Genomic DNA, 72089 nt, shown 5'->3' with positions numbered 1-72089 from the left:
GCGTCGGATTGTGCTCCAATAGATGAAAGGTACATTCACCTCCACCAAGGATTTCAGATCATTTTTCAATATGGAATCTCTGAGTAAGCACACTTGCTTTGCCTCTGCCAAACCCAGGATTTAGGATCATTTATCCTTTCCAGGAGTGGAGTATCAACTGGGGTCCTTCCACGTTCATCTTTGTAAGTGCTTCCTGTTGAGGTTTAATTCTGTGAAATGAGCATCATGGCCAGAACAGATTCTCACCTGCTCATTTATCCAACAAGCGTCCACAGTTTACACAAAATGTGTAGCCGAGTGGAGCACTTTCTACTGGTTTGTTAGTACATGCTACCTCAGTGGTTAAAAGTGCATTGTGAGGGAGGTGGGGCCGCGTAGCCCCCACCCCGGCCGATTTCGGTCCCGGAGATCCCACCCCCTGGGGCCCACTATAATTCCATTGAGGAGGCCATGCGGCTTCCCCTCCTCAGGCCTACCTCGTCTCCAGGGACCCCATACCCTAGGGCCCAGCCGTCAATAAATGGGGGAGGGGTGTCACACGGCCCTCCTGCCCTGGCCAATTTCAGCCCCAGGGACTCCATCTCCTGGGACCTAGCCTCATAATTCTTCTTCTTTTGGGGGGAGACGCGGCCCCCCACCCTGGCCAATCTCAGCCCTGTAGAACCTATCTCCTGTAGCCCAGCCTAAACATATTTTGGAGAGGGCCACGTGGCCCCCCCTCCTAGGCTGACTTTGGACCCAGGAACGCCATCCCCCAGGACCCGGCCCTCTCACCTGGGTGCCCTCAAGGGCACCCTGTATGCAATGGGACACAGGGGGAGCCCCAAGGTCTCCTGTGGGAGCTGGCATTGCTGTTACAAAGAGGAGCTGCAAAAGATGCAGCTTCTTCTCTGTGAGAGCAATTGTTTCCTCTGTTTCTCTGCCTGCATCTCTGCAGGCAGGGAAACAGAGGAAACCTCCACTTTCAGTAAGTGAGAGCTGTTTGACAGCTCTCATTTGCTAGAACTAAAGTGTTTGCTCTAACTTGGTGGGCGCTGCCTAAGCTCCCGCTAAGTAGGAGAAAACAGCTATGTCCCGTGGGTGGGCACCCCAGGACATAGTTTGAGCCGGCCCTGGGTGGTGTTCGTCCCCAGTGTCATTACTGGCTCCTCAAGGAAGGGGGGCTCCTCCAACAGTAGAATTTGTACCAGGGAAGTGGCATTCTCTGGGGTTAGAGGGGGGCACATGGCCCGCATATAATTCAACTTTAACCCTGGGGAGGTAGCGGTTCCCTGAATTGTGGAGGGTCTGCGCAGCCCCCTGCATGTAATTTGACTTTAGCCCCAGGGAGGTGGTGGACCCCAGGGCTGCAGGGGGGCATGGCCCTCGCATTTAATTCAACTTTAGCCCCTGGGAGGTGGTGGTCCCTGGGGCTTTGGGGGGGCCATGCGGCCCCATGCACATAATTAAATATGAACCCCGGGGAGGTGGAGGTCCATGGGGATAAGCCCAGGAGGGGGGCCCTATGCACCCCCCTCCTTTCTTTTTACATATCCCTGGGATCTGGCCCACCCGGAGGCTTTAGTAAAACAATCACGGAGACCATGCTTTTTAAAAAATATTTGCGCCAAATTTACAAATTCCTTGCAAATTCACATCAAAACATTTTTTATTTTTTTCTAGAAAAGTGCTTTTTTGCCGGGGAAGAGGGGCAGAGCTAAAGGGACACGGTGTCCTTACCCTGGGTCCTTTTCTTTTCTTTTTTTTGGGCTTTTTTTGGGGGGACTCTGTTTAAGCCGAGTCCCAGGATGGCTGCCAACACTTCCTGGATGATGGGTTGTCAGCCAATCAGAGCTCTGCATGTTCCCTGCACAAGCTTGTTATTATTCGAAAATCTTTTGCGTCTCAAGATATCTATAGTATTTTTCTTTTAATATCGCAAAAACTACTGATTGGATTACACCAAATAATAAAAAGCACTCTTTCTGGAACGAGAGCTACCATCCTGGTGTAATTCAGTCCAGCGGTTCAGACTGTAGTCATGCCTAAAATCCCTATCGAAATTATAATGGGAAACACACTTTTTTTGCCCCCCCACCTTTTTCTCAGTCCCCTCTTGACGGATCAGCCTGAAACTTCCCATGAACAACAAGGTTCTCTGGAACAGTTTTTGGCAAAATTTCATGAAGATTCGTCAAACAAGGCTAAAGATATAGGTAAGTCAAAATACCCTTTTCAATGGAAACATGGTCCTAACTATAACCAGCTACTGGCTGTCGCCAATAAATAGTTATAGTTCCGACCTAGTTTCCACAGGAAAAGTTTTTTTTGTTTTGACAATAACTTTGATTCTGTTTAACGAATCACCGCAAAATGTTTAAAATCTGTACGACATTCACTTCAGCTGGTGTCTTGAAAGTTGCAGGGTGATTCGTCAAGCGGGAGTCGAGAAAAAGGGGAGGTCCCAAAATGCTTTTTCCCCATACAATTTCCCATAGGGATTTTGAACATGACTACAGCCACTAGATGGAATTACACTATATTTGGCAGAAAGATACCTCTTGGTCCAGAAAGAGTCATTTTATTTTGGTGTAAATCCGTTCAACAGTTTTTAACATATTTAAAAAAAAATGGGCATATCTAGATGCACAAACACTTCTCGAGTCCTCCGATCCTGGGCAGTGCAAGTGGGAGCTGTAAAACTGCTCCCGCTTGCTGGGGAGTTTTCATCTATTTCCCTGCCCACTGCGTTGCGAGGCATGGAAACTGATGAAAGATTGCTCTTGCACTGCCTATTTAGCAGCTCCTTGTGTGCAAGAGCAATGTCAGCTCCAGCAGGAGGCACAAAGCCATTGGGGACTGTAGGGGCCATCATGTTCCCCCCACAGTCCCCATCATTGCAAACTGGGTGCCCTGGCCGGGTCCTGGGGGATGGGATCCCCAGAGCCAAAATAGGCCAGGCAACCTCCCCCCCCAGTTTTAAAACTCTTTCTGGCCTAGGGGAGGTGCTGGCTCCCGGGGCTCATAAGTGCCCAAAGGCGGGGGTCCACATGGCCTCCCCTTCAACTTTTTAAAGAAGTCTCTGGAAGATGGTGATCCCTGGTTCACAAAAGAGCTCTAGGAGGGGGGCCCCTTTCTACCGCCGCCATTGAAGGCCATGCTTGGGGGAAGATGCTAATAGGGGGAAGAATATAGGGTCTGTCCGTGGGCCATGGGGTTATAGTTACCTTAAGGCACAAGTTATAGTTACTTGAGCTAACCATAACCATAACTGTTGAATTTCTATGGTTTTGTGCGAGTAACATGTAAGTATAATGTCCCTGTAACCTTTGGTTTTTCAAAGTAAATGTCTATGTTTTTTTTAATTCTATTTCCTAACTCTACTGTCCCTGCAACCTTTGTTTTTTCAGTGAATCAATCTATCTATCTATCTATCTATCTATCTATCTATCTATCTATCTATCTATCTATCTATCTATCTATCTATCTATCTATCTATCTATCTATCTATCTATCTATCTATCTATCTATCTACCAATGCAGATATCTATCTATCTATCTATCTATCTATCTATCTATCTATCTATCTATCTATCTATCTATCTATCTATCTATCTATTCACAAACAAACAAAGGTTAGAGTGATGTTATAGTTAGGGTCTGGTTTTACATGCACAAAACCATGGAAATTCAGCAGTTATAGTTATACATATCTCAGGCAATATAACTTGTGCTCTAAGGTAACCATAATTCGCACCCCCCACCATGTACATGTTTCTCATCAATAATTTTATTACAAATGTTGGAGTTATATTGTAAATGATGTCAAGGAAGATGTCATTACTGATGTAATATGTGGGGTAAGTAGCAGTGCGTGGCGGAGTCATGAGTTATAGTTGCCTTAGAGCGCAAGTTATAGGGGGTCATTTTGACCTCGGCGGTCTTTTTCCAAGACCGCTGAGGGACCGCCGTGCGGAAGACCGCCAGTGGTGGCGGTTTGCCGCTCGGCCTATTATGACTGTTGGCAGCTCTCCTTCCTTTTACAGACTGAGAGCCACCAACAGCCATATTGGCGGGCGGCGGGGAAGTGGAGGTTGCTCCACCTCCACCGCCACGCCAACAGAACCCCTCCCAGCGAATCACGTCCTGTGATTCCGCTGTGGCGGTGTTCTGTTGGCGATGTGGTGTCGGCGGAGCAGCCCCCATGGCTCCCGTCCCCTCCCGGAGGATCGTCGGACCAAGTAAGTCGATCGTCCGTGAGGGGAGGGGGGTGGGGGTGTTGTGTGTTGTGTGCGAGCATAAGGGGTGTGCGTCTGTGTATGTAGAGGGGGTGTGTGAGTGCGTGTATGATTCCGGGGGTGTTGTGTGTTTTGGGAATTAGTGCGTGTATGTCTGTGGGTATGTCTGTATGGATGTGTGCATGTATGTTTCTATGTGGGTCTGCGTGTCTGACTGTGTGTGTGGATGTAGGCATGTATGTCGGTGTGTGTGCGAGTGTGTGTTGGTGGTGCCTGCGTGCGTGTTGTGTGTGAGTTCTGTGATGTTGGGGGTCGGGGTGGGGAGGGGGGCCCTGCCACCTTTGGGGGGTGGCAGGGGTGGGGAGGTGTAGGGGAGGGAGTCGGGTGGGGGTGGGGGTGGGGGAGACCCCTATCAGTGCCAGGGAAGGAACTCCCTGGCACTGATAGTGCTTACCGCCATGGATTTCATGGCGGTTCCAACCGCAGGAAATCCACGGCAGTAAGCCGGGTCAAAATACCGCCTGTGGTATAGTGAAGGCCGCCGGGCTGGAGACCCAGGTCTCCAGCCCGGCGGGCGGAACGGAGAACCGGCGGACCGCCATGGTCATAATACAAACAAAAAGACCACCAGCCTGTTGGCGGTCTTACCGCCTCTTCTCCGCCTTCCGCCAGGGTCATAATGACCCCCTTAGTGTCTTCAGATAAGTATAACTATAACTGTTGAATTTCTATGGTTTTGTGCATGTAAAATCTGAACCTAATTATAATGTCCTTCTAACCTTTGTTTTTATAGTGAATTTCTAGTTTAAAAAAAAATCTGTTTCCTAACTATAACATCCCTGTAACCTTTAGTTTTTTTTCAATGATTTTCAAAGTTTTTTTAATGTTAAGTAATATTAAACTACCTTACATTAATCCAAACCTTGCCATGCTCAGCAGGGTCGGCCGCAGCAGGGTCGGTACCCAACCCTGTGCCACACACAGCCTTTGGATGTCCTTGGCAGGGGTTGGCCGCAGAGCCTGGACTCCACCCTGGGCACCCATTATGCACTTTAATAGATCCTTGGGTGAGCAAGAATGCATTGACTTCCATCTAGTATTTCAGAGCGTTTTTCAGTGTGGAATTGCAGAGAAAACACTGCTGCTTTTCCTTGGATAAATTCAAGAAGTTGGGAGGATTTGTCCTTTACAAAAGCTAAGCTTCAACTGGGGTTACTGCTATGTTTAAATTTGTAAAAAATTCCCATTGAGGTCTAATTTCTATGAGATGAGAATCGGTGCCAGAATGGATCCTTATCTACTTCTTTAGCCAAGAAGAGTCCATAGTTTTGCACAAAACATCTACCCAACTGAAGTACTTTCTATTAACTAACTACTAAGTGCTACCTCATTGCGTAAATGTATAGTGCACATTCTATGCTACCACTGCATACAGGACCAAGAAGTAATGCCTCCAGTGACCATATCTGGTATAATTTTGACAATGTGACTGTACCTCAAGCATCTTGATATTGTAATCTGTGCTAACATGAATCCTAGTGTAGAGAAGACGGCGACTCTACAAAAAATTGAATCTCCACCAAACAAGTGTACTTCCTCTAAATGATATGAAGTAAGTACTTTTTTGTTTGGTTGAGATGAGCTCTTATTCCTCTGCATCATGAACGCTCAGGGGCCTTTTGGTTAGATGGAAAAAGGAGGGAAGACTGATGCACACGTTCATATAAATGGGGCGGGGCCAAACAAGCGGCGCTTCGAGGCCATTGTGCGCATTTGCATACTGGTAGTAATTAAAGGGATGAAGGATGGTCTCTGCTTTCACCAAGAGAGGATAGGAAAGTACCCACTCATCACAGTCACCACAGAAGAGACTGTACTCCAACAGAGGGAGGATTTGTCCTTTACAGAAACAGAGCTTCAACTGCAGCACCTGTTTTTCCAGTTTAGTTTTAATTTCTGTTAAATGAGCATCGGTGCCAGAATAGGTCCTTACCTGCTTATTTATCCAAGACAAGTCCATAGTTTTGCACTAAATTGTGGACTTTTAAAGACTGACTGGGAGCCTCAATTCCCCCATGGTCCCATTACTCCAACATGCTGGGAGAAGCAAGAAATGCTGCTTCCTGGATGCGGGAGCAATTGTCTAATCTGTTTTCCTGACAGCTGTCATAGGCAGCAGACATTTTCCTGCTTCTGCCTGCTGGGAGCCGACTTGCACCTTGCTCTTGCTTGGCAGCAGCTGGCATAGCTCTTGCCAAGTGAGAGCAAACTACTATGTTCCAAGGGTGGGCACCTCGGGACATTGGGAGCCGGCCCTGGGTAGAGGTGGTTCCCAAGACCAATAATGGGTCTAGAAGGGGGCCCGCATGGCTCCCTTTCTTTGTGGCTTAGGGACAGACCCAGGGCCGTGATGGTCCCCAGGACTGAATATGGCCTGAGAGAGGGGCCGTATGGTCCCCTCTCAGTGATAATCGTGGCCCCTGTGTTGGAAATAGCCTCTCTGCAGGGTCATCCCCAAACATTTTGCCTTCCTCCTCCACTTTTTCTGACCTCATTTTTGCTGGTTTTAGGACTCTGTGCACTTTACCACTGCTAATCAGTGCTAAAGTGCATATGCTCTCTCCCTCAAAACATGGTAACATTGGCTCATACCCAATTGGCATATTTAATTTACTTGTAAGTCCCTAGTAAAGTGCACTACATGTGCCCAGGGCCTGTAAATTAAATGCGACTGAATGTGCCACCCACATAAGTAGCCCTTTAACCATGTCTCTGGCCTGCTATTGCAAGGCCTGTGTGTGCAGTTACACTGCCACTTCGACTTGGCATTTAAAGGTTCTTTCCAAGCCTTAAACTCCCCTTTTTCTACATATAAGTCACCCCTAAATTAGGTCATAGGTAACCCATAGGACAGGGTGCTGTGTAGGTAAAAGGCAGTACATATACCTGTGTGTTTTATATGTCCTGGTAGTGGAAAACTCATAAATTCGTTTTCCTCTGCTGTGAGGCCTGTTCCTTTCCTAGGCTAACATTAGAACTACCCTCATATACTGTTTGAGTGGTAGATTCTGATCAGAAAGGAGTAAATAGGTCATGTTTAGTATGGCCGGAATGGTAATAGAAAATCCTGCTTATTGGTGAGGTTGGATTGTATAGTACTATTTTAGAAATGCCATTTTTAGAAAGTGGGCATTTCTCTGCACTTAAAATCCATCTGTGCCTTACAGCCTGTCTCCAATCCATGTCTGGGTTGGGCTGGTTGATAGCTCCCTTGTGCATTTTACCCAGACAAACACAAACACAGGATACTCAGTCAGACCATTACTCATCTGCATACTGAATGGGTCTTATTGGGCTGGAAGGGTGGAGGGGCTTGACACTTACATTTCAAAGGCTAGTGGCCTACTCTCACAGAATGGACTGCCAAACACCCCACTGGGACCCTGGCAGACACACCTGTACTGAAAGGGGACCTTCTGCACTTCAAAACCACTCTTTGAAGTCTAGCCCACTTCAAAGTCATTTTTTGGAATATAAACTGGGTAACTGACCCCACCAACTCAGACACTTCCTGGGACAGACACAATGAACCAGAACCTGCAACCTGTCAAGAGGAGCTGCCTGGCTGCCCAAAGGACTCACCTGGACCGCTTTGCTTTGAAGGACTGCTACTTTGCTGTTGCCCTGATGTCTTGCTGTCTTGCTGGCCTCTGACTCTGCTGAGAAGTGCTCTCCAAGGGCTTGGATTGAGTTTGGCTCCTGTTCCTGAAGTCTCAGGGCCAAAAAGACTTCTCCTCTTCAAGGAAACTCCTTGAGCTGTGAAAATCGACACACAGCCTGCCGGAATCGATGCACAGCCTGCCCTGCGGTGAGAAAATCGCTGCACCGCCGAACCGGAATGACGCAGCCCGGCTCCCTGAGTGGAGAATGACTCAGCGCCTGCGTTGTGACAAGAACTTCGACGCACAGCCATACTGGATTAATGCATTGCCAAACCAGAACAACGCCTGCCATGTGACAGAAACTCTGATGCATCGCCACACCGAATCAACGCAGCACCTGTGACTTCGCTCCGCATGCCCAGGATTTCCACGCATCATCCCTGGGCGTCAAAAGCCCCCGCATCGTAGTGAGGATCCAAGACTGTGCACCAGAAATCGACACAAAGCCCTTGCAGCGTGGGAAGAATCGACGCATTGTCTGTGCACATTAGGAAATCCGATGCACACCTTCCTTTTTCCACACATCTCCTCCTTTGTGGTCTTCGTGCCTGTAATTTTGATGCAAATCAGGTACTTTGTGCACACAAGGGACATTTGTTGATTTTTAAGAACTTAAGACTCTTCTTATCATTGCAAAAGTGATATTTCAACTTGTGCTTATCAAATCAGGATCGTTTTTTGCCCTAATTTAATCAGATAAATGTCTTATATTTTCTAAACCTGTGTGGTGTATTTTTGTGTTGTTTTCAGTGTGTTATTTCATGATTTATTGCACAAATACTTTACACATTGCCTTCTAAGTTAAGCCTGACTGCTCAGTGCCAAGCTACCAGAGGGTAGGCACAGGATAATTTGGATTGTGTGTGACTAACCCTGACTAAGATTGTGGTCCCTACTTGGACAAGTGTGTATACCTCTGCCAACTAGAGACCCAATTTCTAACATTGGGGAAACGGTGGTCCCCGGGGCCCTACAGAGCAAAGATGGGAGGTCTGCAAAGCCCCCCTCCAATTTCTTTATGAAGCCCTAGAAAGGTGGTGTTCCCCAGGGCTCCAAAGGACCTTAGGAGCGGGGGGTCATGTGACCCCCCTCCAATTCAATCTATATTTGGTCTGCCCCGGGGCCAAAAAGGCCATGGGAAGGTGGGCCACATGCATCCTCCTCTTCAAAATATATGATTTTACATGGCCCAGGGGCTTGTCCCACACTAAGGGCTAAACTTTAAACAAGAGCAGGAAGCCAGTGCTTTTTTTTTTTTTTTTAATTGCCAGGATTTGCTGATCCTCCGCGAGTTCACGCCAAGAATTAAAAAAAACTTTTTGGGCCCAGACAGGATCCCTAGGGGGTCAGGGTATTCCTACCCTGTCCCCTGTTCTTTATTTTTAACTTTTTGAATCCAAGTCCCAAAATTCTGCCAATACTTCCTTTGCTAATTTGACTTAGCGCACTCTTCTAATCTTATAAATACAATTTATTAACAAGATGGTCCCCTCGAGCAAAGGGACCTGTAACATATCGCAAACATGTCTATTAATAACCTGAGAGTTTCGGTATAACTATAACATAATATGTTTCGTATTATTCTTTCCTCTAATATCAGAAATGCTTTAACAATTGTTAAATTTAGTTAATAACAGAATGCGTTTGTTTATTGATTTTTTATTATATTACAATTGTATGCTCACCCTTATGTTATGTTTAGCTTTACTTATATTGTTCCTTAATCGTTGATTCAACTAGCTTTAATGTATTCCTTTATATAATCTTCTTTAGCACGGGTGTATACCTTGTCTTCTTGGGATATCTATATCTTTGTCCAGACTTGAGTACTAGATACGCCTATTATTTCCTTGCACAGCTTTCTGTAATCCATATTCTTAGCGTGAAATTATTCACTAATGATTGCGCTTTTTTATCGTTGACACTTCTTGCACAATATCGGTGACATCTTTTTGCACAATATCTGGTTCTCTTGTACACACATTGGTGGCTTTTGAAGGCTTTTGATACTATCTCTTTTCTTTTACATATATTTAATTTTTTTTTAATATTTTTTTTTTAAATAATTCTTTTTAATACCACCAACGAGAAAGCCCCGGCTTATAATGCCTGAGGGGGCGAAACACGTGTTGGCTGTTTCTTTCTTTTTTGCGTCATTATATTGGATGTTGCTTTCGCCAAAGGAAACAAAATGACTTTTTGGAACATTTGGAAATAATGTTGGAACAAGTAATATAATAAACTTCGAATTTGATAATCTCAAGAACTTTTGAGTGGGACTTTACCTCTTTTAGATATTGCACTTCCTAGTTGAAGTGTTGGTAGTCAATCAGATCTCAGCATGAGATCTCTTGGATCCGCAAAGGCTCCACATCTCTAGATATACAATTTTGTTTTTTCTTCAATTACTCTAAATCTACTGAACAGATTTTCACCAAATCACAAAAAGGGCTCTTTCTGATCCAAGAGCTACCTTTCTGTCACATTTGCTGTATTATTAGTGTTTAGGGTGGGTGAGGGTATTTGAGAGGCAGGGGTATTTTTAGGTTTTAGAATGGGTAGGGAAATTTGGGTGACAAAGGTATTTTTAGGACTTAGGGTGGGTAGGGATATTTGGTTGGCAACAGTATTTTTAGAGTTTAGGGTGGGTAGGGTTATGATAAGGATATATATATATATATATATATATATATATATATATACACACACATGTGGATGGATCGATAGATAGATAGATAGATAGATAGATAGATAGATAGATAGATAGATAGATAGATAGATTGGAGGCTTTATAGTTTCCTGTGAAATATTTACATTTTCGTTTTGTTGTAAAGGCATGCATTGAAAGTCATATCCGTGGTAAAGGCATGTGTGGTAAATGCGTTGTAAAGGCATGCGTGATAATGGCACGCATGGTTCCATCATACAAACTTTCTAGCTTGAGTACGTAAGATGCGTGACAGTTTCCTCCGGTTGCATAGAAATGCAAAGCATGTAGCTTCCATCTTGTTGGCATGGCTCTCCATTTTCTCCATCTTTATTATCAACAATTACCCCAAGATTATGAACCACCTCTGAGATTTCTAAATCATCATCTTTAGCCAATGGCCAAAAATTAACTGGAAGTTCCACTGGGAGTTTATTGGCATAGCAACACAGATCTTCTGTTTTATCTATGTCTAATTTTAAGTAGCTGTTGTTTAGCCATTTTGCAATATCTTTCAGACAATTGTGGAAGGGTCTCCAATGCATCTTGAGTGGAATTTCCTAAGGACATTCTCAACTGTGTATCAAAGCCTCTATCGCACATAGATGATAAAAAGGATCTGTCTTAAAGCCAGTCCCTGGGGAACTCCATACTAAACTCTATTAAATTTGAAACGGTATGGGGGTAACAAGGTACGTTGACGTCTATCAGATATGATCTTATCTATTTCAGTACTGTTCCATCAATTTCACTCTGTTCTAGTCTTGACAGTAATACCTTGTGGTTAACCGTGTCAAAAGTGGCTAACAGGTCAAGTTTTATCAGAACTGCTGTTTGACTTTTGTCCTCTGTGATCTGGAGCTCATCCATCACCAAAACCAACCACAATTCCATACCATGGGCTGACCTAGAGCCAAATGATCCTCTTCTAGGAGATTTTGATCTTCCAAATGCGCGGACATTCTTTTGATTACATATCGTTCCAGAATTTTCAATGGAAAAGTTAATTGAGATGTCAGCCTGTAATTACTGAGCACCGAAGGGTTAGCACGATTCAGTTGCCATAATAACAAAATTGTTTTGCCACCCAAAGGGCCTCTTTTTAACAATCTTAGAATAAGCAAATATTGGGGGGAAAAACAATGAGTCTAAACCTATGCCTTTTAGTTTGCATGCAGCACTTTGATGCCAGTTCTTAACTCTGTGTGCTATAGTTGAAATATTGTTACTTCTGAACTTCAAGTAACAAGGATCTGTGTGACAAATACACTAACCTACTGAGCTATCTACTAAAAATACCAGTCTGTGATGTGCATGTTACAAATTTCACTCTGCAGCAGGAATATTAACCATCCCTACCCTACCATTTCATAAGTCAAAACTGTGTCTCAACACATCATAGATCTCTCCCTCAGGTGCATTAACCACCAGCGCTATCATGCTATTGTAATTTTACCCTGAAAAATGGTGCAGTGGCAGAGATCTCTCCAGGCTGCTGTTAGCTCAGCATATCATGCATAGGGCACACCTTTGACCTTGGAGCCCGGTGCCAGTGCATTACCAGTTGCACTGCCCTAAAGCAGGCACTGATATTGACATTTCATTGAAAACATGTGCACAGCTCCATTCAGTGCATGCATTCTAAGTTCATGATATTGCTACCAGTTGTAGCTGCTGATGGCACAAGTTGGGGGTATACGCGGGTCCACTCACTATTTTCGAAAGGTGGACGCAGTCCACCCTGCCAAGTACTTGTGCAGCACTGTAATATGCTGAACTCATCCCGTTTTTATGTGTAAGAACCGCAACGCATTCAGCAGTGCCTGCATGTTGTCTACTTTCCTTCTGAACAGCAACTTGCAGGTGGCAGTGAAGGTTTTTTTTTTATTTTGAATTCGACCTGGGGCTAAAACAAAGGCTGCATTTAAGTGGCCATCAGGCCTCCTTTAGACCTAGCTGGAGCTACCTGGAGCCTCACACTTACTTGCAAATGCAATGGCAGTGAAACAAAGGCACACAGCATGTTGTCATTTCACAGGTACTTAAGAGTGACAGGATTTTGACTTTGGTCAGTCCCTGGATATACGAGAGATGCATGCACAATGTCATATATGCTGGTCTATTCCTGTATTTACACAAATAGCAATTTGAATATCACTAATTGTTTTATTTCTTGTATAGCTCTACTTTCCCAATGCAGGGTGTCAAAGCGCTTTACATCACTTTTACACACTATAAATGGACAATAAATCAAAATTGTAAATTTATATACAGGCTGTGTTACATAGGATGGTGAGGGTTACAAGGCATAGGAGTTACATGTCCGTGATAGCTCGCTGTGCTATATCAGAAGGATTACAATTTATGAACTTCAAGTAACAATTAGATCTCTTTGTTAAACACGGTAGCCCACGTACCTAATTACATAAAACTAAAATCTGTCAAGATGTGCTTTGCAGGAGACACGTTAACCCACTATGTTACTTTGATTCACATACATGGATATCAATAAGAAATGGTAGTCATGGTAACAACAGTGCACTTCCCACAAGTGTATAAAAGTAAACGTAGATCAGTATGGTGGTGCAATGTGGCCCAATTGTCTTACTACCAAAAGACAAAAAATGTATGTATCACATGGATACACAACATGTCCATAATTAAATAAGAATCACAGCACTCAATCAAAAAACTATATAGCAGGTTAGGCAAATCGCTAAATATATGATAGTATTTAAAAACACATTCTTAAGTACATAGTAGAAACTGCAGCGAAATATCAATTATTTTTCCTTGTAATCTTCTTGGTTTATTTGTATCCAAAAATATACACACAGTACATACAGTAACAACTCGTATGAGGTCCAATAAACAACAGCCAACATGTGTTTCGTCACACAGTGACTTTTTCAAGGCCGATCGAGCGAAACGTAAGGTCTCTATGTTCTAGGATAACGTCAAAGATGAGTAAGCTGCATTCAGGTATTTTATATAAGCAGCGTGGTTCAAAAGTGGTGTGTTCTGTAGCATTGTCTGCATAAGTAGGATCCAATGTTAAAAATCTTTAGTTACAAGTACTAGTGCAATAGACCATGATAAGTCCCATTCTCTGATAAGTGGGCCGCGCGTTGTACGCTCTAGGTGTGGTGGAATTCAAAACTGGGACTAGACATGACACACATCTCTCCAGTAAATGTGTTAACCACCAGAGCTATTTTACCATTATTATTATTCCCTGAGATCTACGGACATATGAAGATCTCTGCAGCAGGTGCCTTAACCCCATAAGCTTTTTTAATATGCAGAACAGATTTATTGCCAAGTTTCTCCTTGTGTCAATTTCTTTGTGGCAGAGATTTTAAAAATGAAATGTTGAAATTAAGGCCCAGATTTTGCGTTGAGGTTGTGTCACTTTTTTGGCACAGCCCCAACGCAAAATCGCATTTGTTAAATCTAGTAATTCGATCAAATGTACTCCTTACAGGCCTGCTAAACATTTGTGTGAGATCTTAAGATCAGAAATCACGTCTTATGATGTCACTTCCTGTGCAGTTATGGGTTGTAATGCCACTTCTTGTGATGCCTCTTGCAATGTCACGCACCATGATGTTACATGCTGTGATATCACGCTCCATGATGCCACTTGTATACTGTCTAACTTGGTTAGTTCCCACACTTCTAGCTTGTTGTAATCTTTCTGTGGGCTTTTAACCACTCCCACTCTTGCTGTTTATTCTTTGTTGTGCTTGTCTTAAATGCTTCAGTAGAGTTGAGCACGCAAATGCTCTGGCCCTTGTTGTAATCTCTCTGTTGGTTTTTTACCACGCCCATGTCACACCTGTCACTTCCGTTGGTTCGTGGGCTTGCTTTATAAAATTTGCTTGATTTCAATGGTTAAAGACATGCATACATATGAATTTTCCAGTGTTCAGCCCTCCTCGAGCCCACCGGCCAACTGCTAAAAACCTACGAGGCTCCATGTTTTCCATATGGTTTCAGGACTACTTTTTCTTTTTATATCATAGGCAACTCGATCTCACTGGGCAGTAATCGAGCACTTTTCATGATTACCAATCTAATTCTATTGTTTATCCTAGCGCTCCTTCGCGAATTCAAGGTTTTACATATCGGGATTGTGCTCGTTTTTATTTCTCATGCCATGGCACTTTAAATCAGCTCCCTTATATGAAATTGTATTACAGTTTATGTGGCAAAAAAGTCTGGTTAGGAGTTTACAAAGTTAATAGCTCTAACTCGTTTTTATTACGCATTTGAATATTGTCATGACATTCACAAAATCAATATATTTCTCGTTATTGGAAAGTTAAAACAATAAATAGATTTTGCGGCGAGGAGTTGTGTGGGGCAATCTCCAATATAAATATAACTATCAAAACACAGTTTAAGAGGTCCCTATACGGAAAAAGTATACGCTATCAGTCTGAAAATCACCTAGAAGAAATGCATGCCCCAGCCCTAATGACGCTGTTATTCCCTGGATAGGTGGGACATGTCTCTTGGGGCCGTCACTATCTGATTTACTTATTCAAGTATTTATTAATGCATTGTGTTTTATATTTTTCTAATGACTAGCGCTTCGAAGTGGCCTCATAGATGTGTAGCGCTTTGTAAACAGTTTGATAAACAGTTTGTTTCATGTACCGCCAAACGATGACTGGATGGGAGAGCGCTGGGAACAGACCCTGTTCTTAGTCGACATTTCCTACTTTCGATGTATGGGCGCTGGGGATCGGTTTGCTGCTGTTTATGTCTGAATAATATTCCTTCTTGAGTGCAGCTGAAGTGGCTGCCAATGTGCCGGGTGGGTGAACATGCCCCTGTAAACAGCAGCAGGCCTGCGGGCCCTGCATATCCTGCACCATGACAGCGCTGCTGCAATGCGCCTTGCGCGCCGGGGCACCTCTTGCCAGGAGCTGGCGAGGGCAGATAGTTTTACAGCCGAGCTGGTTTTCAGTGATCTTGTGGTTAGGGGTCACGGAGTTGCCGTTGGTGCAGGCAGAAGGTCAGGTAGCAAGAGAGGTGTAAAAAAGATTCTCCGAGTGTCTTTCCATTACAAAAATATGATCTGATAATGAAAGTGGGCCCAGAAGGTCTCCCTGGCTGATAGGTCCTCAGCGGGTTAACCTGATGTGATATGTGCCCCGGTGCATAGTTGCAAGCTTCTCAATGCAAAGACTTCTATCTATTTGAGAGCTGTCATTTAAGAAAGCGGTGCACTTTGGGATTTGTAGTTCTGGTTCAATTCAATTGAACAAAGTGGATTACTGACATTTGTGAAAGCAAAGGAAGCCCGGGTGCTAGAAGAGCTGTGCCCTGGCGAGTTGGAGTCATGTGGCCGCCCCATACCAAGTGGTGGCATGCCATGAGGAATGCCTTTAGCTAGTCCAGGCTAGCTCTAGATTCTTAGCCAACCACACTTAGCATGCTGGAACCCATAGTCCGATAGCTAAAATATAAACAACAAATTGTCAGCCAATCAATCAGTATTGGTAAAGCGCGGCTACTCATCCGTGAGGGTCTCAAGGCACTAGGGGGAGGGAATGGGCCTGATTCGAAGAGCCATGTCTTGAGGTTCTTCTTGAAGATGGTGAGTGACGGGCATTGTCTGAGGTGCAGGGGAAGGTTGTTCTAGCTCTTTGCTGTAAAGTAGGTGAAGGATCGTCCTCCGGCGGTGTTTTTGTAGATGCAAGGGATGGTGACCAGGGCCATCTGGGCAGAGCGATCTAGCAGGGGGTGTGGAAGGAGATGAGGCGGTTCAGATAGGTTGGTCCTGCGTTGTGTATGGCCTTGTACTTGTGGGTGAGTAGCTTGAAGGTGATATGCTTCTCGACCAGTATCCAGTGGAGGGTCCTCAGGTGTTGGGAGATGAGTTTTCGGCGATAGAGGTCAATAAGGAGTCTGGCGGGGGCATTCTGGATGAGTTGTAGTTTTTTTATGTTTCTAGTAGCGGTGCCGGCAAAGAGGGTGTTGCCATAGTCGAGCTTGCTAGTGACTAAGGCGTGGGTGACTGTCCTGCGACAGCCTGCTGGGATCCATCTGAAGATCTTCCGAAGTTGTGGAGTGTGTGCTAGCAGAAGGAGGCAATTGAGTTTCCCTGGTGGGTCATGGATAGGGAGGAGTCAAGGATGATTCCTAGGTTGCGGGCATGCTCAGTCGGTGCAGTGGGTGCGCTGAGGGGTGTGGACCACCAGGACTCGTCCCAAGCTGAGGTGGCGTTTCCGAAGTTGATCAGCTCAGTATTGTCAGTGTTGAGCTTGAGGCAGCTTTCTCTCATCCAGGTGGCGATGGTTTCCATTCCTGAGTGGAAGTTCTTTTTGGCAGTGTCCGGGTATTCAGTGAGGGAAATGCTAAGTTGTGTGTCATCGGTATATGACACGATGTTCATACTGTGGCTTCTGACGATGGCAGCGAGAGGGGCCATGTATATGTTGAACAGTGTGGGACTCAGTGAGGATCCTTGGGGGACTCTGCAGTTGACTCCTGTGGGTCTGCAAGTGTAGGGCGGGAGTCTGACCCTCTGCGTCTTCCCGGAGAGGAAGGAGTGGATCCATTCCAAAGCTCTTCCGCAGATTTCTGTGGAGTCTGGTGCACAGAGTGCTGTAGGAGATCGTGTTGAAAACTGCTGAGAGCTCGAGGAGTATGAGCGCTGTGGTGTGGCCACGGTCTAGGAGTAATCAGATGTTGTTGGTGGCTGCCAGGAGGGCTGTCTCCGTGCTGTGGTTGCTGCAGAAGCCAGACTGGGAGCTGTCCAGGGAGTTGTTGGCCTCGATGAAATTCCATAGTTGTACGTTGATTGCTTTCTCCAGTACTTTGGTGGGCTAGGGTAGCGCGAGATGGGCTGGAAATTCTTTAGTTCTGATGGATCGGTGGAAGGTTTCTTCAGGAGAGGGCGTATTTTGGTGTGTTTCCAGTCCTCGAGGAAAGTGCCAGTGTTGATGGAGCAGTTGATTGTGTTCCGGAGCTCGGGCAATGGAGGAGCTGGGCCTGATGTATATGTGGTGCGGGCAGGGGTCCGTGGGGGCTCCGGAGTGGGTGCTGTTCATGATGCTGACTGTTTCCTCTGTGGTGAGCGTGGATGGCTGTGGATGGTCTGGGTGGATTCTGGGGGGTGGTGGGGTCACATGTTTCGGTGCCAGGATTCACCGGGAGGGAGCTGTCGTAGATGTCCTGGATCTTGTGGTGGAAAAAGGTGTCAAGTTTGTCGCAGAGGTCTTGGTGGCTTCGAAGGGGGGATCTGTGAACTTGTGATGACTGAGAAGAGTTCTTTAGAGTTGTGTGTGGAGGAGTTGATGCATTGTGTGCGTCCTTCCTTGCATTCTTGATTTTTCATCCGTGGGTGGCGATTGCAGCTCAGAATGAGATGAGGTCGTTCCTGGTATGGCTGTTCCTCCATTTTTTCTCTAAATATCTGCTGGTACACTTTGATTCTTGGAGTTCGTTGGTGAACCAGCTGGCTTTCTTAGGTACACGTTTGGCCGATGTCAGCTGGAGGGGGGCTAGAGTGTTGGCGCATTCGGTGATCCGTGCATTGAGATTGCACGCTGCTATGTTGGCATCATTAGAGAGAGGAGGGAGGGATATGGTGAGCGAAAGAGCAGTTGCTCGATGGTGATTTTGTTCCATTTCTTGTGGGAGGGCCCGGGGGTGCAGGTGCTGCTACTGGGTGCAGTGATTGTGAACTGTGTGCGCGGGGTCGATCCAGTCTGGCGTGGAGATGGTCTTGATGGTGATCCAGGTGGGGTCCAGTGTTTGTCCTGCGATATGTGTGGGTACGGAGACCGGCTGTCTGAGGCCGAGGGTGGTGAGGTTGTTGAGTAGAAATTCAGGTCGCTGAGGAGGAGGTAGTCATCTGACGCCAGGGCCTAGGGTAGCAATGTCTACAACATTGTTTATGAAAGCTGGGCAGGGACCGGGTGGTCTGTACACCAGGGAGCTACAGATGGAAGAGTTGTGGTTGGAGTGGACCAGGAAGTGAAGGTATTCCATCATGGTGTATTGTTCTTATGGGACGGCCCTGACACGTAATAAGGACTTGTGTACGATGGTGAGTCCTCTGCCCGGGCGGGAGGGCCGGTCCCTCCTTAGGATGATGTATCCATTGGGAATGCCGATAGCGATGTCTGGTCCAGAGGTGGGGTTGGGCCAGGCCTCGGTAAGGACTGCGATGTCCGGTGGGGTGGTGTCGATCAAATCTCAGAGTTCGGTGGCATGTGTGTGGAGGGAGCGGATGTTCAGGAGCAAGCAATTGATAGGGTTGTGGAGGTTGTTGGTATCTTTGTATGGGGAGAGTGCCTTCAGCTTGTTGAGGCTGGCGCTGAAGTTGCAGTTCCTGCCTCTGAAAGGTCCATGGGCGTCTTTGGAGGAGATGATGCAGCAGTTGCTGAGACGTCCGTTGAAGAGGCCAGTGGGTGGTGTAACGGAGATACAGGGTTCCTGGCACTGGGCGATGCCCAGGCACGGGTGGACGCAGACGGTTTTGCTTTTGGCACGCCAGCAGCGTGGCCGCCCTGCAGCCGCCATTAGGAAGGGGAAGGGGACAAGGGGGCTGTCAGCTGGGAGGGGGAAAGGTGCTTTGCAGGGGAGGGAGTCAGAGGAAAGGTGGGAAAGAGAGGAAAATAATGGGAAAACAAGTGAAAAAAGCCAGAAAAAGCCAGAATAAAAGAGCGACAGAGAGAAATGCTTACTTGTGATGGCCACTAGACCACCAGGGATGAGGTGCAGGGACGTACCTGCGGGAGGAGGAGGGCCTCAAACTGAGAGTCAGGAGACTCTCAGTTCATCCCAGTTAAAAGGCAGAGGCAGCAGCAGCCAGAGAAGCTGGGGAAGGCGGCAGACATTGACCAGGAGGTCAGTGCAGTTGCCCTTTCACAGCGCTGCAGCTGCCATTATGAAGGGGAGGGGGGTTGGGGGGGGTCAACTGGGAGGCAGGAGGGTGGGAAAGGTGATTCGTGGGGAGTGGGGGGGCAGAGGAAAGTAGGGGAGAAAGGAAAATAAAGGAAAAACTAGTGAAAAAGACCAGGAGGTCAGTGCAGTTGCCTGACAGAATCCAAAGTTCTCTTAGATAAAAAAAACAGCAAGGGCTGACTAATTGGAAACCTCATTGCACTGGGCCATTCGGCAGCTCTGATGATGCCTCAGTGAACTACTATTTAGCTCATTTTACCTACTTGGGCTGATCGAAGATTGCAGTCTCCTTTAATTGAATGCACAGGTTTCCAAGGTCCTATGCCCGAGTAGGGCATCCGGTGCAGGCTGTTTCTTTGCTGCCTGGCAGTGTAGTACTGAAATTTAAATTGGACAAACAGGACAGCAAGTACCAAAATACAATGTGACAAAAATTGGAATCAGTGAACCACTCAAGCATGGACCTGGTAAACGTGAGAACTTTGATGATGTGGGGAATGTATCTCGTCTTTTGGGCCTTTTAGCCTGTCCTACTTTTCTTTTTTGAACTCTAAATCTTGTAATCCTGCTATCAGGACGAGTGAAACAGAATTACAAGTACCAGAATTCAAAGGGACAGAGAGCTGAATGAACTGATCACCCCTGATATGGGCTAACCCCCAGCCTGCTCTGTGACTGTGAGGCAACACAAAAGGATGATGGACGGAGTGTTGAAACTTTTCAGACACTCACCCCCAGTCACAGATCTGGGTTTAATCCATTGTTCTTTTGCTCACCATGCCACCCCTGTTCGGATCCAGCCATATGCAAATCCGTCTTGACCCTGTTCCCCATGGGAACAGTCCAGCCCGAACTGCCGGACCAGGTCCTCCCTGGACAGGAAGCAAGCATCCTGGGACTGATTGACTGGTTGGTCCTGGTGGAAAGTGCTGCAGCAAGCAGTGGGATACCCAGATTCTAGGTATATCTGTGCTGAATGTGGGTGCTGTGTTCCGTCTAAAGTAACCTGATGACAGTTTGTGTTGTCCATGTCAAGAATGTTTAAGGGAAAACAGGACAGCAGGAGTGTACTGAGGGAGTGTGTGTGTGTATGTATGAACACACACACACCCCTTTACTCGGCTAACAAGTTCCCTTGAAAGCCCCTCTCTGCCTTCAAAGGTCTATCATCTGTCTCTCCCTGTCACTCTTGTGCCTCTGATGCTACTGTTTCTCGGCACACAAGCTTTCACTGTGTCACCCCAGAAGGTTGCTGAGGGGAAGCCCTGATTTTAGGCAGGCTACCTAAAAGATAAAGAGGAAGATAGCCCCAGGCCTTGTTGCTATGTGTGCATAACTGGGAGTGCAAGAGAAATCTTCCTAACATTTTGTAGCAACTAGAAGCCCTTCTGTGTCTCTTACCAAGCCATTCAGTGATATAAGCCATGCTTGAAACCCACAGGCGAATGCTGCCTCTTCCATAAAAAAAAAGTTAAACCAGAAGCCTTAGGGCACCACCTAGTGGTTTGCCGTTGTCTTGGCTAGTGTGTATGGGGAGCGCTCCAAGGGCAAAGTTGCTGTTTGCTCGAAGTTTTTAAAATTCTCTTGGTATTCCTGCTCATGTGAGTGCTGGTGGATACTACCACACTTCAGGGAACATGGGACAAGGGCTGTGCTTGCTGGGACACTGCACTGAATTTACCCAAATGCCTTTTCATCTATGGAGCTGTTTACTTTAGGATGCTTTTAAGACAGACCTTTCTGCACAAAGCTTGCCACCTCCTGGGTTTTAAGGCTCTCTTGCTCAGGTCCTGTGCCTTAACTTGTGGTGCTCATATATAGGTAACATTCTGCATTTGGGTAGCATGGGTAGGCAAACTGGGAGTCCAATCTAATTTGTCTTCCACTGGTAAGTTAAAACACAACTCCAGGCAGTCTCAGTAAAACTGGTTCAACCCTTCACCATTTTCTAGGCAGGAAAGACATAGGGGGTCATTCTAATCTTGGCGGGCGGCGGGAGCCGCCCACCAAGCGGGAACCGCCAGAAGGCCGTACCGCGGTCAAAAGACCGCGGCGGTCATTCTGAGTTTCCCGCTGGGCTGGCGGGCGACCGCGGGAAACCCCCTTCCACGGGGATGCCGGCTCCGAATGGAGCCAGCGGAGTGGAAAGGGTGCGACGGGTGCAGTTGCACCCGTCACGATTTTCAGTGTCTGCTATGCAGACACTGAAAATCTTTGTGGGGCCCTGTTAGGGGGCCCCTGCAGTGCCCATGCCACTGGCATGGGCACTGCAGGGGCCCCCAGGGGCCCCACGACTCCCGTTCCCGCCAGACAGGTTCTGGCGGTCAAAACCGCCAGAACCAGGCTGGCGGGAAGGGGGTCGGAATCCCCATGGCGGCGCTGCCTGCAGCGCCGCCATGGAGGATTCTTCAGGCCAGGGGAAAACCGGCAGGAAACCGCTGGTTTCCCTTTTCTGACCGCGGCTTTACCGCCGCGGTCAGAAGTGGCCTGGATATACCGCCAGCCTGTTGGCGGTGCATCCGCGGTCCCCGGCCCTGGCGGTCTATGACCGCCAGCCCCATAATGGTTTTCAGGAATCCAGGCAATACAGCATTTTGCTTTCTGGAGTACTCCCGATATAGTAAAAGAGCTAAAATTGGTCTTGCTGTTTTATTTCAAGGATGGGGAAGGTTCCAGGTGCACAAGACTGAAAAGGGTCAGGGTTCCATTTTGTTCCAGAAAATCAGTAAATAGGCTACCACACGCCCTGCTGTTCAAAAACGAGTAAAATCCAGGCGAATACGAAACAGTGGCTAAGCAAATAAAATACAACAAACTTCACTGCAAAAGACTGACAAATGCAATCAAGGGCCCAACGCAGGAGGTTAATAGATTTATTTCATAGCGTAAATCACCAAGGGCAAAACCACGACAGTGACAAAACAATGTTTCCTGCAACTGAAGAATACTGACAATGTGCCCCAATCTTAGAAAGTTGGGGCAAGGCATGTGTGTGTCAGTGCGAACGTGTGAGTTTGGGCCGAGTGTACACGTTTGGGAATTCACCGGTCATACACATACTTACCTTTCCAGTGCTTTACGCGTGTACATGTCTCGATTATTCATATTGGTTGCAAAGCATGTCTACATGCTTGCGTACTTGATGAGGGCATCTTTATTTCTGCATGTACACCTGCCAATGCATTGTAAGTCTTTATTTAGGACTTTTTGTGATTGCAATACACTTCTGTGTACTATGTCCAGTTCTTTAGTCTGAATGATAAACTCAAAATTAATGCCAGTGCTTTACTTATATGCAGGGCCACTGGAATTATGTGGCACAGAGGGCCAGGTTATGCGGCAGGGGTGACCAATTTATATGGCAAGAAAAGTCCGGTTATACATTTACAAAGCTTATAGCTCCACTTCAAGTAAATGCGAGACCCATTGCGTTACAAATGCTTGTTTATGACTTGTGCCCCGGCCGTAACTGCCCATTGAGCAACGTGAGGTGAGTTAGAAATGTTTGCTCTCATTTCATAATGCCATCAGAGTGCAAAACACGGCACAAAAACGTCTGTTTTTTCCCCTTTGCATCCAACTTGGAATAACGCAGCGCGAGCTCAGTACAGCGCTGCTATACAAGTCAACAGACGTCCAGCCGCTCTCCTTCTCCCTAGTAATTAAGACGCAGCTTTGTAGCGTCTGCGCTTGAAGGCCACGCCGCGGCAGGAGCCCGCGCTATAAATCACGTAGTGTTTAATCCCACAGCGTAGTTCACGTCGGCCCCTCTACCCTCACAGTGGGATCCCGAGCACGAACCCCATTAGCATTCTCATCACCACCACACCTGAGAGCCTACAGCTCGGCATTGTAGAAGCAGCCATCTGTTCGCTCGGTGAGGGATTTTATTGCATTTTGTGGCCTCTTGAGGTTTTATTAACAGGGTGAATTTTCATTCCTCTGTTGTGGTGGATTCAATGCAACCACCGAACTCAGAACGCCACAAGGCCGCCTCGTCCGCCTCTCGCTGTGGCTGGCTGCTTCATGTTGTGGGGGATGCACAAGAGGCAATAAGGTGTATTTGCAGGGAGTTAGGATGTTAGGGCCCTGGCTGAAGTACAATGAAAAATCACAACAGTAAAATATTTGTATGAGAACATTTTAACATTAAAGACCTTGACAGAACTGGGCAAACAAATAAAGCGACATGCCTGACTCTGGCTGTGTTCAATGTCCTCTTTGACACTTGAGCCCAAACGAGCTGCGCTTTCATGTAGGTCCTGCCTGCAGCCCACACTCTAATCCCAGGCGCCAAGAATTAAAGACAAAACATTAACTGCTGAAGTAAAACGGACGAGAGAAACAAATATCCACCCAGTGACTGAACTGCACAGTTTAAAATCAGCAGTCCTGGGATCAATCATGGCTTCACCGCTTGACCAAACTGTGTGTTCCAATGCAAATAGTTTATTTCATCTAGCTTCATTTTTCTTCATTATAGCACAGAAGACCTCCTTGGAATATGAGAACTCATGGTGTGCACAGTACAAAAACTTCGTGTTTGACACTAGCATGTTGATTTCGGTATAACAATCTAGTTTACACAAATGGTACACACGAAAACTGACTTGCCTATTAGTTCGCTAATGGCATCATTGTCATGATTTGCATGGCAAATATATTCATGGCTCAGCTTCTGCACGGGCTATTAGAGCCAACCCACATCCCTTGGCGTGGCTCTGACTGTCCTGCCTCTAGATTTTAATGCGCACTTTCTGATTTTATATATAACATCCGGTATTATCAATCAAATAAACAGTCCCCACTTTAACTGATTTTAATGGATGACAATTTAGAGATCTCACTGGGATTCAAAAGTGTGAGCAGCAGTTAGCACACAGGGCTTCACTTTGGTGCATCAGCTGACCGAGCTTTCAGTAGGCATTATAGTTGGTAATATTACTAAGTGCATTGCAATGCAGGTAAGGCAGATGCTCAGAAAGGAAGGGCCCATCATCCTTCAGGAACTTACATGCTGCTTCTTCCTGGACTGAAATACGAAGAGCACTGTAAGAAATTCAGTTTATTGGCTGAGAAAGGTGATACCCCATTCAGGCAACAACCACAATACTTGCCAGGGTGGACCCCAAAAGCCAATAAATTAACCTGTGCTTGGCCCTCAGGTAGCTTAGCACAAAGCAGTCAGGTTTAACTTAGATGTAAAGTGTTTATGCAGCACATAAGCAGTAATAAAATCAAAACACAGCACAAGAAAAATCCCAAACCAATTTTGAAAAAACAGAGTACATTTCAATAAATAAAATGATACCAGAAAAAAAGGAATCCAATCAGTAGATTGAAGATATGCAATTTCAAAAGTTTAGGTAGATATAGCACCTAAAGGCACAAAGTGCCACTCGCTGTCATCTAATTGTGCCAGACAGGGGGAAAGTCACAGAAGTCACAACTTCACACCAACCACGATGGAGCGGTGGGCCGGGTGCAGTTACCAGGTTAGTCCTGCAGAAAAAGTCACCTTTGAACAGTCTGTTGAGAAAAGTTCCACTCACGCTGGAGACCACTGGGAGGAGCAAGGAGAATGTCATAGATAGTCATTGCTGTAGTACACAGAGCAGGCCTGTGCATCATGGACTGTCATCGATGTAGCTCAAAGATCCGGTTGGGTATTGCAGAGGGTCATTGCTAGAGCTTTGCGTTAGTGGTCACCACAGGCTTTAGTTGTAGTTAGTGGCAGAGTCTCAGTGCAAAAGGGCCCATTCACTGTTGCGAAGTGCCCAAAATTTCAGGATTTCTCCTTTCTTAAAAGTAGGAGCTCAGCTAATGCCAGCTAAGGGTCAAGGACCCGGAGAGGCACAACTTCGGGATCAGGAACACACTCCAGCAGAGGCTAGATGCAGGTCCAGAGGAGAAGGCCGGCTGGACAGTTGCAGGGAAGCCTCTGGTGCTTGTTTTGTACCTGTAGCTTAGACAAGAGATCAGCTACCAGACTCTTGACTCAAGTTAGCCTGGTATAAAGGTAATAGGTCCAGTCTTCCTTTTCATAGAGCAGGGCAGTCTTCAAGCAGCAGGACAGCCATCTGGGGGCCAAGAAAGTCCTCAATCAGCAGGACAGTCCTCTGGGAAGCAAGGCAGGGCTCAAGCAGCAGGGGAGTCCTCTGGGGAGCAAGACAGTCCTTCTGTAATGCCCATTGGTCCGGGAGTGTACTGCAGAGCGGCTCTGAAGGTCTAATATTTATGACTTTGAAGGGGGGGGATTCCCTATACTAGCCCTGCATCAAGTTCTGGATAGGCCCTGGCAGAGTTCGCGGAGTTCTGCTGCACGGAACTCCGCAAAGTGCTGAAAAGATTCTGGTGTGCTACTTGGAGTTCTGCAAGCAGCAGAGTTTGGGTAAGTTGCACTGCTCGCACTGATTTTTAGTGCAGGAGTTTCTCCTGTGCTGTAAAATCAGCGCGAAGGTCATTGCACAGAGTGCCAGAGGGATTTTCTTCTCAAGCGACAGCTTCTTCAATGTGAGCGGTAGCTTTCTCATCACGAGCAGTCACGGCTTTCCGCATTCAGAAATCACGCTCGCCAACTTAGTGATTTCCTTTGATCATACCCTCCAACCTAACGTTAGCGAGCAAGAGAAAAAACTCCGCTCCATGTCACTTAGCTGAGTGTTTCATACCTCCACACTCCGCGCGGAGTCAGGAAAATTTAGCAAAACTCAGCTGGCTGAGTGGAATGCTTCATCAACCCCTAGTTCTGGAAAGTTCTCCTCTTCCCCTCTCAAGGCTCCAAGAAGTCTGGGGTAAAAAACAAATAGTGTCAGGTTCTTTTGTGCTGGAGGCAAGCCCTTTGAAGTCTAAGTGGGACAAGGCATAGCTCCACCCCTGGCCATCCTGGCAGGATGAATCATCCTGCCCAAAGCTAGTCCTCTTTTGCCCCACTGTCTAGAAAGAATACACAAACCCCAGCAGTAGAACCATTCATAGTCATGTGACCCAGGATACTGGCAGAAGGCACAAATAGTAAGGACAAGAAAATGCCAACTTCTATTATTAATGTCAGGTTTAACGTGTCCCACTGAGCTGAAAGCAGGGAGAACTACCCTCCCTCATAAGAGTTCTCATCTAATTGCTAAGGTGAAAGAACCAGTAAAACCCATCAGCAGTGGTGGGGCCAGTTCCAGTGCAATGTTTCACCATAAAGGCAATTCCTCGTAGGGAGATGGGCCCCCTCAACAGTTTTAGGTTCTTATCTGCATTAACCATCTGAGGGGTCAGTGGTGTGTCTGAACCCAGAAGTGATTTCCAAACAAGTATGGTCTCAACCTTTCCAGTGCCCAGACGACTGCAAAGGCTTTAGTTTCAGTTGCACTCCAGCTATGTTCCCTGAGAAGTAGCCTCCAACTAATGAAGGCTACAGGTTTGTCCAGGCCCTCTTCATTTATCTGTGACAGCATAGCCACTTTGCCATGCTCCGAGGTGTCCGTCTGAACAATGAATTCCTTGGAGAAGTCAAGGGCTTCGAGTACTGGTGCTATAAACATGGTTTATTCAAGGCTTCATAAGTGTTCTAGCACACCTGCCTCCAAATCACATTTCTGGGCTTCTTCTTAAAGTCAGTCTTGTCAAGGAAGCAACAATGGAGAAATACCGCAGGATTAATCTCCTGTAATATCCAACAATCCAGTTGACTAATCTCCTGTAATATCCAGTGAGGCATAGGAAGGCTCTCATATCAATCTGGGTCTTGCAGGTTTCCCAAGCCAAGATGATCTGAATTTTGGTCTGGAGGGGCTACACCTTACGCCACCAACATGGTGTCCTAAGTAGACCACTGATCCTTGTCCTATTTGGCACATGCTAACATTGATAGGCCTGCCTGTTGCAGCTCCTGAAGCACTTCCTTGAGGTGGAACAGGTGGCCCTTCCAGCTAGAACTGAAGACCCCAAAGTTGTACAAGGAGATGGCACTGAAAGCCTCGATCCCAGCCAGGACTCTGTTGACCAGTCTCCAGAAGGTGGCAGGGGCATCCTTTAACCCAAAGGGCATCACCTTGAGCTGAAAGTGGTCCTCTGGGGCAGAGAATGCAGACCGCTTCTTTGCCCCCTCAGTTAAGGCAACCTGTCAGTACAACAGATGAAATATGCTCAGGAACTTGACATCTCCCAACCAATATAGGAGCTCATGAGCTTCTAGAATGGGGTGTGTGTCAGTCTTGGTGACTGAGAAGAGTCCTCTGTAATCCACACACAACTGGAGTTCTGGTGTGGAGCCCGGTGAGGCTGCCTTGGGTACCAGCGCCACTGGGCTGCTGGAGTGGTCAATCATTCCTAGTTCTAGATTCCTGGATATATCGTCCTTGATGCTGCCTCTCACCTTATCAGAAAGCCCTTAGATCTTATTCTTTACTGGCATGCTGTCCCCCGTATCAATGTCATGGGTACACAAATGGATGTGCCCAGGGGTGAGTGAGAAAAGTAGGCAAATTGTCTCAGCAAGTGGTGACTGTTAGAAATGAGGTCTTTGGTTGGCATTCAGGTTACCCCCTGTCCAAGCAAGGACACTCACTCTAGTCAGGGCAAAGAAGAAACATGCCTGGTTAACCCCCACCCAAACCCTTGGTATCTTGGCACGATCAGGCAGGCTTAACTCAGAAGCAATGTGTAAAGTACTTGTACCAACACACACAGTAATACAGTGAAAACCCTGCAAATTGGACACCACAACAGTTTGGAAAAATAGGTAATATTTATTTAAATGAAACAAGACCAAAATGACAAAAATCCAACATATACAAGTTAAAATCTGAATTTTCAAAAACATAAGAGTCTTACACCATAGAAAACAAGGGAAACATTGATTTTGCACAAAGTACCTGGTTAGCGTCAAAAATAAAGCCTCACGATTCTTCCTCGCAAGGGACGCTGTGCGTCGTTTCTTCTCCGGTCGGGTCGGTGATGCATCGTTTTTCTCCCTCGCAAGAGAGCAACGCGTTGATTTCCGAACGGGGCATCTCAGATGCGCACAGAGTCAGGATGACTTTGACACCCAGGGATGATGCGTGGAAAATCCGGTTGCACTGTGTTAGAAAACCACGCTGTGTGGGTTTTGCATCGTTATCAGCAGCTGCAAGCAGGTGTTGCACATCGTTTCTCTAGCAGCGATGCATCGATCTCCCAGCTGCGGTGGAGAGTCAATTTCAGCTGCAAAGCGGGTGGGCAGTTGTTTATCAGCCGCCTTGCAGACAGTGCATCAAAATATTCCCTGCACGGTGTTCTGTGCATGGATTTTCAGCTCTTGTTCTGGCAACTTCACCTTTCAAGGGCCCAGGGACTGTATAGGGCACCACTTGGCAGGACAAGAGTCTCAGCAGAGAGTCCAGGTGCAGGCATAGGAAGTCTTTGATGGCCCTGAGACTACAAAATGGGAGGCACGCTCAGTTCAAGGCTTTGGAGATTCTTTTCAAGCAGGAATGCACACCAAACTCCAGTCTTTGTCCCCTTTTACAGGCAGAAGCAGCAAGTGCAGGATAGCCCAACAAAGCACAGTCACAGGCAGGGGCAGCACTTCTCCTCCGCTCTCCAGCTCCTCTCCTTGGCAGAGGTTCCTCTTGAATCCAGAAGTGATCTAATGTTCAGGAGTGGTGGGTCCATTCCTTATACCCCTTTCTGCCTTTGAAGTAGGCATACTTCAAAGGAAAACCTATGTTGTTCACAAGATCCTGTCTTGCCCGGGCCAGGCCCCAGACACACACCAGGGGGTTGGAGACTGCATTGTGTGAGGGCAGGCACAGCCGATTCAGGTGTAAGTGACCATTCCTCCCTTCACTCCAGCAAAGATGGCCCATTAGGATATGCAGGCTACACCCCAGCACCCTTTGTCTCACTGACTAGAGGGGATGCACAAACAGACCCACTGTCAAACTGACCCAGACAGGGAATCCACAAACAGGCAGAGTCACAGAATGGTTTAAGAAAGAAAATGCCTACTTTCTAAAAGTGGCATTTTCAACCTAACAATCTAAAATACAACTTCACTAACAGATGTATTTTTAAATTGTGAGTTCATAGACCCCAAACTCCAAATTTCTATCTGCTCTCAAAGGGAATCTGAACTTTAAAGATATTTAAAGACAGCCCCCATGTTAACTTATGAGAGCGACAGGCCTTGGAACAGTGAAAACTGAATTTAGCAGTATTTCACTGTTAGGACATGTAAAACCACACAAGTGCATGTCCCACCTTTACCATACACTGCCCCCTGCCCATGGGGCTACCTAGAGCCTAACATAGGGGTGCCTTATGTGTATAAAAAGAGAATGTTTCGGCCTGGCAAGTGGGTACACTTCAGTACACCTATAAAGGGGTGAGAGGAAAAAAATTCTTGTCCAACCTCCCACAATATCTCTCACTATCACAAAAGGGACAAGAAAAAACAGTCTGTCCCGCCCCATGAGCGGGTGACTACCTGTTAGAAAAACTATCTCACCCACTTATTGTGGCATGCTTCATCATTGGGCTTCTGCTAACACATTCCTATGTAGACCCACGTTGGAATGGAGCAGTAGGTGCAGGGAACATATAACACTACGCAACAACACAAACAGAACGGGGATCTGAACAAACAAAAGAACATAAAACTGTCTCATGGGCGTCCCCACCTCAATTTTATGAAAGGACCCCCTGGGCAGGATTAAACATAGACTCCTGGTGGTGACATACAGGACACAATTACCTGTTCACCCCAGTATCTGTTCACCAATCAACATGTTTCGGCCATTTTTACTGCCCCTCAGGGCCTTCATCAGGACCTCTAAGGATCCCCGTTATTATTATCCCCTACCTGCCATAAGTCAGGGCTTCTATCACTCTGCGTATCCAGGTACATTCACCCCTGTTCTTATACACACTCTGGGTCATCTATGACATAAAGGGTAAAAAACCAAATATCACACACAGAAATATCAATTTTTGTGGTTGAGAATACATCCAATCCAGTGTCTCCCTATCCCAATACATCTATTTGCGCAAACAAATGTGTGCATTGATTCCCCCATATTTCAATGTATCCTTTCAACATTGAAATTCCCTTGTGGTTCAAACCCTCACCCAGGTTGGTATCACCCCCACGCAGTGAGCTTTTCATCTTGATATTAGACTAATCTCACACTCACCGAGTTTCCATTAGGCCATCTTTCAACCCGGAGCCGGGTGGGAGCACCACGCTGTAGTCACACAATAATCAGGATGAAATAAAAAGCGTATTTTTACAAGAGAAACCTCTGAGTTTAAAATGTCATAGAGTGTTTACATGAAAACTCAAATCATGCCACTAACAAACCTCGTAAATCTTTGCCAACCCCTCTCCCCTTCTATTGGGGTTCGTACTCTTTGTGAGTTGTATTCATGCACTCTGTTAGGTTCGGTGCTCCTCTCAAATCTTCCCCCTCCCTTTACTCCTCTGCAAGCACTCCAACCCTCCCCCCCAAAGCTCCTCACCTTGTCAAGGGACCAGTGCCACCTGACACACCGCATCCGGCTCTGTGACTAACACCGGGCCGAATTCGGAAACCATTTCATATCCCTCCTGTTGGGAAAACATCATTTTGTCCTACGTTCTCGATCCTCAAAGGACTGGGCCTGCTTCGTTTAGCATGTCATGACCCATTACGGCAGCCATATTGAAAGTATTATTTCAACCCATATTATCTAACAAGGGAAAATTATCTGCCATCTTAGGTATTAAATTAAAATTCCTCCCCACCCTTCATCAATGCAAGCAATTCTACCCTTTTAAACATTTAATTCAACAATCTGAATGGGCTTTCTAAAGTTTTTTATTTATTCTCATCAAGATATTCATTCTGCATCCCATGACCATTACCACTTTGGTCCACAATCTATGTGTTAATCGTCTGGGAACTGGTCTAAAAGAGGGACGGAGAGGGAGAATGGGCGGGAGGACTCCCAGGCTAGGGGAAAAGGGGATGAACCAAACGCATACCAAAGTACTAGTGTGGTGATGGACAGATATAGATCTACATCACTTTTCCATTAGACTATTGAGTCAGTACAGCGGGCTGCTAATGACAATTCAACTGGTGCTAGGGTATATCATCATTTTAACCCTGTATGTGACTGTGGATTCGATAAATCCATTGTTGTTCCTGCTTGAATAAAAAATCACTTTTGTGACTGAAACACAACCAGAGTGGCCGTCTGGTCATATCAGAGTTTCATAAAGTTCTAGCTGGGTTATAACTAGCCGTCTACCAGAAGCACTTCATCTGAGTCCAGAGAGCCAACATGTAGCTGACTTCATCTTGGGGAGGATTCTGGGAGCCTTCTCCCACTCCTCCTCCACAAAGATGAGAGGCCCTCTGACAGGTTTGCCATAATGCAGCTCAAAGGACCTGAACACAGCTCCCATCTGTGGCACGTCCCTGTAGGCTAACAACAAGCATAGTAAGAGGACATCCTACTTCCATCTCAAGGGCTCTGCCAGGCCCATAATCATGCCTTTATTGTAATTGTAGTTGTATTTATGTAGCTCTTACTACCCGTGACAAGGCATTAACGTGCTTTTCAATGAGTAGCATGCTACACCAGAATCCAAAACGATTAGTTGTTTTTCAGCTGTGGACATGTGAGTCTGTTAGTTGGATTGCATTGAATAATGGAGTGATAGAAGAGGGATGAATCTAGAAATTGTTATATGGGAGATCATAGTAGTAAGATGGTGTTTGCTAGAAGTAAAAGGAGCGACGGAGGAATGAAGAGTCTGTAGAAAGGGATTAGGGAGATCATAGTAGAAAAATGAGGTTTGGGATGAAGCAAAGGAGAGATACTTGACGGAAGAATTTAGAAGGGTTGTTTTAGGGATCATAGTAGTAAAATGAGGTTTGAGGTGAACCAGGTGGTATGGAGGAGAGAAGAGTCTAGAAATGGGTATTTTGGAAATCATAAAAGCAGAATGAGGTTTGGTATGGGCCAGACAGTGGAGCTAAAGGACAGACTGAGAGAGGTATAGTGTGAGGCAGAGTAGTGCATTGGAGAGAATGAAAGTTTTTTTTTCTCTTCTACCATAGGAGTAAAGTAATACTTGTAAAGTTGCATTGTATAAACACAGACGTTCAAGTGTTGCAGTACTTGAAGGTAACTTATTTGAATATTTTGCATAACTCAATGTGCAATTGTGTTAAAGGCCACAGATAAAGTAGTATTAGTTAAGGTAATATTAGGGTCCTTCCCTGCCCAGAACTGCAAGTCTTCAAAGATCATCCATAACTCCGGTGACAAGCATCCCAGGATTGCATAGTGGTTTCACAGCTAGACTGCTGATAAGCAATAAATGAATGCAATTAAGCAACCTCGCACTGTCTAAGGCAGTTACATTGCAGTCTTACATAGTCTAGAAGGGCAGCACTACACTGTTGGTAGTGTGAAGAAGTAAAGCTACTTAAGTGAGGAGGCTCAGGAGAACAGGCTGCGACAGAGCCCTTGCAGGTAGAGTTTCCACAGTGGGTTATCTTGTTAGAGTTCACCATTAGTAGAAGCCCAGCCTGTTAATGGTGGTTTCATATAAGGAAATGAACAAAGTACATCTCAAGCAAGTCTTTTCGCCACCATCAGAGTGCCCCCTTTGAACAGAATAATGAGGCCCATCAAGCCTCAATATGGATGTGTGAGAGAAAACACTTCTGAGCACGTTTTTCCATGGCACTGAGGGCTATATAGTGTTAGGAGGATAACCAGGTTATATTCATAAAATTGAAGATGAAGTAAAATTAGACTACTTTAATAATAGTAGCTTGTAGGAGGAGTAGTGTAATTAATATTGTTGCACTAATAGTCTTCAAATCTGTCTATTACTGCTCGGTCACATTTGTAATAATGCCATGTGAATGTCCTGCTCCTGCCTTACAGCAGCTAAATAAAATGGGCAAGATCCTTTCACAGGCAAGCAGTAAAACATAGAAAATAGAGAAAGTCATGGGTTGGCCATAGTGCATAATGTAAATGCCAAGCACCCAAATTCTTTTCTAGGAAGAAGTCAGAATGAGGAGACTGGAAAGCAATGAGGAAAGAGAAAAGATAAGGAAGGTTGGGAATTAAAGTCACCTCAAAATTCCATAGCCCATGTTCAGTCTGTAACTTATAGTGAGGTGTCGCAGTTGGGAAGAACAGCATGTTTTGTCAGGTTAGAGGTCTTGTTGAATCAACAAGCCCGTTTGGTCTGGCAATAATAGTGTGTGGTGAACTTAAATGTTACTCCACACTCATTCCACATGGGCTTCATGTATGCTTGCTTGAAGTTTGTACCCTGGTCAGATACTACCTTCTTGGGGATACCCACTCAGATAAATATTTCATCAGTACGCTGGCCACTGCGGATGCAGTCGCTACCATGACGGATATAGCTTCCGGGTGGCGTGTTCCACCAAGACCTAGATGAACATGTTTGCTCAGGGCAGTCTTAAGATCAAGGAGTCCAAAAATGTTGATGCCCACCATTTCAAAAGAGGTGCCAATGACAGGGACTAGAACCAGAGGAGTTTTCCACTTACCCAGGTTACCACTGATCTGACAGGTAGGACAAGACCTGCAAAATGCATCTGAGGTCACTCTCATCTGGGCCCAGTAAAAGTGGGTGACAAAGGTCTTGTCTTGGCCCAGATGTTCTCCCGGGGTTACATTGTGAGCAAGACCCTGTAGGAAAGCTTTGTGGCACTGGAGAAAACAATAACATGTGGGTTGCACCAGGCTCAGAAACCTTAAACTCACTACAAAGGAGATAATTCTCCCAGTAAATAAGGTGATAGCCAGAGGAGTCACCAGCTGCCTCGGCCTGCTGCCATTGGCCCTCAAGATTAGGGCACTCTTTGGGGCTTTGTAGAATTTCTCCTTCTAAGGTCCCCTTTTCACTTGCCAGCCTGTCAGTTCAGGCAGGTCCCCTGAGAGACAGTGTTCTCTGCTGTAGGTATGCGCCTTCAGGCTCAGCTGCCTCTTAGACTGCAGGAGTTTCAGGAGTGGGTTTCCCACGTCTCCTGCCCGTCTGCTTTTTGGCAGGTATCTTGGGCATTCTTCTGGTCTCCATGCTCCCGTGATTTCCCTCTCAAGCTGCCATGGGCCATGTGGTGAGGCATATCAACTCAGGCATCCCTAACATCTCCAGGTGGGTTTAGAGCTCTATCGCCTTCTTGATAGTGTGCCCCATGTCATTACCAAGCAGAGAATCCACAGGCATGACTAGACTCAGCTACCTTAAGGAATCTGAGACCCTTTCCCCTATTTAAAGGGAACCAGAGCCATTGGATAGTGTCTGCTACTATAACCTGGTGGAATGTTTTAGGGATTAACTGCTTGGAGGGCACCAGATGACATCTGACATTAGTCATACTGGCTCCGGTGTCTCTCAAAGCCTCTACCCACTGCCCATTGATGATGACCCACTGCCTATACACTGAAGTATTACTAGGCATGTTGGCCTTTGGCACCATCTCTTTGTCACACAAGGACACTAGGGTAGCCTCTGTACTACCCCAGTGCTACTTGGAACAACCTCCTTCCCAAGCTCTACACTTGCGAACCCTGGTGTCAGGGTAACAGTGGGGAGTGCACCCTCTTAGGGCATTTGGTGTCCCACCTCATTTACCCATATCTGTGGCACTCTATGGCATTTGGAGAAGAACTTCCCTGAGGATTGCTTCTCAGGGAAACCACTCCTCTTCTGATCAATTGGGACTGGGAATCCTTCCCCTGAGAACTGTTTTATAGGTCTTTAGAGAACTCCTTGTTTTGAATTTTGTCTCCCTCCTCTTTCTTTTGCTGTGGATCCTGTCCATCCTTTTGAAGTTCCCTTGAGATACCTTTTTGTGGACCCTGGTGCTGAGTCATAGATCTGCATCCTTAGTAAACTCAATATAGACAGTGAGCTTAGCATCAACCAGGTGTTGGTGCAACTCTGCAAAGCAGTGATTGAACATTGTCTCTATGAGAATAAGACTGAACAGCTCATCATAATTACCAACATTGCTGCCCTTAACCCAACCCAACAGTGCCTTATAGGAATAATCCATGAAATCTACACAGCTGCTGACTGTCCCTAAACTTCATTCCATATTTTTCAGCAGTGAGATCATACTTCGTGCCAAGTGCATTCTTCATGAGGGGGATACTTCATCCTAGAGTCAGTAATGAATCCCTTTTTCACTGGGAATTTGCCTACAGAGACTGGCTTCTCAATCGTCCTCAGGGGCCATGTGCATCTCTAGGGCAACCTCATAAGCCTCAAACCACTTGTCAATGTCATCTCCCACAACAACATTAGGCACCAGATCATTGGGGATGTGAACCGTCCTGTCTCCATTGAATACAGGATTATTGCAGCCACCAATACTGCTGGACTCTGTGTGCTGTTTAATCTTGAGGTCTAGCTCTTTCTGACTCATCTCATGAGCCAGCAGAATCTTCTCCTCAGTTTTGGTAGCTGATTTGAGCCCTCTATAACCAACACAGAACCAGAGTTTTGGGGTGGCACCCAGTGAGGCATCTTTGGGTATTGACACCATTGTTTGGACCAAGGGCTGCTCAGGTGTCCAGTCTTCTTAGTTACACACATGAATGGTGTACTAAAGCCAAGGATAGCCCCAACCAATGTCTCACAACAATTTTCATGTTTACTTCTGAGTGTGTTTGTAGTACACAACTGTACTGTGCAGGAAGAAGGGACACAGACCCTCACTATCACTATCACTATCACTATCAGTAGGATACCAAATTGTTTTTACTATGAAAAAAAACATCACTCCCCACATCACAGACGTGATAAGCATGGCATCTCTCTGTTGAGGAATCCCTGGCCTCAAATACATGTCATGCAACCATCACTGCAAGTCAGTCCCTAATGCATCTATACAGTTAGGGCACAATTCCCTATTAACACACACGTTCTGTGGAGCCACAACTATCATACCACATAAAGGGTACAAATCATCATCAAGTGGATTAACACCCTTCCCCTACCTGTCATGTCCATCATGGATACTGCTGGTACACATGACTAACAACATACTATGAATGTATCTATCTGACTACATATGATGATGACACAGTCCTGTCTGGGGCTTCACAGTAAATGAACAACCATTGCAGATGTATCATAATGACAACAGGACCCCTTAAACATATATGTGAGAGATTTGATACATCATGCCATCTGCATGGCTACCACATGCCTGCATCTCATGCATAGGTATGTGTCCTGTTGGAAATAGGGCACATGCAGAGATGTAGGCACACAAAATGTTAGCTACACTGATCACACATCACCCATGACAAAGCACATTCCCCACTTACCAAGGGCAAGTACCTTACTACAGCTGTCAAGACTTTTGCCATGTAACTCATGTCACATGTATGATGGACACCCATGCACCACATACTGCTGCGAGGCACAAGTACCCAACATACAATTGAGAAAATGTGCCCCTGGGCTGCAGGTGGCTCCAGACACATGACAAAGGACAGTGTGCTACATACTTTTGGACTGTAACATTTGTCAGGAGTGATCTGTTGTTTGAAACGTAAAACCACTAGGGTAGTTTAAATAAAAATATATGGACACTAAACACAGTCATATGTATACTGGGCGCAGCATCTCAGGTCCTCCCACCTCTTCCAACAGTGGGCGCTCTGCCACCTGTAGACCCCTAGGGTCTGCACCTTCTTGATGATAGCTCTCCATATCCCCTTCTTCTGATGGGCGTTGATCTGCATGGATGCATAAAAACAAGACAAGAAATCATATCCACTAGTCCAATGAAAAAGTAGAAAAGTCACATACATGTCAGTGTCCTAAGCCTAGCACATCCTGTCTTAACCTTCCTGTCCACCTGTGGCACATAGCAGTCATTGTACACAGGGAAGTGACTGCAAACACTCCCATATAGGGTGCACTACACATCCCACAGCTTAGGCCCTCCACTGACTAATTATAAATACAGTGACGTTTGTGGAACATGACATGATCACATGACATTGATTAGGTGCACAATGGAACACATCCTACAAAGTGGCAATTGACAGCTAAACCTCACTGCAAACAATGCACAAAAAAGTACACTACCTCCAAATATCACACACCGCCAGTAATGGTAAGATGTAACAACAAGCCTACTGACAGACCCATTGTGCTTTAACCACATGGAAGGGAGTGACATATTGAGCACACACAAAGCCAATCCTGTCCATGTGTGCACATGTGCTACAACAGATGCAGGCACATGCTACTTCAGGGGGTGGGGGTTTCAGTGTCACATCAAGCAGTAGGTACATACATCCACACATGTGTGTACACAGAAACTATGACATTGTAGGAAAATACTTGGCCTGCATTGTACATGTCCAATTTCAAAACCATAAACATAGACTCCACTAACTAAGCACATTACACAACAGCACAATGCTTGCAGATGTGCAGTGTTTTAAATAAAAGGCGCATGCACTGGACACATCAGAGCTGTATGATAGAGACAACAGGGCTGAGTTATAAAGGGATCTGTCATGGCTATGTGGCACACATTGTATGAGATGATATGAGCATATCAGACACATATAATGAGCCTGCCCCCAATGCAAATCCATTAGTAATCAGTGGACATGGGCCTGAAAAGATGTTTATAAGTAGAGAGGCATGAATTGACACCATCACATGCTGTCCAGGGAAACAGGGAGTAGGCACAGTGTCACACCTGCATTGCAAAAGGGAATTGATATCAAGATAGATATCCAGTTTTGCAGTGAGCAAATATACACAGGCACCCTTTTCTGCAGGCTGAACAGAGAGACCTACACATCATATCATGTTCTGCTAAACACATGCATCAGAGTACATTATGTAGTCCACACCCATTTTACAATGGGTGCCTATGTCCAGATCTGAGGGGCATAGTGAGTCATTACCTGACTTTAGTGCAACAGTCCAACAAGGCCTTGTGCTCTTTCTCTGTCTATATGTAGGTCTGTGGCCACATCTGGCCTTGTTGGACTGTTGCACTAAAGTCAGGTAATGACTCACTATGCCCCATGTGGCCACAGACCTACATATAGACAGAGAAAGAGCACAAATGGGGGTCAACCCACACATATAACATGCCATCAACCCTCCTGCTGTCATGCTACCACATGTGACTACACTTTACAAACATTTTCCGGCAAAATTTGCCATGACACCTCACCTAGCCATGTGCACCCAACGCCAGTTGGGTCAGGGAATACTCAATTCACACTCACCACATTTTCTCACAACTTCAAAGCTTTCACTTGACATCAATACATGTCCATTCCACCAACCATTCATACACACACAAAAAAAGGCTTGGCAGACACCAGCTGAGAAACTAGGCTTAAGGCCAGGCTGACTAAAGCTGAGATAAGTAGAGGTACATGGAAAGTGTGCACATGGTGCACTTACCTGCTCCTGTGGTGCACCATAGAGCTATTCATACAGGGGTATGGCCTCCTCCACCAGCTTTTCCAGCTCTTCTGGTGAGAAGGCAGAGGCCCTATCACCTGTTGGATGCGGCATGATTGCTCCCAGAGGTAGTACACAGCAATTCAGGACAAGGAGGTCTTGCTGGCAGCAGTGTCAGGAATCAAGTGAGAGATTCAACAGAAAATGGCGGTGACATCTGCCACTTAGACGGCCATCCCACTGGCAGACACTGCCATTGGCCCAAGACCGCCACAGACAGCAATGTTATTCTATGGCAGTGTCCGCCTCTATAGCATCCGTGTACCGCCATGACGACTTTTGACGGCGGTTGGGGTGGTTCACAAAGTCCAGTGGAGTTGATCAGGCAGTCGCCATTTGAGAGCCATAAAATGCGTGTACACAATATATTTTGATGCTACACAAATCCAAAAATAAGATGTTCTGGAGAATATTGAGTGCTGGCCTAGTCTGAGCATGTAGATCAATCCTTTTTGTAATCATATTAATATGTAGTCATGCAAATGTGACAATATGATTGGGGGTACACCCACCACCCTCTCCCACATGTGTGACTTAGGATTTTATGCATTGAATCACAGAGAGTTCATGGAGTTAATTGGACCTGAGGTTGCTGACCACATAGCTGATTGGTACACATATATATGAAGAAAGGCCTTAACGTTCTAAGAAGTGTAAAGCTTAGCCCTGGCGTGTGTTGTGTATCATGTTTATAGTGACACACATAACATGTGACATTTTGTATCAGACATGTAGCATTGTAAAATGCAAGGTGCACATTGAGTGACTGCCTTGTTTGTCTTTTGACCCACATAGTTATCTTGGGAGGTGGCCCTCCTGTGTACCATCCACTAGCAGACTTGAAAACCATGGAGGAGAGATTAGTGATTTAGGTCTACTGCCTGGATAGGCAAACAATTATGGATCTCTGTTGTCAATTGGAGCTAGATCTGATGCCAGCCATCCGTCATCCAAATGGCATACCACCCATAGTACAAGTCATGTCAGTGTTACACTTTCTAGCCACAGGCTTCTTCCAAAATACAGTGGCCATATCTGCTTGGATGACCTAGCCTATGTTCAGTTTGATGTTAAAGGATGTCCTCTCAGCACTGTTGAAACACCTGGACAGCTACATCCAGCTTCCTCAACGTAGTGATTTTGCTAATGTGAAAACAGATTTCTGTGGTTTGGCACACATCCCACATGTTGTTGGAGCCATTGATGGTACCCATATAGCCTTGGTGTCAACACTTGGAACTGAACAGGTCTATTGAAACAAGAAAAACTTCCATTTTATCAATCCCCAAGTAGTGTGTTTGATGGACCTCTACATTTCCCAAGTCTGTGCTATCCCACAGCTGATGAATCGATTGTACCCAGAGTCGGCCAGGCTGGTTGGTAAGTGACATATGTCATGTGCATGCATGTTATGTCTGCACACATCTTGCATTGCATTACAGGAGATTCTGCCTACCCAAATCGTCCCTGGTTGTTGACACCAGTGAGGAACTCAACTACTCCAGGGAAATTCCACCTCAACAAAGCATATGGAAGAACACACCGTGTCGTGGAGCGGGCTTTTGGGCTCCTGAAGGCAAGATCCATCAGGGGAACCTCGTCAGTCGACACCGGTCAGCCTAACTCTGACCACATCAACTCCTTCCAGCCCCGTTGCAACAACATCTCAGGCAACCAGTCACTTCAAACCTGTGTAACAAGGACATATTCCACCGTTTTGTGCCCCCCGGTCCAGGTACCTGAGTCCCATCTAGGCACCTCGGACAATGATGGACCTGGACCCAGTGGTAGGGGCCAAACTGTGCTCAAGAGAGGGGCCAAACTGTGCCAAGAGTGCAGGCACATGGGGGTATGGTGCGTGGGAGGGATGGTGTGGGTCAGCGACATGAGGCCTGGGCCCAGCCCGGGGATGGTTCTGGCCTGGTCACCATTACCATAGTCTTCGGAGCCTATTAATAGTCCCAAGGTGTGATGTGCCAGGTATTCACCGAACTCAGGGAGATAAAGCAGCTGCAGAGGGATTACCACCAGGAAATCTTGCAACAGTGGGGGGTGCACAATGCCACCTTGCCTCCCCAACAGGGGTGCTGAGGGGCATCAACACCACCCTGAGCAGGGCTAGAGGGCAAAATCACACCCTTTCCACTGGCCCCCCAATTAGCCCCTGCCTCTGCAGCTAAAGATCCCTCCTAACCCCACAAGCGGGGACATCCACCCAAACATCCAGGAGGTGCAGATGGCAAGACGTCAACCACTGCCAGGAAGCAACCTTTTTCTGATGGAACTCCTTTGTGTGCCAAAGATTCACTCTGTTGCCTGTTCTTCAACACTTACCATTTTCCAGGATAGAAGGACATTGGACTTTGGACTTCAAATGTTGTGGCAGCTGCTCTGTTTAATACATCCACCATGACTGATCCCTTCACTGGTTTTCCTTTTTTTTCAATAATTTACACCTTTGAGTTCAAAACACCTATATGTAAACACAAGTAGAACGGGAATATTTTGGGATGTACAGTGTGAAAATCATGTGATGCAAATGAGGTACATATGAGAATGTCACTGTAAAGAGGGATATGTCACAGGCTGTGTTAGGCTGAGGATCACTACCAACACAATAACACAAGTGGTCAGCCACACCAGGCCGTTTACTTACACTGTACAGTCCATAGGCTGCAAAAATCTCTGGACTGTCATAGCCAAGAATGACAGAACATTGATGCTCTTTTATAGATATCCCAAAGCACTATCCACCTGACCACAGGAAAAAGGATTATGTCACACCCTGTACCGTAGGATAGTCAAACAGATAGATGGATATTTTCCCCAGCTTGACCCTTATCCCATATCCAACTTGATATACCCCATACCACAGAGGACAGTACAATGGTCCCTAGTGTGAGTCACATCCGATTACAATGGTTAGGCATCTACTGCCATGTTACACACCTATGTCAGTGTTGTGGCATATGCACGGTGGCCCTCAATGATGAAACACATCAACAGCTACATACAGGGCATTTAGGAACATTGTCAACACAATGTAAAGGGAGAATGCATGGATTGGCCACAATGATATGTTACAAGGGCACATGACTACACACATGAGACCGTTGGACCAACATACCAGGTCAAACAAGCCTATTCTAATGCTCAGGTAACTCCCCTCCTACTGTCCAGGCAGCCTTGGCATGGTACCCACACAAACCAAATTTATAATAAACAGTACCTGGATCCTTTTCGTATCCTGTTTCAGCTGTCAGATCAGCCACTTCCACCTCACAATGACACAATTCTGAAATGTCAACTTGAGGATGGTATGGTGATGAGACCTGGAAGGAGTTTAGGCAGGCAAAGGCATACATGAGACACAAACCTCATTTCAAACTTCTGTTGTTTCACAAAAGAGATGCTTAAGAGAGGGACATCTTCAAGTTTGATGTAGTCAACAAACCTTGGAAGTATGATGCATTGCATGAAACGTGTCTCATGGTAAGTATGTACTGACAGGGTGCAATTATGTGTTTGGGTGTAGTGAGGATGTGAAATGTGTGGCTTCTGCGAGGCGAAGAGGTGCCTATTCTAATCTTTGCACTGCTGTTGCTGTGTGTGGCATTGTAGATGCAAAGGATTGTGGTGCATGAAGGGGTGTTTTTATACTGTGGTTGGTAGGTGTATCGGGTGTGTGAATGTGTGTCAGCTGTGTTGTTTTAAAATCAATCCAATGTGGTGTTGTGTATTACTGTGGGGACCACCGACCACTGTGGTTCGCACCGCCATTGGAAGACCGCCATGGCAATTTTCGACTTGTAATAAGTTCAGTGGTTGGTTGGCGGGTGGGCGGCACCAGTTATCGGACTGCCTTTTTCTCACCCTTCAGAGTCCTTGAGGTGTCGGGATTTTGGCTGTATTATGTCTGGGTTGGCTGTGTAACTCATAATACACAGCCAAGTCAGCCAGCCAAGCCAGCCAGGCTGTCTGTATGACTGCCAACATGGCGGTCTTTGGGCAGCTGCCACAGCGGCGGTCTGGAGTAAGACCGCCAAACTCGTAATGAAGCCCATAGTGCCTTAAAGAACAAAGTGCCACTCACGGTCATCAGGTTGTGCCAGACAAGGGTAAAGTCAGACCGCAATGAAGCATGGGCGGGATACAGGGAGGCTAGTTCTGCTGAATATGTTACCTTTTTACAGTCCGGCATAAAGTGTTCCATTCGCGGTGGAGGAGGCTGCAAGGAGACCATCGCACATGCTAATTACTGTAATGCGAAGAGCAGACAAGACGTTGAGGTTGGTCACCACTGTAAAGCAAAGATAAAATTGGGCTACTCTCAGATCGTATCTCTAAAAGAGGTAGGAACTTAAAATAAAACCCCTTAGGAAATATAGTAAAATTAAATTATTTAAATAAAATAGTTAAACAGATAAATAAGTATAATTTAATGTCGAAATATATAAAACAAATACATATTTATTATTAAAATGTTTTAATGTTTTTTTTTAATTAAACAAATTAATTTAACATTATTTCTATTAAAATATGATTCAATTCCTTTTAATTCCATACATCACTTTTAATAATTATTTATGCATAGTAAACATTTATACATTAGGTGGAAATTTATTTTTTAAATAAAATTTCTGCAACTTTTTTACTTCAGTTTATAAATGCAAATCAATTAAAGATGTAATTCAAAATTATTTAAATGCAAAACGCATTGTTGTAGCATTTTTTTGTCTTGTGTTCCACATTTAAAGGAAATATATACAGTTCATTTCCATTCATTTTTAATTTACAAAAACGTTACTTATTTTTTTTCAAGTTACGTGATACTTGACAGCCGAAACGCGTAGTGTGAATAAATTACTCTATTTTGTTGTGAATTCCTGAGTGTGCGTCCTTCTGTGGAAGCTTTTTTTGTTGATATTTTGTCAACCGGAGTGCTCTGCCGGTTCTTGACGCACCACCCCTCTCAGGACTCCAGGAGCCCGGTAGTGAGCACTTTGTAGTTTATATATATATATATAGATAAAACCTAGTGGTGGTCACCACTAGGTAGTTATAGTTAGGACCTAGTTTCTAAAGCAAAAGCTGTTTTTACTTGCCTATATCTTTGACGCCACTTGCAAATCTTCACGAAAATGTCCCCCAAACATTGACAGTCATGTGATTTGCTTTCTGGAAAGTTTTGGGGTGATCCGTCAAGTGGGGCTGAGGTAAAGGGGGTGAAATTTAGAGTGTTTCCAATGTTAATTCCCATTGAAAACATTGAAAAATGATAGCACCAAAACTGCTGGACGGAATTACACCAAATTAGGCAGAAAGGTAGCTCTTGGTCAAGAAAGAGTCCTTTTTGTTATTTGGTATAAATCCGTTCAGTATTTTTTGAGAAATTATATAAAATCATAATTTGTATATATAGGGATGAGGAGGATTTGCAACCCCTGCCGATCTCGTGCTGAGATCTGATTGGCTGTTAACACTTCAGCCAGAAAGTGTTGTCAGCCATCTTGGGACTCGACAGCAAAGTCTCAGAAACATATTATGTAAAAAAAGAAAAGGGGCCAGGGTACAGATACCCTGACCCCTTAGCCCCTAGGGCTAAAAAACATTTTCTTTTTTGAATTTTCACCCGGATGCATGGAGGATCTGTGGAACCGGTGAATTTTTTTAAAACAATGAAGTGCAGGCTCCCGGGCTTCATCTTTTTTAAGCCCCCTGGTTGGCCAATTCCCGAGGGCATCTTTTTTTTTTTTTATGTGGTGGGTGTCCGGCCCCCCGCAGCCTGCGGGAGCGCCACCTCCCCGGGCCAAGCTCTAATTGTTTACGGAGGGGCGCAGAACCCCCCACACCCCAGGATCATCACCTCCACTGGGCTACATTCATTACTGGTGTGGGGGAGGCTTGCCTGCCTCTTCCACAGTCCCGGGGGCCATCACCTCCCTGGGGCTATATTTTAATAGTTTGTAGGGGGCTGCACAGCTCCCCCGCAGCCCCGGGGATCACCACCTTCCCAGGGCTATATCAGAAATATTTTCAGACCCCCTTTGGCTTGGGGATCACCACCTCCACGGGGTTTCTTTAAAGTTTGAGTTATAAGTACCTTAGGGCATGGGTTATAGTTACTTGAGGTAACTCTAACTATAACTGGTGAATTTCTATGGTTTTGAATGTCTAAATTGTGAGCCTCACTATAATGTCCTGTAGCCTTTTGTTTTTTGAGTGAATTTCTATGTTTTTTTCAAAATTCTATAACTATGGCGTACCTGTAACCTTTGTTTTTTCCAGTGATTATTATTACATATATATATATATATATATATATATATATATATATATATATATATATATATATATATGTTTCACTTTGTCAAGAGAAAAGAGCCGCACTCCGTCGTTGTGCAATTAATAATTAAACTTTTATTCCATTCGTGGGATTACAAACAAACAAGACAGGAATCCCCTGACGCGTTTCGGTCACACCGGACCTTGTTCACACGTGCTCTCAAAGTAGATTGAGATAGTTTTAAAAAAAAAAGAATCCAACCCCTGGGACGCATTTCGGTACTAAGCCATGTTCACGAATAGGGGTGACTGTGTTCCTAAACCACTAAAATACCATATGGTGAATAACCAAAAACATCTAGGAGGGACCATTCGTTACATTCCGTCACCAGCTTAGACTGTCAAGATAATACAAATACATAAATATAAATCAAAGTATATGAATATAAAGCATGTAAATATAGAGCAAAATAATGGTGTCTTTCCCCAATTAAGGTTGACTTGCTACACATACGAAAACATTACACCAATAATAAGGCCCATCAGCACAGTCCATCGCAATTTATAGAATAGTCTACACTGCGTATTTTATGGTTAAGATATTCAAAGACAGGTCCGCATGCAGGTGGCTATTTAGTGGTATCTAACATATATGCAACCCCAAGTTGCATTGGGGTAAAGGTGCTTATTCTCAAATTGACCTTCTGAAAACTAGAAAAATTAAATGAAAAACAGATCAGTTGTGTAACTGATCCATCATCATGCCCAAGTAGGGAATGTAACAGTAATGTTGTAATGTACTACAAACGTAAAGTCCTCTAACAATGTAGTCAAAAGTAATACAAAAAGATCCTGAATGCAATAATGTAATAAGGATATTGTGGGGATCTGTTGAAGAACAAACATCATGCACAAGTGGGCAATGTAACTGTTAGATTTTGCAGGCTCTATGAAAGGGTAAAAGATAACATCCAAGTGGGCAAAATAACTTACATTTGCATAGACAGAGTGAGCAGTAGATAGCCTGATATAGTGGTTGCTGAAACAATAACAGAGAATAATGCCCAAGTGGACTATGGTGAGACGACAAGAAGATGAGTCATAATGAGTAGCAAGTAGTTCAACCATAAATGCATACATAACTAAGAGGAGTTAGTTCTATATGGGATAACCATAGTACATCAGAAATATAAATATTTAAATTATCTAAATTATCAAGGTCCTAAAGCGATCATTCAACAATAAAAAGTGTAAATATCGCCCAAGTGCTCCAAGTGCTGCAGGAATAAAAGGGTAGGGTCCCCCAGCCGGGGTCTCCTCTCAAACCTAGCACATCAGGTGAGAGTCCCTTCCTCTCCTCCCTGTAAAATAGAGAAAACATAAAACAGGTTACACACATTTTAGGGACGGGTGCAGCTAAAACTGTCATACTACAAACAATAATGGCAGGAAAGAACTACACTCCAGTTCACAAACTCCGGCCCTTTTCCAACTGGACATGTAACTCTTTATCAGAATTGATGTTGAATTTTATAATACCCGAAGCAAATGTAACAAACCCTATGAACGATGGGGGTGTAAGAGAAGAGTTCTAAGTATCGGAGTGATTTAGTGTTATATCCTGCACCGGCCGGCACCCAGAAAGAGTACAAGTGGAGTACGAACAGCAGTAATGGGTCGAAAGACGTGCTTGATGTTAGGAGGGAAACACTTTGGTAAGTCTCTGTGGGGGCATTGGGATCCCTTTTGGTGCACAGTGCTCTAAACCCTTCACGTTTAACACATCCAGAAACCCCAGTATGAATACTCATAAAGAAACTCAGAGTAACAGCAATAAATAGATATTATGGATGCAGGGAGAACCAGTGGTTCCTTGTCAGGTAAGTATACTGACATTTATTAAGCATACTTTGTATGTGTTTATCCTCCAACCCATAGGGATGGCATCAGAGAGGGAGGCACAAAGAACTCTGGCTGCTAAGTGACTGTTTTTAGGAGCCAGTGTGAAAGCTAATGTAAATACTGATGATGACAGCAGTAACATAACACTGCCAGGACAACTGGCATCCGGGGCATATTTTATTTCTGAACCTAAGGGAAGGATTGGGAAGTTTTCCACATAATCTGCTTCCCCACCACTTGGGAGCATAGGCACACTAGAGAACAGTGCATTTTTTTTGCCAGGGGAGAGCAGCCTCTTAGATAGGGTCCAATGGTCCCCCCTCCCCACTGAGTGCAATACAGCCTTTCTCCCTCCCCCCCCCACCATGAAGGCAGAATGAGATGTTTGCTTCCAATTTTCCCCTCTGGGCCTCCGGAAGAAAGCCGATTGGACACAAGGAATTTCAGCATGGTGGAAATCAAATGGTCCTCACTTTGGCCCATGCTTCTACCCCAGAACGTGTATACAATCTTTCCTCTATTCTTGGGGGACATACAGGGGGCTTGCTCCCAACTGCCATATCCCAGGCTGTAGATAACCTACTAGACAACTGGAAATTATTTTTTTCAGTGGAGTTGCCCCTTGTTCAAAGGCTAGTGCTTCACTTGCCAAGGGCAATACAGTCTTTCTGCTCATCTCTGTGGCAGATTGAAGGATTATAGCAATTGACTACTGCAGGGACTTAGAAAACCCACAAGAAATCAGGGTTGTTTTTTAGAGGCAAAAAAAGGGATGAGGGTAGCCCACCCAGGCGTTGGGCCGTGACTCAACTGAGACAGGATCTAGCAGTCTTTCTGCTCTGTAAAGAACTGACTACATATCTGTGCTCCCCAATAACCTTGGGATCTTCAGTCTATGTCTGCTGTAAATTGTATCTTTTCTATCCATTGCTTAATCAAGGCGGCATAAAAACAAAAATACACACTGTGCTATTGGTGGACTCCGAACTTGCATCTGTCACATTTTGTCATTGAGATACATTGCCGGTAGTTAGAATTTAAACCCAAAGGTTTTAAGAGATGGATTGCAGAGGACTGTTCATTACTGGTTTGCAAGGTACCTTCCTCCCATAGACTTTTTTCTTTAAATACACTGTTGTACCCAGCAAGCATTACAAAGTGCTTGTGGGGATTTTTAATCCTAGAAAATGTGAGGTCCCTCTGATTTTTGTGTTTCTCTTTATTGTAACTAGCATAATTCTCATTCAAATAAATAATAAATTCTTGTTAAAAACTATAGGGCTAAATGCACAAACTTCTTTTGCAGTCGGAAACCAGCGATTTGTAAAGTTACAGAATTGTGACACCACAAAAATATTCAAAATGCACAAAAGTTGTTTTACGAGTTGGAAAATGTATTTTTTTATTTGTAAAATGCCTTTTGCACCCATTTCGCATCTCAAGAAGGAGTGGATGGGAAAGCGGTGTTCGCCTCTTTGCAATTCTGAAATGATTGTATTATAGATGCCTCAATTGAGGTGGTCAGTGATTCACAAAGGGGTAATTGTTCCCTTTGTGAATCATGTCAGCAGCTTCAGACGAGGATCACTGCCTGCTCACGCTCTCACCCCCCTGCCCCGATGTCTTCCCAAACTACAAAAAGTGACAGTTCTTCCTTTAATGCTTATAGGCTTCTTTAAAATTAATATTTTGCATCGGATCACAGAGTCACAATTTTTGACCTATCTGAATTATATTCTCCAGGCACGTCATTTTACGACCACCTGTGAACGCACAGCTTGTGATGGAACTTGTTAATACATAGGTCACATCGCCAAATGCATTTCTGTTGCAAGCCAGTCGGTGTTCAAGGTTGCATATTCCTGGTTTTTGAATGGGAATTGTGTGTGAGAACTGAAATTATTAGGTTTAATTACATGTACAGTCCAAACTCAAGACCTTCTTCTTACTCCTTTATCACTGCTCAATCTAGATTCTCCTGGAGAATCAAGACTATTAGGTAAGCTATCCATTTTTCTTGTCGCAAATGGCCCGATTCACGGAAAAGGGCCGTTTACGACAAGAAAAAAGCATTTTGGTATCTACAGACCCTATTTTGCGATTCGGTTATCTATTTACCGAATAATAAAATAGGTTTGTGTGCCTCAATTAGGAAAACAGGCTGCATTTTTTTTTTAAACTGCTTTATTTAAAAGCAGTCACAGACAAGGTGGTCAGCTGTCCCCAGCAGGCCACCATCCATGTAACGGCGAACATTTCCAATGGGGTCACAAATTGCGACCAACCTCATGAATATTTATGAGGTAGGTCATTTGCGACCCCATTTGGAATCGCAAAGATTGTCATTGACACTGTTGTACATCAGGTTTTGCGATGTGCAATTTGCGAATTGTAAAACCTAATATTCGTGCATGTGTCCCCAAATCTCCAGTGCACTAGCAATAAATGGCAGAAACTACAAAGAATACCACTCAGCCATTTACTGATTGCCCCAGGACTCCCATGAACTTCCTCACTCTATTCAGCAGAGTGCTGAAGGTTAGCCTTATGGGCTTTGTGTGAGAATTATGTGTGTCCTAGCACTGTAACAGCAGGGTGCGAGGGCATTGCACTAATATGCATTGCCACAGCTTTGTGGACCACAGTACTGCAGTGCTGTAAAGTGGAGTTCCTTGGCAGGACTGTGTGGGTCCTACTACAGAAGCTGCAGGGTGCGCTACAGTCAGGAGTGGAGGGCACCTCTGAAGCCTGCGCCTTTATAAAACCGGATTCGCCTCTGCGTGGATGACATTCTATTTTTTATTGAGCATTATAACTGGGGGTTATTATTTATGATGGTTTTTCTGTACGTTTTCATTTGTCTCAGCATTTTCCAGAATAGGGCCGAAACAAAATCAATGCCAAAGAAGAAATCATTATAAGTTTCTGCCAAAAAAGCTGTGATTTAGAAGGAACGATTAAAACCCAATTTGTGCACGGGGCAGCAGCGGCTCAGTGATTGCATAAGAATGTAATGAAGACTTACTGGTGCCCACGTGGGACAAAAATCTATGCACCGCTGTTGAATCTGTAGAAAAATGCATTTACGGCCAAGTATTTGTACTCGTCTTACAGTGGAGCTGGAATAATTTCCATAGTCGGGGTGCTGCCGCCAGTGTCACATTATTGAAGTCGTATGAATTGTGAAAAATCCAACCGTCACACAAAGAATTAGTGAAGAATGTGACCCATGCCCATTCACCAGGAGAACTTTAGGGGAGTAGTTTGTAACCAGTGGTGCATTGTGGACCACTTTATCCCAAATATTCTACTAAAATGTGATGTGGTAGCACACTGTCATTTCTGGACAGCACATTTTCTACTGAAATAGCCAATACACTTGCTCAGGTATGTAGTTTTTATTATTGTATAGCACATAGAGGATAATATATGGGAATAAAGTTTCAACATATACTTATGTTTTGCACATCACCAAGTGGCTTGATTTGTAAATTTATTGATGTACTCAAATCTTTGTTTCCATCACACACTTCAGAATTATTGATAATGTGCTTAATTTATGCTTTCCTAACTGCTGATATTGTTTGAAGAAAGTCATTCTTGCTTCACAGGTATTTAAATGTTGTGTTTAAAAAGTTTGACACCCTATAGCCTTTTATTTCACACTCCCTGTACCCTAATAAGATTGTCAAGTAGTTCACTTTATACAATCCTCTCAATTTGCTGTCAGAGAAAGAAAAGTAAACTCCAATCTCCATGTTAAAAGAATAAGCACAATTTATTAGAAAACAGAGCCTGCCATTTGATTTCTGTCTTTGAATCCACAGTATATGTGAAACAAAAATTAAAAGCATCTTTATTGCTCATTTACCTTTGAAGCTCCAGCATGGGGACTGTGGGGGTACTGCAGCACCCCTAGCACTCCTGCTTCCAGCGCCTATGTTTGCTTCACGAGCAAGCAAACAAACATTGTGAAAACCAATTTGCAGCTTTTACACATTGAAAAGCTTAGTTTATATATATATTTTTTCAGACAAAACAAAGGTTTAAGGGATGTCATTGCTAGGTGAAAATGTCAGATAAAACATGTTGTTTTAAATTAATATAACCACTTCTCCGACTCAGCTGTTATGGTTAACTCACCTAATTATAACTTGTGCCGTGAAGTAACTAGAATTCACATTCTCGTCATATATAGTTTTGCCAAGTCAGTGGTATTATCAAGGGTTGACATGAATGATGTAATATGTGAGGTAATTAGCCGTCTAAGGTGAAGGTGCCCAACACCTGCACTGCACGGTTGTAAGCAGGGCCTTTCCTGTGGCCAGCCTCTGCACCAACCTTCTGCAGGTGCCCTACCTTCAGAAGAGAGGCACCCACAACATGTCCAAATGTTGGGAGCAATAGGGGGAGCCTCATGGCTCCTCCTGGTTTCCCAGCCAGCACCCATACTGATGGGAGTTGGCAATTTTGTTTTTAAAGTAGGTGCTTCAGAGCCCACCCAGGGCACGCATATCATGTCAAATGTTGGGGCTGTGGGTGGAGTCCCAAGGCCCCTGCAGTCCTCAGGGCCCCAGCCAGCACCCAAACTGGCCCCAGTGGGAGCCGGCATGCCCCCTCACCAAAAAGTAAATTGCATCAACACCTAGGGCTTATTTTTAGCGCAGGAGGCTGCACTTTTAAATGGGACCGTGGATATTGAGGCCTTGAGGCTTGAAATGGCTGATGCCACATCCTTGTTGATGTTATGACAGCCAATCAGATCTTACCTCTAGATCTCTCGGCTTCACAGATCATCTGTGCTGTGAAATATTCTAATATTTTTAACCTTATTTCTCAAAACTACTACTGATTGAATTTACAAAAGGGATGCTTTCTGGACCACAAGCTTTGTGACAAATTTGATTTATTTCAGTTCAGCTGTTTTTGCTGTATCACTGTTCAATTTCCTCTTTGTAAATTGCATAAGGAAAAACACGTTTTGAGCTCCCACTCTTTTTCTTGCCCCCCTCTTGATGAATCCCTCTGAAACTTTCCAGGAAGGAGCTGAGGTTGTTCAGACTTCTTTTGGAAGGTTTTGTGAAGATTCATCAAGTGGCGCATAAGTAGCTCTGTGCTGCATATGACAATGGTTTTATCAGTATTGTTATCAGTGATGTCATTTAACATGCCATCAGTGATGTCTTTAAACATGTCATTTAACATGTCATGAGTGATGTAGTATATGCGGTCATAGGTAGTGCCTGGAGTAGTTAACTAAGGGCCCGGTTTGCATTTCCTAAATAGCGAATTTTAAGAAATAACTATTTGAGAAATGCAAAATCAGATGTATGAAAATTACGATTCTGTAATAGCAATTTCTTAAAAAGCACAATCGCTATTATCAAATCGCAATTAGAGAACAGGACTCCATTCATCCCTATTGGCCTGTAGGCCCATAGGTGTGAATGGTTTTGCATTTCTGAATTGGCGAAATCCTGTTAGGAATTCGCAAATTAGGTAAGGCAAATCCCAGGGTGCCTAAAGCTCCCCTTGATTCACCCCCCAAAAATATTTGTGAACATGTAAAGCGCACACAGGCCCTAGGGGCACTACATGTCATTTAAAAAAATGCTATTTTAAAAATTGGTCTTGCTTTTACCACCATACTTCAATTCCTGGTAATTGCATTTCCTAAATGCCAAATTCGCTATAATGTCTCTTTAACCTTTGTTTTTTTCTCTGAATTTCGTTTTTTTGTCAGATTCACCCAACTCCCATACTGATCATACTGCCTTACCGTGTGAAGGAATGGGTTGTATGCAGGGTCTGCTCCCCCAAGAGTTCCACAATACCCCACAGTGGAATTGCTGGTTCCCCCAGGAGTACCGAAAGACCTGTGGCATGAAAACATTGTTTTTAATTTGACCTCAAGGAAGGCCTCTCTGGGTTCCCCCACCACAATGGCCAAAAGTCATGGTACCCATATCGTGTCCATTACAGTGTTTTATTTCCCTTAACTTAAGGACACATGGAATGATGCCCCGTGTATGGCAGGTGCAACATTTCTGTTGATGTTGATGCCATCCAGTCAGATTCATCTGTTCCATGTGATTGGTCAGTCTCTCTGTACCAAAGTACCCTCTTGAACAATAAGATCGATCTAATTACACTCATGTGACCACTATCCAGATTCACAAATCACAACAACATGTTTTCTGAGTAAATATTTAGCTTGCTGCCAAATTTGGTGTAATTAATGGAGAAAATGTGTTTTGGGTCCCTCCCTCCTTTTTTCTTGGCCTCTGCTTAGCTGGTCACCCTGAAACGATCCAGGAATGAGGTGAGGTAGACGATTTGTTTGGAAAGTTTTGGTCAAACGCTAACAGCATTATTAGCAGAATAAGCAACACGCTTCCTATGGAAACTCTGAACTAACTATGGATAGACGCAGTGCAAATTGCAGTAATGTACATAACTTGTACAGATAGGAGGAGCAGTGCAAACTAATGCCTGTGCTGCAGTAGTTCAACCTTTCCTCACATACACAGATCTGTTACCCCACAAGCAGTAGCAGTGCACACTTGCCCACAAACAAATCATGTACAGAAGGTGCATCATTCGTACAAGCTTCATTGAGTCTGTGTTTGATATGATGATTGGGCGACAGCTGGTGGTGTGTGTGTGTCATTTAGAGTGTGTAGTTTGAGTTTCAGATCGAGTTGGACTTTTGTTGATGTGAGTGGTGGTGTAGGTAATGGCAAGTGTGTGATGCTGTACAAGGGTGGTCTAGTGTGATGGTGTGATTATGTTGCTGTGATACTATGATGATGTGCATGTTGTTGTGATTGCATGTTGACTTTACACTCTATTAATTGAATGCACATTTCAAATCAGTACTGCAAAATCCTGTTGTGAATACATTTCCATGCGAGTATCTACAAAAGTACATTTTCCATTGACTCAATCAGGTAACCTTCTAGGTACTAAAACTAGTAGTGGTGTTGTGTAGCTACTTTAGCCATAGTTTTTACACACGTTATTTTAGCAAACTAGGCCTGCCCCTGTGCACTTTAACCTAGACATATTTTATTCAGCTTCGTTTTATTATTTTAACAATAGCCACATTTGGGGTCTTGTTTCATTTTCTCTAGCTAGCTGTTCTTTGCCTAGGCCAGCACTGCGTTCTTAATCAAGACATTTCTTTCACTCTGTGCTTTTCTTAAGGCTGCAGTAAAGATAGGTAGCCGGTAAAAAGCAGTATGCCTTGTCTCTAATGTTCACAGAAACATATACACTCTTACGTCGGGATCCTTTCTTGGAACATCAGCTGTTTTATGATAAAAACACTACTTTGACACATGTACGTTAGAGGGAGATTCCAGCCAGATGACCACAACTGAATGCTGATTGCTTCGCTGCAGCTGCTTATGTAGACTACAGGCCTCTTGCTCAGGTATGAGGGATGATGTCTTCCCAGGGGAACCTGAAGGGCAGAATTAGAGCTTAAGATGCTGTGCTCTAACATAGCATAGGTAGGGCTAGTCTTAACAATCGTAGTGACAATATGGTAGCGTTATTTTTATGCTTTACTCTCCTTGTCACAATTTTAATTCTGTCATGCTTCAGCGTTCTAGTTATTGCAATACATGCTTTATTATCTAAGATGCAGTTACTTCAATAAAACCTTATTGAACTATATTCTGCCTCTGATTGTCCTTGCATACATGAGACTGATGTAACTGAGAGAAATGGATGAGATCTGAGTGACCACAATTTCCCTGAAGAGTCAATTATGTAATGTGCTTGGTTGCCCCATCATCCCTACTCTTGGGTGGAGATGAGGCACTGCTGGTTAGCCGGAACAAAATCCAGATTAGGCAGACAGGCGTCACCTGTAGTGGGTTCAGACTCAGACTCCCACAGTGCAAGTGATTCTGCCACTCAAATCCAGTAGTCTCATTAAGATAATGAGAGCCTACGCAACAGTGGTATTTATTATGCCACCACCAAAGCCTTCAAAGGTGCTCGGTGAAATGTGAGAGAAGGGAGTGGTGTTAGAAATAGGGTCTCTACTTGGCACTTTTGTAATGATAAGAAGAGTCTTTAGTTCTTAAAAGCAACAATTGTCTCTTGAAAGCACAAAGTACCTGGTTAGCGTCAAAATTACACACATGAAGACCGCAGAGGAGGAGATGCGTGGATAAAGGTAGATGTGCGTCAGATTTCCGGGCACACACAGACAATGCATCGATTCTTTCGACGCGGCAAGGGCTTTGCGTTGAATTCCAGCACGCAGACTTGTATCCGGCTTGCGATGCAGGTTTTTTGACTCCCAGGGATGATGCGTGGAATTGTGGGCGTGCAGGATGAAGTCACAGCTGTTGCGGTGATCCGGTGGGCGATGCAACAAAGTTTCTGGCGCACTGCTGGTGCTGCGTCATTCCTTTTGCAGGAAGTCAGGCTATTTCGTTCCGGGTCTGGGATGCGTTGATCCAGTGGGCTGTGCATCTAAGTTCTGGTCACAACGCTGCCGCTGCATCTATCTCCACTTCGGGAGCCTGGCTGCGTCATTCCAGTTCGGGGATGTGGTGATTTGTTCACCACTGGACAGGCTGTGCATCGATTCCAGCACGCTGTTAGTTGATTTTAAATGCACAAGGAGTTTCTTTGCAGAGATGAAGTCTTTTTGGCCCTTAGACTTCTGAAAACAGCAGGCAAGCTCAATCCAAACCCTTGGAGAGCACTTCTCATTGGAGACAGATGCTACCAAGGCAGCAGGGCAACAGCAAGGCAGCAGTCCTTTACAGCAAAGCAGTCCAGGTGAGTCCTTTGGGCAGCCAGGCAGCTTCCCTTGGCAGGCTGCAGGGTCAGGTGCAGAGTGTCTGTTCCAAGAAGTGTCGGTCAGGGACCCAATTTATATACCCAAATGTGCCTTTAAAGTGGGGGAGACTTCAAAGAGTGGCTTAGAAGGGCACAAGGTCCCCTTTCAGTACAATCCTGTCTGCCAGGGTCCCAGAAGGGGGTTTGGCAGTCCATTGTGTGAGGGCAGGCCATTGTCCTTTGAAATGTAAGTGTCAGGCCCTCCACCCTTCCAGCCCAAGAAGACCCATACAGTATGCAGATGTGTGCAAGTGTGACTGAGCATCCTTTGTTTGTGGTTGTCTGGGTGAAATGCACAAGGGAGCTGTCAACCATCCCAGTCCAGATGTGCATTGGAGACAGGCTGTAAGGCACAGAAGGATTTTACGTGCAGAGAAATGCTCACTTTCTAAAAGTGGCATTTCAAAAATAGTAATATAAAATCCAACCTCACCAGTCAGGAGGATTTCGTATTACCATTCTGTCCATGATAAATATGACCTGTCTACCCCTTTCTGATCAGAATCTACCACTCAAACAATATATGAGGGTAGCCCTAATGTTAGCCTATGAAAGAAGCAGGCCTCACAGCAGTGATAAACATATTTAGGAGTTTTCCACTACAAGGACATATAAAACACACAGGTTTATGTCCTGCCTTTTTCCTACACAGCACCCTGCCCTATGGGTTACCTAGGGCCCACCTTAGGGGTGACTTATATGTAGAAAAAGAGGAGTTTAAGGCTTGGCAAGTACTTTTAAATGCCTAGTCGAAGTGGCAGTGAAATTGCACACACAGTCCTTGCAATGGCATGCCTGAGCCATGGATAAGGGGCTACTTATGTGGGTGGCACAATCAGTGCTGCAGGCCCACTTGTAGCATTTAATTTACAGGCCCTGGGCACATGCAGTGCACTTTGCTAGGGACTTACAAGTAAATTAAATATGCCAATCGGGTATGAGCCAATGTCACCATGTTTTAAGGGCGACAGCATATGCACTTTAGGACTGGTTAGCAGTGGTCATAAAACCAGCAAAACAGTGTCAAAAAGTGGGGGGAGGCAGGCAAAAAGGTGGGAGTGACCACCCTAAGGCTGTCAGGTCTAACATGTGGGAGCTCTCATCGTTAAGGCAGTGGTATCTGGAGAGACGATCAGTATTGGTGTGCTCAAATCCCCCGGGCGATGCTCCACCGTAAAGTCCATCCCCTCTAGGGAAATGGACCACTTCAAGAGTTTAGGATTTTGACCCCTCATCTGCATGAGCCATCTGAGGAGCCTGTGGTCTGTCTGAACCTGGAAGTGAGTCCCAAACAGGAAAGGTCTCAGCTTCTTCAGTGCCTAGACCACATCAGATGCTTCTCTTTCAATAGCACTCAACCTCTGTTCCTGTGGTAATAATCTTCTGCTAATAAAGACTACTGGTTGGTCTAGGCCCTCCTCATTCAGCTGTGCTAGGACCGCCCCTATGTCATGCTCTGAAGCGTCTGTCTGCACGATTAATTCTCTGGAGTAGTCAGGTGCCTTGAGCACGGGTGCCTTTCACATCGCTTCCCTTAGGGAGTCAGAGGCTTTCTGACAAGCCTCCGTCCAATTCACCAATCTAGGTTGCTTTTTAGATATGAGTTCTGTTAAGGGGGCCACTATGGTGCCATAATCCTTAACAAACCTTTGGTAATATTAGGTGAGGCCTAAGAAGACTGTCACCTCTATCTGGGTTCTAGGTGGTTGCCAGCCCTTGATTGTTTCAATCTTGGCCTGAAGGGCCGGCACCTTGCCACCACCTACTAAGTGTCCCAAGTACACCACATAACCCTGCCTAATCTGGCACTTACTGGCCATGATGGTCAGGCCTGCCTATTGCAGGGCCTGAAGCACCTCCTTGAGGTGGAGCAGGTGTTCCTCCCAGCTGGAACTATAGATGGCAATGTCATTTAGATAGGCTGCGCAGAAGGCATCTTTGCCAGCTAGGACTCCGTTAACCAACCGTTGGAAGGTAGCGGGGGCATTTTTCAGTCCACAGAGCATGACCCAGAACTGGTAATGACCATCAAGAGTAGAAAAAGTAGATCTCTCTTTTGCCCCTTCAGTCAAGGAGATCTGCCAGTACCCTGACGTGAGGTCAAAGATACCAAGGAACTTGGCAGCGTCTAGCCTGTTGAGATACCGGTAGTCCAAGCAGAACCTAAGCTCTGGATTGACACAGGGAGCAGCAGCCTTGGGAACCAACACCACTTGGCTGGACCAGGGACTTCTGGACTTCTCAATTACCCCAAGAGCCAGCATCTTGGCAACTTCCTCCTTGATGCTGGACCTCACCTTATCTGACACTCTGTAAATTGTATTCTTTACAGGGGGACTGTCCCCTTTGTCAATATCGTGGACACACAAGTGTGTGAGTCCAGGGGTGAGGGAAAACAGGGAAGAGAACTGCTCCAATAACTCGTAGCAGTCTCCAGTCTGATCTAGGGTCAGAGAGTCAGAGAGATTGACACCCTCCTCTGACCCATCACCTTCCTTGGCAGAGAGAAGGTCGGGGAGAGGCTCACTCTCCTCTTCCATGCCCTCATCTGTCACCAGAAGCATGCTGACTTCAGACCTCTCAAAATGAGGCTTCAGTCTGTTTTGATGGAGCACCCTTAGAGGGTTCTTAGGAGACTTGAGGTGCACTAAGTAAGTGGCCTCACCCTTCTGCTCCTTGATCTCGAATGGGCCAGTCTAGCGGTCCTGGAGAGCTCTAGATTCTACTGGCTCCATTACCCATACTTTGTCTCCAGGTAAGAATTCTACCAGGGTGGCCTTCTGGTCATACCATTGCTTCATCACCTCTTGTCTGGCCTCGAGGTTGCTCTTGGCCTGTTTCCAGAAGCGCTGCATCTGGTTGCGGAGGGCCAGCATGTAACTGACCACATCCTGGGGGGGGGGGGTCCTGGGAGCTTTCTCCACCCCTCTTTTACTATGCTTAGGGATCCCCTGACAGGGTACCCATAGAGAAGTTCAAAGGGGCTGAACTCCACCCCTTTCTGGGGCACCTCTCTATAAGCAAAGAGAAGGGCATGGCAAGAAGAAATCCCACTTACACCTTGTGGTCTCAGGCAAGCCTGTGATCATGCCTTTTATGGTCCTATTGAACCTTTCCACAATCCCATTGGATTGAGGATGGCAAGAGGTGGTGAACTGGTAGGTCACCCCACACTCATCCCACATGGACTTCATGTACACAGACATGAAGTTTGTGCCTCTGTCAGACACAACCTCCTTTGGGAATCCCACACGGGTAAATATTCCCATCAGAGCTCTGGTCACCACCGGTGCAGTGACTGTCCTTTGAGGTATTGCCTCTGGATAGCGGGTCGCATGGTCTACCAAAACCAGGATAAACCTAGGGCAGTTTTGGGATCCAAGGGACCAATGACGTGGATGCCCACCCTTTCAAAGGTGGTGCCAACGACGGGGAGTAGGATCAGGGGGGCTTTTAGCCTTTTCCCTGTCTTCCCACTAGCCTGACAGTTTGGGCAGGACCTACAGAAATCATCTGAGGGTACCCTCATCCGGGGTCAATAAAAGTGGGTGACAAGCCTGGCAAAGGTCTTGTCTTGCCCCAAATGTGCCGCCAGGGGGATGTCGTGGGCCAGGGGGATACCGGGCATTCCTACCCCAGTAGGAATGCCCGGTAGCACTGGTTGACCACCAGCACACATGCTGCCCAGCTTCCGGTACCTTGGGGTCACTGTAAGGGAGATAATTCTCCCAATAGATATGGTGATCGCCAGAGGCTTCACCTGCTGCCTGGGCTGAGGCCTGTCACCTCAAAACCCTCAAGAGTGGGGCACTCTTTCTGCACTTTGCAGAACACCTCCCTGGTTGGTCCACCCTCAACTTGCCAGCCAGCAAGCTGAAGCAGGTTATCCAGGGCGGCAATGTGCTCCCCAGTTGGCTCAGGGGCCTCTTCCTCTAGGACCCCGTCAACCACCGCGTGAACTTCTGGGACCAGTTTCCCACACCCCTTGCCCTTCCTCTTTGCTGCTGTCTGGGCCATTCTTCCAGGCTCCAGATCCCTTGACTCCCTTCCCGGGCAGCCATGGACTATGTGATCATGCAGACCCATTCAGGCAAACCTAACATCTCCAGGTGAGACCTGAGCTCCACCTCCTTCCAGGTAGTATGCTCAAGGTCAATGCCTAGCAGACAATCTAGAGGCATAGCAGGACTCACAGCTACTTTTAGAGTACCAGAGACCCCTCCCTCCCCCACTCGAAGGAAACAAGAGCCACCGGTAGGTGACTCTCACGATTGTCAGTGACTATGACCTTGTAGAATGTATTGGGGATGACCTGCTCTGCTGATACCAGCTGACCCCTGATAGTAGTTATGCTGGCTCCTGTGTCACACAGAGCCTCCACCCTTTGCCCATTAATGGTGGCCCACTTCATATACTTGGAAGTATTGGCAGGCATGTGGGATTTTGGCACCATTTCCTCAGCTCCCAGGGACACTAAGGTTACCTCTATCTGTTCCCTAAAACTATCTGGGACTACCTCCTCCCTGAGGGCTACGCTAGCCAACCCACGTGTCTGCCCTCCAGTGGGGGCTGTGCCTGCATGGGACCCTTTGAGTCGCCCTTGTGGTGACCAAACTTTTTGCACTCTAAGCATTTGGGTACAAACTTCCCTTTCTTCTTATCAAAGAACCCTCTTTTCAGAATCAGGCTGGGGCTGGTTACCACCACCCCCCTGGGAATTGTTATGGAGCCTTTTGAGAACTCCTTATTTTTAAGTTTTTCTCCCCTCTCTTTCTTCTGATGGGAACCCTGACCACCTTTGTGGGTGTCCCCACAGATACCTTTTTGGAAACTCTGGTGCTAGCCCAGAGGTCTGCCTCCTCAGCAAGATTCCTAGGGTCAATCAGCTTACTGTCAACTGCTGGTGCAACTCTGTAAAGCAAAAACTGAGCATATTCTCTCTCAGAATGAAACTGTACAATCCCACATAGTCATCTATTTTACTGCCCTGCACCCAACCATTCAGTGCCTTACTGGAGAAATCAAAAAAGTCTACCCAAGTCTGTGTGGAGAGCTGGTGCTGTCCCTGAACCTCTGACGGTACTTCTCAGGGGTCAGCCCATACTTGGCAGATAAAGTGGCTTTCATGTGTGAGTATGTGTTCTGATCCTTTGGGTCTAATGTGAGGAGTGTCTCTCTCCCCACAACTGGTACATATCCTCACAAACTTGCCCCCCATTGCTCCTTAGGAACCCCATGAGCCCTTAGTGTAACTTCATAAGCAGCCACCCACTTATCAATGTCATCTCCCACCACATAACTTGGCACCACATTCCTGGGTATACAAACCTTCTTGTCCTCACAGATCCTGCATGTATGCTACCACTATCACTGCTGGACTCAGGCTGTCTTGACTTGAGGTCCAGCTCTTTGAGACTCAGTTCATGAGCCAGAAGACGTTTCTTCTCAGCCAAGGCTCTCTCAGCCTCAGCTTGCTTGGCTTCTCTCTCAGCCTTCCTCTCCTCTGCCTTCATGTTTAACCTTGCCATTTGCAATTTATATTCTCTCTCCTCCCTCCTTTCCTCTGCGGTCAGGCCATGGCTAGAGACACTGCTCCCTGGTTTAGCAGAGGCCACAATTCCAGGGGTAATATCTCCCACTGCTGGTGGCAAATCCTCCAAGGAGCCATCCTCTGGCTCCTCCACCCCAACAACCTCTTGTTAACGGGCTTCTGCCCAGGCCCTCAGAGCCTTTTGGTACTCCTCCTTCCTGGAGGCACCCCGGGTAGGTACCTCCATCCCCTTGCAGAACCCCTTCAACTGGCTAACAGTGTATGTCTCAAGCTTGGCTAAGTCGAACTCTCCAGTTCCTACTTGAGACCCAGCCAGAGACATGTTGATTGAGCATTTGGCTAAAATCCAAAGCAGAAAAACGGAATTGCAGAAAAAGAGAAAAAACTCAAGTTGACCTTTAACTGTAGGTAGGTAGTGTACAGGTAGCTATTGTGTGTTACTGCACAAACACAAGTCTTATCCTCACCGCTGATCAGCAATGTTAGAAATGGGGTCTCTAGTTGGCAGAGGTATACACCCTTGTCCAAATAGGGACCACAATTGTAGTCAGGGTAAGTCACACACAATCCAAATTATTCTGTGCCCACCCTCTGGTTCCTTGGCACTCAGAAGTCAGGCTTAACTTAGAAGGCAATGTGTAAAGCATTTGTGTCATAAATCATGCAATAACACAGTGAGAACACCACAAAAAGACACCACACCAGTTTAAACATATATAAAATATTTATCTGATTAAATTAAGGTCAAAACGATCAAGATTTGATAATCACAAGTTCAGATATCACTTTTGTAATGATAAGAAGAGTCTTTAGTTCTTAAAAGTAACAACTGTCTCTTGAAAGCACAAAGTACCGGGTTGGTGTCAAAATTACAAGCACGAAGACCGCTGAGGAGGAGATGCATGGAAAAAGGTAGGTGTGCATCGGATTTCCGGGCGCACACAGATGATGCGTCAATTCTTTCCATGCGGCAAGGGCTTTGCGTTGAATCCCAGCACGCAGACTTTAATCCGCTTTGCGATGCAGTTTTTTGACTCCCAGGGAGGATGCGTGGAAATCTTGGGTGTGCGGGACGAAGTCACAGCTGTTGCAGCGATCAGGTGGGCGATGCAGCGGAATTTCTGTCGCGCTGCTAGCACTGCATCATTCCTCTTGCAGGAAGTCGGGCTACACCGTTCCGGCTCTGCAATGCGTCGATCCGGTGTGCTGTGCATCGAAGTTCTGGTCTCAACGCTGCCGCTGTGTCGATCTCCACTTGGGGAGCCGGACTGTGTCGTTCCGGTTCAGGGATGTGGTGATTTTCTTACAGCTGGACAGTCTGTGCATCGATTCCAGCAGGCTGTGCATCAATTGTCACTGCACAAGGAGTTTCTTTGCAGAGATGAAGTCTTTTTGGCCTTGAGATATCAGGAAACAGCAGGCAAACTCAATCCAAGCCCTTGGAGAGCACGTCTCAGTGGAGCCAGAGGTCAGCAAGGCAGCAGGGCAAAAGCAAGGCAACAGTCCTTTACAGCAAAGCAGTCCAGGTGAGTCCTTTGGGCACCCAGGCAGCTTCCCTTGTCAGGCTGCAGGTTCTGGTGCAGAGTGTCTGTTCCAAGAAGTGTCTTAGTTGGTTGGGTCAAGGACCCAGTTTATATACCCAAATGTGCCTTTGAAGTGGGGGAGACTTCAAAGAGTAGCATAGAAGTGCACAAGGTCCCATTTCAGTACAATTCTGTCTGCCAGGGTTCCAGTATGGGGTTTGGCAGTCCATTGTGTGAGGGCAGGCCATTGTCCTTTGAAATGTAAGTGTCAGGCCCTCCACTCATCCAGCCCAAGAAAACCCATCCAGTATGCAGATGTGAGCAGGTGTGACTGAGCATCCTGTGTTTGTGGTTGTATGGGTGAAATGCACAAGGGAGCTGTCAACCAGCCCAGCCCAGCCCAGACGTACATTGGAGACAGGCTGTAAGGCACAGAAGGATTTTACGTGCAGAGAAATGTTCACTTTCTAAAAGTGGCATTTCAAAAATAGTAATATAAAATCCAGCCTCACCAGTCAGAAGGATTTTGTATTACCATTCTGGCCATGCTAAATATGACCTGTCTACTCCTTTCTGATCAGAATTAAATCTATCACTCAAACAATATATGAGGGTAGCCCTAATGTTAGCCTATGAAGGGAGCAGGCCTCACGGCAGTGCTAAACAAATTTAGGAGTTTTCCACTACAAAGACATATAAAACACACAGGTATATTTCCTGCCTTTTCCTACACAGCACCCTGCCCTATGGGTTACCTAGGGCCCACCTTAGGGGTGACTTATATGAAGAAAAAGAGGAGTTTAAGGCTTGGCAAGTACTTTTAAATGCCAAGTCGAAGTGGCAGTGAAACTGCACACACAGGCCTTGCAATGTCAGGCCTGAGACATGGTTAAGGGGCTACTTATGTGGGTGGCACAATCAGTGCTGCAGGCCCACTTGTAGCATTTAATTTACAGGCCCTGGGCACATGCAGTGGATTTTGCTAGGGACTTACAAGTAAATTAAATATGCCAATTGGGTATGAGCCAATGTCACCATGTTTTAAGGGAGAGAGCATATGCACTTTAGCACTGGTTAGCAGTGGTAAAGTGTGCAGAGTCCTAAAACCAGGAAAAACAGTGTCAAAAAGTGGAGGGAGGCAGGCAGGCAGAAAGTTGGGGATGACCACCCTAAGGCTGTCAAGTCTAACAAGTGGCATCTAGGCATTTGGTAGTGGCTACTGTGAAGTCATTAGGGATTCTTCCATAATTTGAGGAAGGTATCAGGATTTGTACATAATCTTCATAACCTGATATCATGGCAGGGTTCCTATGTAAGCCCAGTGCAAAAATCATGTAGTGATTCTAACATCTATGGATGTTGAACTTTACCCCATAGAGGAAGCCAAGGATTGCTACCTGGGAGCATAAAATATTATTGGGGTTGTGACCAAATTCTTTTCTTTTTGTAATGTTTCTTTATTGAACTTTCAAGTGCTGAGCACACTATTATCAATGCAATGAACAACAAAAGTTGTACATAGAGCATAGTAGCATTGCAAGCCATCCAACCACTCGACCTGCGTCAAACAGTATAACTCCACAACAACAGTTAATTTGTTGTAAAAAAAAGAAAATGCTATTATTGTGTGGCGATTATACCTATTTGTGTGTTTAATGATGCATGGAGTCAAAACCTATGAAGTAATGATGTTGCACTTGGAACGAGTTACCTAGGCCACTTGTAAGTGTAAATATTTCTATGAATAGTTATGCTACATTTTTGTGTAATATGACAGTATTTTAAAATGAAGTTGGTTTCTGGTTCTATTCAACTCGCTTCTACTCATTCCCCCTCCCAATCAGTGTCTTACTGCAAAGCTGTCTCTCTCCTTCTTTCTGCTGGATCATCAAGTGAAAGATGTCAATGTATTAAAGATATACAACATTGTTTGAAAACATGTATTGTGAGTGAACCTTCTATTGTGTGCTCAATGTATCATTTGCAAGGATTTCCACTGGAAGTGTTAGTGTAGTTGGGCTAATTCTATGACCTAATATTTAGGAAATGTTTGGTTTTTGCAGTACATCTCCAGAGTGCAGTTGATGAGGGAGCAAGCTGAAGATTTCTATTACCTTAAGAAATCGGTTAGTACTAAAGATTTAGAAAATGATGTTGTTGTTAATGATTTGCCAATGCAACCCCAACTATATAACTTTGTGAAATTTTTTCGATCCTATTATTAGCTTGTATGATTTGTCTATAAAACCTATAGGCTTTTGTCGTTCACCGGAGGTTTTGCTTAATTTTCCTTGCAGGCGATTTGCCATGTTGCTTTTTTGTCTTTAAACTTGCTATTGAGAGGCTGTCAGTATTCATTATGAGTTTGACATTTAGAAGTTTTTATTTAGATTCTGCCTAGGTAGGGTTTATTAGGATTTATGATTTTGCACTTATCTGTATCTTATATATCTGAGTCTTCATGGCATTTAATAAATTTTTCTCTGTAACACTTTTTCATCATTCTTTAATAAAGTCACCTTTTTGCCTTATTTGTGATCTTGAGCTCAGACCTTTATGCTTCCAATATTTTATTATGTTCAACTCTGCTAAAATGAGGACTGTAGGGTCTAACCTCTAGATGAAAAAGAGACAATAAAGATAAATTATTTTGAAAAAAAATTGAGCTGATTAAATATCAGGGTTATGGATTATTGGGGTTTGGCTCCCACAAAATGGACCCTTGCTAGGGCAGCATGTCAAAGAAAGACCTCAAATACAAGTACCCTTATATTGATCTATTGCAACAGGTATCTACAGATTGTATCTTCCTTAGACAGTCTCCACTTTTAGGTGATGTTGCAATACTTGTCCGAGCATCTTCACCCCCTCAGTGTGCCCCAAAGCAGAACATCTCTCCCCAAGCCAAAGGCGTTCCCTGAAAATGCCTTAAAGCTTGGTCTAGCGACAACACCACCAGCCCATAGCTCACTTTGCAGCAATGATTAAATTCTAGTCCATACTGTGGTTGAACTGACATAAGGTGCCTGTGTTGAGGACTTTTTGTTACTACTAACGGTGGCAGTTTCCTAAAGGTTACCTAGTTGAAACTTTGCTATAATTGCTATACCTAGTAAGTGTGTTGTGCTGGCGAACATGATGGGCCTGCAATGAGGGACTGTTGTACCACCATCTGTCTGTATCTTGGATTATGTGATGTTGGATTACTTTGGTGCGGTATGTGATAAGGCTCAAGCTGCTGACATTAACCACTTTAATGTTTGCCTATTCTTTAGGACAATCTCTGACAAATCCATCCCTTCCATGACAAACCCCTCCCTTCCATGGTCTGGGGGGCTGTACCCTGGAATATGCACTTTGACTCAGTTTGAGTCACACATTGCTATGTCAAAAAGGTCCAGACATATTGACAGCCTATATTCTGTACATTGGAATAAAATGTTTGGTGTGCCCAGTCACTAGTACATATGTTTTTGTGTGTAATAGTTGTAATCCTGAGCAGGACACTGTGTACCTGTAACATATCCCTCCTTGAACAAGTAAGTTATCTCTTCATCATATTGTTCACATGGACTTACATCTCTACATAGCAAAATGTTAAAATTAAGCAAGCAGACAATGAGTTTGTGATGGGTGGATTTATTACAGTGCTGATACAGTAAATAACATTTTGACAGAAATGAAGAAACAAATAAAGTGAAGGTGTCAATCATGGTGAATGAAATCATTGGAGTAGATGCTACACCATTGGGAGTTTAAAGGTCCGGAGTACTCCTCCCATTGGAACTGGTAGGTAGTTCTGAATCAGTCAACAGACTGAATGTGTTGCACACTAAGTAGTTCCTTTAGGAAGAGGTCACTTGCTGGCAGTGGTGGGTTTCTTGCTAACCGCACCTTCTGAATTATTTGCTGGACGTACAAAGTTATTTTGCAATTAATCTTATTATGGCAAGTAGCCAAGATATTGTATCTAAGTCAAGCAGTTGATAAAATGTGTAGATCATTAGTACCTGGGAGGATGGCCTGAGAATGTCATCTTGCCACCACTGCAGGGAAAACAGTGGCTCAGCAAGATATGTCTTTGCCATTTTGAGGCCATGTTGATTCTTTTGTAGGCAGACCCAGGACTTTATTGTTTATGTGACTGGAACCGTCATGTAGTCATTGCGCTGTGAATGTGTCTGCTGCCAATACCATTCCGGGGATGCATCTTGAAGCCTTTGGGATTATTGGTTTGCACACTGGGTAAACTGTCCTTCCTGACTTCAATAGTTTAATCTTGGGTTAGCTGGTCAACATGGAGTTAGGTGACCAGACACATCTCAGAGTTGAGCATGATCTGTATCATGGTCATTCACAGATGAGTAAACTTCAATTGAGAGTTAAAAGGCAAGGGTATTTAGACAAGTGACCTCTGGGCTGGTGTTTACTGAAACAAACAGTGCCTTCTGGCAGTTGCAGTTAGGTCACTCGCTGTACTGCACAGACTTGAAAAATGTTATCCTCCAAGCTGAGTAAACTTCAATTGAAAGTTCACAAATAGATAGATTTGGGCAAGTTAACATTGTTTCTGTGGTTGGAGTTAGAGACACAGGACCTATTGGGCTTAGCATTCCGGTCACTCTCTCTACTTCCCACCACCATACAAATGTTATTCTCCCACAAGAGTAAACTAACTTAATTTGAAAGTTAAGACACAGGGGTATTTAGGCATGAGAGCACTGGGTTTGTGTTTGGAGTTAGAGAGATAGAGCCTTCTGGCTTTAGCAGTCATGTCACTCCCTAGTCGATACACTTCATAAATGTCATCCGCCCAAGTAAGTAGACTTAATTTGTGAATTTCGAAAAAAGGGTATTTGGAGAACTGAACAATAGACTGGGGTTATGAGTTTGTGAAACAGTGCCTCCTGGCCTTAGCAGTCATGTAACTCCCTGTACTACACACACTATACAAATATCATCCATTGGGTGAGTATACTAGAACTGAGAGTTAAGACACAGGGGTCTTTGGACAAGAGAACACTGCTATGGTGTTTGGAGGTACAGAACCAGATGCTGCTGGGAGTTGCACTCATGTCACTCTCTCTAGCACACACATTTGACCAATGTTCCACCCCCAGGTGAGTAAACTTTATTTGAGAGTTCACCAACAAACGGTATTGGGGCATGTGACCACTGTGCTGGTGGTTGGAGTTACAGAAACAGTACTTCCTGGGAGTTGTAGGCAGGTCACTCTCACTACTCCCTAATACTTGATAAATGATATCCCCCCAGGTGATTAAACTTCATTTAGGAGTGAGTTCCCAAACAGATGTCTTTGGACAAGAGAACACTGTGCTGGTGTTTGGAGTTACAGAAACAGGGCCTTCTGGCCTTAGCAGTTGTGTCAGTTCCTGTGCTACACATACTATACAAATATTATTCCCCCTGGTGAGTACACATCATGTGTGAGTTACCAGACAGGTGTCTTTGGAGGAGAGGACACTGAACTGATGTTTAGAATGACAGTAACAAAGCCTCATTGGAGTTGCAGTCATGTAACTCCCTGTACTACACATGCTATACAAATATCATCCTGTCAGGTGAGTACAATTCAATTGAAAGTTAAGACACATGAGCCCTCATTACAACCCTGGTGGTCGGTGTTAGAGCGGTGGTAAAGCCGCCAACAGGCCGGCGGAGAAGAAAATGGAATCACGACCATGGCGGAAACTGCCAACATAGACAGCCACTTTAACACTCCGACCGCCACGGCGGTACAAACAAACACTGCGGCGGTAACAGCCAACAGACAGGCGGAAGACAATGTACTGCCCACAGTATTACAACAGGCCAATCCGACACCTTTTCTGGGGTGGATTCACAGTGAACAAAAACACGGCGGAAACAGGACTTGAAAGGGAAAACGCTCACCTCTACACACCCCACGGAGGGACCAGGACGCCATGGAGCCAGAACTCCATATTCTACCTGCCGTTGTCTTCCTTCTCCTCTACCAGGAGCACGAACGCCGGCGGGGAAGACCACAGTGAGTACTGCACCTACGACACAGGGGAGGGGGGAGGGAAAAGAGAGTGACACACACACGCAACATGCAACACCCCCACCCTCACCCACTACAACACACACTAATACATGTTGATGCATTACAGTTACACCCCCAACCCCCTCGGAAGAATGCAAAGACAAAAAGGAAATGATTGTAACGATTGTAATCAATTAAAATCCAGGACTCAAAAATATATATACACTATTAACAAATATATACACCAATAATACAAGTCCAGGAATTGCACCATTTATAGTCCGTGGACCACTGGGCCCAAAATGCATGGGCGAAGCCCACACAAGATACCCAATCAAAACGGAGAGAACACTGCAGGGGCATCAGATAGAAATACAACATGCACCTCAGGGGGAAGGGAATAGGGGGCACCTCAGCCGGATGAGTGCACAACACCAGATCCACGAGGGGGCTCCATGCCCACTGCTGTATCCTGGGGAGTGCAAAGCCACAGTCTCTTACGTCTCTACAGTGGGTGCTTTGCCCACTGCTTTATCCTGGGGAGTGCAAAGCCACAGTCTCTCAAGTCCCTCAAGTGGGTAGTTTGCCTACTGCTTTATCCTGGGGAGTGCACAGCCACAGTCTCTCAAGTCTCTCAAGTGGGTGGTTTGCCCACTGCTGCATCCTGGGGAGTGCAAAGCCACAGTCTCTCAAGTCTCTCAAGTGGGTGGTTTGTCCACTGCTGCATCCTGGGGAGTGCAAAGCCACAGTCTCTTACGTCTCTACAGTGGGTGCTTTGCCCACTGCTTTATCCTGGGGAGTGCAAAGCCACAGTCTCTCAAGTCTCTCCAGTGGGTGGTTTGCCCACTGCTTTATCCGGGGGAGTGCAAAGCCACAGTCTCACAAGTCTCTCCAGTTGGTGGTTTGCCCACTGCTGCATCCAGGGGAGTGCAAAGCCACAGTCTCTCAAGTGGGTGGTTTGCCCACTGCTGCATCCTTTGGAGTGCAATGCCACAGTCTCTCAAGTGGATTACAGTCTCCACTGGTTCTGGAGGGGGCTTTGTGCCCAGAGTGCTTCATCCTGCCAAGGACAGAGGTAGTGGGTGCCTTTCTCCTCTGGTTCTGGAGGGGGCTTTGTGCCCAGAGTGCTTCATCCTGCCAAGGACAGAGGTAGTGGATGTGAATCTCCACTGGTTCTGGAGGGGGCTTTGTGCCCAGAGTGCTTCATCCTGCCAAGGACAGAGGTAGTGGATGCCTTTCTCCATGGGTTCTGGAGGGGGCTTCGTGCCCAGAGTGCTTCATCCTGCTCGTGGCGGGCTCAGTAGCGGCGGTGCTTGTGGAGCTCATTGGCCTGCGGTGCTAGTGGGTGGCTCAGTGAGCGTGCTGCTGGTGGCGGTGTCCTTTGCAGCGGTGCTGGTGTCGGTGGTGTCCTTGGCAGCGGTGCTGCTGGCGGCGGTGTCCTGGGCAGCGGTGCTGCTGGCGGCGGTGTCCTTGGCAGCGGTGCTGGTGGTGGCAGTGTCCTTGGCAGCGGTACTGGTGGCGGCGGTGTCCTTGGCAGTGGTGTCCTTGGCAGCGGTGCTGGTGGCGACGGTGTCCTGGGCAGCGGTGCTGCTGGCAGCAGTGTCCTTGGCAGCGGTGCTGGTGGCGGCGGTGTCCTAGGCAGCAGTGCTGGTGGCGGTGGTGTCCTTGGCAGCGGTGTCCTTGGCAGCGGTGCTGGTGGCGGCGGTGTCCTGGGCAGCGGTGCTGCTGGCAGCGGTGTCCTTGGCAGCGGTGCTGGTGGCGGCGGCGTCCAAGGCAGCGGTGCTGCTGGCGGCGGTGTCCTGGGCAGCGGTGCTGCTGGTGTCCTTGGCAGCGGTGCTGGTGGCGGCGGTGTCCTTGGCAGCGGAACTGGTGGCGGCGGTGTCCTTGGCAGTGGTGTCCTTGGCAGCGGTGCTGGTGGCGGCGGTGTCCTGAGCAGTGGTGCTGCTGGCAGCGGTGTCCTTGGTAGCGCTTCTGGTGGCGGCGGCGGTGTCCTAGGCAGTGGTGCTGATGGCGGTGGTGTCCTTGGCAGCGGTGCTGGTGGCGGCGGTGTCCTGGGCAGCGGTGCTGCTGGCGGCGGTGTCCTTGGCAGCGGTGCTGGTAGTGGTCTAGGGTCCGGACTTCCTTGGCGATGGCACGCCAAATATCCTTCTTCTGGTGGGCGCTGACCTACAGGAATAGTACAGGGGAAAAGGAAAAGATATAACCATCGGGACCATCACAGTCATTGGCCCGCGTTCCTACCCTTGCCATGACGCACATGCACTCACCGTCGTTTCATGCACGCCTCATTCTCCCCCCCCATCTTCCATCCACACCACTCCACACAGGCATTGCCCATAAAGCATGCTCACAGTGTACTTACCTGTTTACCTGGGGGACCGTAGAGTAGCGTGTACTGGGGGAGGACCCCATCCACTAGTTTCTCCAACTCCTCCATGGTGAAGGCAGGGGCCCTTTCCCCAGACACATGAGCCATTGTCTCTTCCAGACTGAGGTCACAGCAGCACTTGCAGTGTAGGTCCTCTCCTGTCGAAGAACAGGTATCAAGTGAGTGAACAGATAGAAAATGGCGGTCACGTTCGCGACGGTGTGTACCGTCACCGCCGGCGTACATCGTCATTGGCTCCTGGGACCCATAGGGTCCAATGTTAACCAATGCAGGATTGCGCCGCGGTCTTCGACCGCCTACCACGACGGTGTACAACACCAGCGCAGTTACCTCATATCCCCTTGTCCCACATTACAGGTCAGGCAGCCGCCATTTCAGGTGTCCACATGGCATTTACTTTAAATGCGTCACACATATCTAGGCCTTGCATACACATTAAGACAGGGACATAGCGGA

Source organism: Pleurodeles waltl, chromosome 7 (assembly GCF_031143425.1).
Source record: "Pleurodeles waltl isolate 20211129_DDA chromosome 7, aPleWal1.hap1.20221129, whole genome shotgun sequence".
In the NCBI taxonomy this organism is placed as follows: Eukaryota; Metazoa; Chordata; class Amphibia; order Caudata; family Salamandridae; genus Pleurodeles; species Pleurodeles waltl.
This window is presented reverse-complemented; position numbering follows the sequence as displayed.